Here is a 72089-nt window from a genome sequence, read left to right as displayed (position 1 = left end):
ATATGTGGAAGCTCCAAGTCAAGGGGCATAGCCATTATTTTGGCATACTCTCTTGCTTTTGTTTGTAAAAAAATTCTTAGCGATAGAGAGGGGCACTTTTTATTTGTTAAAGGAAATGTGGGATCTCATAAATTTACTTTAGCCTCAGTTAGGGATGGGCAAGAATATCCACTAAATTGGATTTAGTACTGGATTTTGACTGAATCCGACAGTCTGCTGTCTTTTCAGATTGGCGCTGATTTCTTGCAGTGGGCCGCAGCTGTAATCGGCTCAGCTTTTTGTTTTAACTCCCCCCCTATTTTACGTAATTATGTTCGTAATTACAGTTGCTGTTATCCATTAACTTCCATGGATTTACATAAGCATTTATGTTAAAAATTATGTAATTTTTTTTCGCCACCAAAAAGACTCAAACAGCGGATCAAATCAGCAAGTGCAAAAGCAAGCGAGAACAACAACAAAAAGGCAGATCAAGATTGAACAACAGACTTTTGGAATACAAGCGGATTGGAACTAGGTAGTGAACCCATCCCTAGCCTCAGTGTATGCCCCAAATAAAAAGCAGCGTCAGTTCTTAGCTTGCACTTTGGCAGAACGTAATATGTTTGCAGAAGGTGAAATCATTGTGGGGGAGATCTCCATCGGACAGTAGACCCTACTCTAGACAGATCTTCAGTAGGTCCCACAAAGCACAGCAGGGCCAATATTAAATCTAATTTTATGGAATTACTAAACAAATATGACTTGTTTGATACCCGGAAGCTTATGCACAGGAAGGAAAGGGACTTAACTTTTTATTCCCCCAGGCATAAAAATTATTACAAAATAGATTACATCTACTATCAGACTCATTTAAATGGACAATACAAGGAGGCGGTATAGGTCCTCTTATAATTTCAGGTCATGCCTCCATATGGTCTGTCATTGCATTACCAATCCAACACCAGCAACTCCACTGTGGCAATTAGATCCTATTCTGCTTACTAAGCAATTAGCTGTGGAGGCTATTACTAATACAGTCTCTGAATATTACACTCAGAATTTAGGAATAGACCTGCAGAAAAAATAATTTTCTGAAGGCGGTAGTGAGGGGTTGCATAGCAGAAAAGGGGAGAATGGTTAACACTATTAATGGAACAATGGACACCCTAAATAGAGATCTGGATGTCTTGGAAGATCAACACTGCAGCCTGTAACCAAACAGCAAATAGATCATATAAAAAAATCAATTAGACATGATTGAAACATCTAGGGTATCCAGATTCCTTTTTATTTAAAGCAAAAATTTTATCACCATGGCAATCAAAACTCTAAAACGCTGGCGAACATCCTAAAGAAAAAGACTACATCCAATAAAGTGTGGAGGCTGAAAATGGAGAACGGGACACACACATATGATTTAAAGACATACATAGAGAATTTATGAAGTATTATCCCCTTTTTATATACTGATGCCTTCTGATAGGAATGACACTAATAAATTTTTAAGTGCTCTTAAACTCCCCCAACTCTCAAAGACCAGCAAAATATGTTGAATGCCAAGTTTACAGAAGATCAACATCAAGTCAGATCAACTATTAAGCAAATCAAAAACAATAAGGCTCCAGGTTCTGATGGACTTTCCACTAATTTTTTCAAGAAATTTGCTGACCTATTGGTTCCTCACCTCACCACTCTGTTCAATGCAACATGGGAAGGTGAAGACATACATGGCACTTGGAAAAGCTCTCAGACAATACTAATTCCCAAGCCTGATAAGAACCTTAACGATGTAGCCTCTTATAGGTCTTTTAACTTATTGCATCAGGACCAAAACATTTTTACAGCCACCTTGGCCAATCATCTCAATTTCATAATCCCCACAATAGTCAATCCAGATCAAACAGGATTCATAAAAGGCAGACAGATCTCAGCCCCCATCAGGAGGATGTTAAATTTGATTTGGGATTACCATTGGCGATTCGACAATGGGATGCAATGAAGGCTTCTGATTCCTTCATCACTTCTGTTTGCTCTCTCAGTGGAACCACTTGCAGAGGCGGTGAGAGGAAACCTTGCTATTCAAGAATATATGCTAGGTAGTATGTGTCACAAGATTAGTCTCTTTGCAGATGATGTGGTCTTATTTCTAACAGATCCACTCTCCTCTATGTTGACTTTATAAGAATTCATATCAAACTTCGAGGCTATCTCAGGATTTCAAGTAAATAACACCAAATCAGAATCACTCTTAATTCACATAGGACCCTCTACTCAGCAGAGATTACTTGCATCATTTGGCTGCACAATATGTCCTATGTTGTTGAAATATCTAGGGGTTCATGTCCCCAAAAATTGCATAAATTATTCTACATCAATTATAACCCTACTGTATGTAAACTGAAGTCTCATTTAAAAGAGTGGTATTATATTCTAACACTCATGGGCAGAATTGCCATGCTTCAGATAATGCTCCTCCCTAGATAGATGTATTTTTTGTTGCAGGTCCTTCCTTTCAATTGGTCAAATTGTCGTCTCTGTAAAAAATACTGAATCCTTTAACAAAAAATACTTTATTAATTTAGAAAATTTAGCAATCTAGATTTTCACTGGCTATTTAAGAACATAAGAACAGAAGAAGAGCCTGCTGGATCAGGCCAGTGGCCCATCTAGTCCAGCATCCTGTTCTCACAGTGGCCAACCAAGTGCCTGGGGGAAGCCCGCAAGCAGGACCCGAGTGCAAGAACACTCTCCCCTCCTGAGGCTTCCTGCAACTGGTTTTCAGAAGCATGCTGCCTCTGACTATGGTGGCAGAGCACAGCCATCACGGCTAGTAGCCATTGATAGCACTGTCCTCCATGAATTTGTCTAATCTTCGTTTAAAGCCATCCAAGCCATCCATTTCCCCTTTAATACCATTTGTACATCATCATGCTTTTTACACACCTGGCAGAGAAAATCAGTTGCGAATTTGGGAAACAAAAGTGCTGTGTAGTCTTCGGGAATAATCTTCTTGCCTCTTTAAAACAGCTTCAGTTCACTCTACAAGTGAAGTCCTGGATGGTTAGCCATCCTGCAAGTCTGCAGTTTATTGTAAAATATTTTGTTAAGACACAGGCTTTGAGGCCACTTACACAATTTGAAAATCTGCTTCTCAATTAGGGTTGCCAGGTCTCCAGCTTTTGCCCAGAGACTCTGGGTTTGTGGGGAGTCCTCTCCGGGTAAGTCACCTTATTCTCTGGACTCTTAGCTTTCATTTTTTAAAAAAGTAAGTTTCTAGGTGATCTGGTTCAAAAGATATAAACCAAAATGTCAACCCCCCTCCCTGCAACCTGTTATTACCCATTGCTCTAATCCCTGCCCTTTCAGGTTTTTAGCCAATAAGTGAAGTCAGAGTTGTGATTGACAGGATTTGTCCTAGGCAATACCTACACCACATTTCAAGTTCTGAGAACAGTTTCCTTTTCCTGCTTGTCTCACATCAGGAATTCAGTAAATATATAGCTTTCAGCAGCATAAAGAGTACATTCTCTGTACAGGATTGGGGCTTGATTCTGAGTACACATGCATAGGATTGCACTACAACAGAAGATCGCAGCAGGATCTTGGTGGGCATACACAATAAACAATTGTAGTTATAATAAAAGTGTACATGCAGGTTTTTTAATTACTTGCAAAAGTCACAACAAATGCTATTGGAGGTTGCTGATTCATCATAATTGACTCGAAAGCACATAACAACAATAAATACATTTTATCTTTCAATTAATTTTTGAACAGAAGTTTTAAAAAGTGTACATGCTGCAGTGTTATGCATTTCTAATTATGGGCTCCTGCTGGGCTCCTGCTGGGTGGAAGGGCGGGATATAAATCAAATAATAAATAAGGAGTCAAACAAGTTTAAATTTTACTGGACTGTTGAAGAGGACGATTTATCGGTCTTATTCATAACCTGTTTTGAAAACCTTCCCAAACCTGTTTTTCTGTGAGTAAAACTGCAATCCTAATTCCACATACCTGGGAGCTACCCCATTGAATTCAGTAGAACTTACTTTTGAATAGACATGATTAGGATTGTGCTGAAAATCAATGGGACTTTTGAGTGAACACAGCAAAGGATTGTGTTGTTAATCTTTCTCTCCCCCTCCAATCCCATTTTTTAAAAAAAGCAGTTAGGCAGGGCTTACTAAGGTGTCACTACTTGTATCTGGCAGGAAATGAATACTTTTAAAAAAAATGTTCTGCAATGGCCAACTGGTTTTGAAAATAAACTATTATATAGAATGTATGTATTTTTACATCTCCAGTGTGTGTGTGTGTATGAGATATTTCCAACAACCCTGTGAGGTAGGGTTGGAAACCAAGGCAGCTCACAACAAGAAATAAAGCCATTTAAAATCTAATAGCCATAAAACAAGTACAAAACAGTGGCAAAACAGCTTAAAGTGGCATGATTCTGAATTTTGGATTGGGTGAGCAAAGTTCCTTACCATTGAATTGCAGTCCTGTGAATGCTTCCATGTTTGAATAAGCCCCATTGAATACATTGGGACTTGCTTCTGTGTAAACATGCATAAGATTGCACTGTAAATATATTTACAGGTTGTGTAAATAATAAATATCTTTGACATTCATGCTTATATAAATATTTCTTCATTCTATGTCTTGAAATCCACCCTGGGCTCCTGCTGGGATGAAGGGCAGAATATAAATCAAATAATAAATAAATAATATGTATCTGATTTCACACTATGGTTGTAAATTATTTACAAATGATTATTTCCTCTACATTTTAAGTGTGCCCTTCTTCCTTGGGGTGGTCATGGTTCTCCTCTGTTGTTTTCATCTTGAGGGGCAGATTGGCTGAGAGATGATGAATAGCCCATGGTCGCCCTGTAAACTTTGTAGCTTATTTCCATTTTAAAATTTTATTAAAATGATTTATATTCAAGGCAAAGTTGAGGAAGTAATGCAGATCCACACAATACATTTAAAGCACATCGAACTCACATTTAAAGCGCATGAATCCAGGGAAATGTAGTTTCCCCCTCACAGTTCCCACCACCCTTAACAAACTATTATTATTATTATCATTATCATCATTATCATTATTATCATTATCATTATTAATTATATACTGCATTTTCCACAAATACACATGTGCTCAAAGTGGTTCACACAAATAGTCCAAATGCAATAGCACAACAGATAATAAAAAGTATAATCACCATATACATACATCAAAGCATAAATGAGCATAAAGCTCAACAACATAGCCAAAGCAAAAATATTTAAAAACTAACCCCCAAGCTGATACAAAAATCTCTTCCATCCCCTGAACCCCCATAGCTCAACCCAACGGGCCAGAAAGTCTTCTGAAAGAAGCTGTGTTTGAAGGCTTCCAGGGCTGGAGGGTGGGCAAGGCAGGTGGAAATAGCCCTCCCCAGATGACAAACCGAGTCTCCCTCCCCTCATAGTCCTTCTCCTGCAGACAGCTCCCTTTGGAAGGCTACAGTTCCCATGATTCTGTGGTGGGATTCATCTGCTTCAAATGTACGTTGAATGTGCTTTAAATGTATGGTGTGGATCTGCCCTAGCATGCTGTGCATTCATTAGTGAGTTGAAAAGAAAAAAAATTAAATATACTTTTTAAAACAAGGCTGTAGCTCAATGGTTGGGCACATGCTTTGCATGCAAAGGTCCAAAATTCAATCTCTGGAAGAGACTATTGCCTGGAATCCTGGAATGCCAATGCTAGTCCATGTGATCAGTATTGAGCTAGATAGTATCAAATGGCTTGAGTCTGTGTAAGGCAGATTCCTTTGTGCCTAAAAGGGCCATAGTGACGCTGAAATTTATTTATGTATTTTATTTACAATGTTTATATACCGCTTTATTGTAAAACCCCAAAGCGGTTTATAGAAGGAATTAAAACAAATTATTGGCAAAAACAGTTCAAGACAGGTATTTAAAAACATTTAAAAGAATAAAACCAACAATGAGTTAAAAACAAATAAAAAACACAATAGCTTCTACATGCCTGGGTAGGCTTGCCTAAACAAACACATTTTTAGCAGGTGCCAAAATGAGTACAATGAAGTGCCCACCTAATGTAAATGGGCAGGGAGTTCCAAAGAGCAGGTACTGCCACACTAAATAAATTATTTCTTACAAGAATAGAACAAATACTATATGGAACCCATAACATGGAAAGCACACCTTGAGCTTGGTCTGATAGCAAATTGGCAACCAGTGCAGATTTCAGAGCAGAGGTGTTACTGTTGGCGTGTGTGCATTGTTGCGTGAAACAGCATACATTACGTTGGAGTTAAGTTGAGCAAGAAACTTCTTCAGAGCGTTAGATCATATTAAGAGTCTTTATTAAGACATTATGGCTTAAGGCTTTAAGATCCCCCCCTCAGGAGAGAAGTTCTCAGTTCAAAGACATTACACAGAAGACAAGCCTCACAGTTCAGAGGCAAAACACAGAAGACCAGCTTAACACAGATAGTTGCTAGAACTTTTCCCAGTTTATCTCGATGGTTACCATAGCAATGGCCTTGGCAGTCCGTTCCCAGACTGGGCAAAGACATAACTCCCCCTAGTTACAGTTTTTCAGACTTGATGGAAAACAAACTCAGTGACAGTGCGGTTCAATGGTCAACAATCCCCCCCTTTTTTTCCCATCATGTCTGTAACTCATTACAACAATAACAACAATACATTTCTCCAATACATCTTGCAATACAGCTTACATTTCAGTACAGTTCAGAACATCTCTGTACATTTAGCTGTACATTTGTGTGCCTTCCACTTTAATGTCAAGATCTGGCTTAAATGATTGTTCTTGTGTGTCATCTGACCCTGTAAGAACAACTGTTTCCCTTTGATCCCAAGGTTTTTCTGAGACTTGCATGCTTCTGCTCAGAATTAACTGCTGTGTTTCTGGACACCAAACTCTGAAATATGCATTCTGAAATCCCAAAACAAAACCTTGCTGTGCCCTCAGGGCAAGCTTGCCCCTCCTTTTTCCCTGTGGAATGTGGATCCAGCACCTTGCCCCGAATTTTTGAATGTGTTGTATTTTCGGTTTTCTGCCAGTGATTTTCTCATAAGGAGACATTCCAAGTGCACTGTGTAACACCCTGTTGTGAATGTAATTCGCATAAAGAATTGCTTCTGCCCAGAAAGAATTCCCTAAACTGCAATCCATCAGCATGGCTCTCATTGCTTCCTGAAGCACCCTATTTTTTCTCTCAGCAGATCCATTGGAAAACGGGCTAAAAGGAGCTGTGAAAGTCTGGCGTATTCCCTTACTCTCAAGGAAGTCACTTAACGCTTTGCTCGTGAATTCCCCCCCTTGATCTGAGTGAAACGCTTTCACAGTGACGTCATGTTGAGTTTCGATTCTCTTAATGAACAGTTTCAGCTTCTGCTCAGCTTCACTTTTCTGCTTAAGCAAATAAACATGAGTGTATTTCGTAAAATCATCAACCAGTACCATAAAGAATTTTGCACCTCCTCGTGAAGCATTTATTGGCCCTGATAAATCAACATGAACTAGCTGGTAGGGAGCTGTTGTGGTTCTTTCAGCCACCCGGTTAATTGGTGCAATAGTCATTTTAGCTTTATGACAAGAATCACAATCCATTAACTGTCCACAATCTCTTAAACGCATGTCTTCACTATGCATAGGGGTTTTCTTTATCGTGTCAAGGTTTGCATGCCCCAGCCTTTGATGCCATTCATGGACGCAGCCCTGATGTACCTGTGTCTTAGCGTTTAACACAGCACACCCTGCTTGACTGCTCTTTATTACAAACTGTGAATCATTAAGGCTTCCCTGCAAACACACTTGATCTCCCCTCATTACATAACATTGGTCTTTGTGGAACAATACAGAAAAATCACAACTCACCCGTTTTCTGACTGACAAAATGTTATGAGCTAATTCTGGAACAAACAAACATTCTGAAAGTATTCCAAGTTTATCAAATCTCACCAGACCTCGAGCTTCCACGTTCTTACGCGATCCATCTGCCAGGTGCACAAAATCTTGCACTTCTTCTGAAACGTAAAACAAACATCTGTCTTTAATTAATATATGGCTTGCTCTGCTGTCAAGCAGCCAGTCAACAGGTGCTATAGTTTGTGGCTTCTGTTTACAAACAAAGTTCACATTTCCCTGCTTCAAGCCTCCGTCCCTGGAGTTTCGCTTGACTGCACAATCTTTTCGGAGATGCCCACGAGCCCCACAGGCATAACAAGACTTCAGCCTTTGATGCTTGTAATCCTGTTTGCTTTCGGCTGCTTCCTCCGGTTCGGCATTTTTCTCCTCCTTGCTTCTGACAGCTTCCATTCCTGGGTCAGCTTTTCCTCAATAAACGCAACGTTCAAACCTCCGTCAGGCATGGCTTCGAAAGCCATGACCATATTATTCCAAGTCCCATCGAGCGAAGCCACGATCAAATAGGTCTTCTGAAGTTCAGAGTGTTCGACGCCTCAGTCCGTCAGCTCAGCAAACAGGCGTCTGAATTCTGTGAGATGCTCACACATTTCGCACTCACCCGTGAAGCGCATCTGGTAAAGCTTCTGTGCCAAACACAATCTAGATCCCGCAGTCTGTTGCATATGAAGAGCCTCCAACACGTCCCACATCTGTTTGGCGTTTGTAACATCTCTCACGTGTAGCAGTTGAGAGTCAGATAGAGCCAGAAGTATAAAAGCCTGTGCCTTCTGATCTCTACGCGTCCAGGCCGCAGTCAGTACCGCCGGAGTGGGTCCATCTATTGTGTCCCATAAATCCTCTTTTATCAGCAAAGCCCGCATCCTTGGCTTCCAGCTGCCATAATTCTTTTCATTAAGTCGTTCCATTGGCAAGCCTCCCCCAGACAGGTTTACAGCCATGTTGCTCACCTCTGTCTGGCACAATCAATCAAGCTGCCCTCTCTGGAACTCCGTCTGCCGTTCAGACCAGCAACTTACTCCCATGTAATGCGCTGTGGATCTGGGCCCATAACCCCTGTTGGCGTGTGTGCGTTGTTGCGTGAAACAGCATACATTACGTTGGAGTTAAGTTGAGCAAGAAACTTCTTCAGAGCATTAGATCATATTAAGAGTCTTTATTAAGACATTATGGCTTAAGGCTTTAAGATCCCCCCTCAGGAGAGAAGTTCTCAGTTCAAAGACATTGCACAGAAGACAAGCCTCACAGTTCAGAGGCAAAACACAGAAGACCAGCTTAACACAGATAGCTGCTAGAACTTTTCCCAGTTTATCTCGATGGTTACCATAGCAATGGCCTTGGCAGTCCGTTCCCAGACTGGGCAAAGACATAACTCCCCCTAGTTACAGTTTTTCAGACTTGATGGAAAACAAACTCAGTGACAGTGCGGTTCAATGGTCAACAGTTACATGTTGATAGGTTTTCACTCAAGTCAGTAATTGTGCTGCAGCATTCTGCACTAACTGTAGCCCCCAAGTCAAGTTGTGCTATATGGGGATTTCTGTGGCCTTGGCTGACTGGCTGCCAGGGTTTTTTTTTAGTTTTGGTTAGGAATCCTGACTGGTTGTGGGATGCTGAGTTTTCTGTCTTACTGATGGGAATCTTGTTGTGGTTGGTATGGTATTGCATTTAGGAAAGCATCACTGTCTTTTGTTTATTTTTTTCTATTTGCATTTCATTCACCTCTGATCTTACTTCCTTACATCCATAGAAGCAACAATAGTGGAACATGTGCTCAGCTCAACCCCCTTAAACCCACTGATGATGCACCTTGTTATTTGCATGATGGTTTTTTTCCTGCCCAATGGTGGTAAAGAGAATTCACATACTGGGAAGTGTGGCTTCAGTTGCTGTTGTTCCCAATCCACTGCCTATGAAGGTAGACCAAACCATGTGTGCTTTCTCTCTGTCAGTTATTGCTCACACTGGAATTGGGTTGGCTGTCAAAATGAGTTTATAGCAGCCCACAGAGTAGGCAGGAAAGAGAAGAGAATCTTCTTAACTCTTGCTCATTCCTCAAACTTCGCTCTACAGTGAAGGGTCAAGTCTGTAAAGAAGTTTGGAGCAGCCACACATTAAAAGGCAGGGGCAGGGCATTCCAGGTAGTGGGTTGCCAACTCTGCTTTGATATGGGTATCATTGCAGAGGATCCCTTGTCAAGCCTTACCAACAGCACAATCCTAACCATATCTTCTCAGAAGCAAGTCCTGTTGAGTTCTATGGGGCTTAGTCACTTGGTAAGTGTGTTTAGAATGACAGCTCTTCAGGGGCATCCATCTTTACTCCTGAGTGCTCCCATCTAACATCTCCGCAACACTAGACTCCCTTCTTCCTACAATGGCCTTCTGGTGACTGACTTGGCCTGAGGGACTTAAATCCTTCTTGCCAGAAGCAAGTAGGCTAGATTAAATGTTCCTTGCCCAGGCTCTCTAAGCAGGTGAGAAGGAATGATCCCATCACTTCAGCTGGACTTGGAAATACCCAATTTCCAATTGGAGATTTTTTGTTTGTTTGAGTGGTATGCTCTAAGCAACTATGGTTGATGCTTGATATATCATGCTTAATGACATCACCAGGCCAGGGCCTGCCCCCTATGACAGTAGTAGCGCACACCCCCATGACATCACTAGGGCACACCCCTGAAATATCAGGTTTTGGGATACTTCTGACCTGGCACCCTCTTCTCAATATGGAGACAGGTGAAAAGGCTATTGTATTCCATCTTAATGGAATATTTTTAAATGTGACCTTAAAGTCATTGGTAGCTCTTAAAAGACTATGGGAAGCAATGTTGGTTCAGAAATCATAACCAAGGATTGGAACACAATTTGGGAATCCAGACCCTTTAGATCAGTCTCTAGCTTTCTTCAGAAACATTCTTTAAAATTAATAGATTGTTGGTAATTTACCCCAGTTCAGTTATCTAAGATGTTGTCTTCTTTACCCTCACTTTGGTGGAGAGGATGTGGTTCTTTTGGTACATACTATCATTTTTAGTAGTAATGTATTAATGTGCTGGAATTTAATTCATAAAGAAATGCTTTTGATTCTCCCAGATAAAATAGAGCTGTGCCCAAAATGGATTTTATTAAACATTTTTGAGGGAAATAATGCTGAGAAAGAACTGATTATATATATGCTGCTTGCAGCTTGTATTTCTATAGGTATTCAACTGAAAACACAGAATCTCTCACTGGACATGTGGTATCAAAGCTTGTGGAACACTGCGATCATGGAAAAAATAGCACATCACTTGGAAGTTTCACAAGAACAAGAACCTCCAGTTTCTATTTATTTCATTTGGTACCCTTTTACTTCGTATACAACAATTTCAATATTTACACAGGGACCTCACCTCATTATCACCTCATTACTGGGATATTTGGTAATATCTGTAATCTGACACCCTACTCCTTATAATGGTTTTTGTTGTTATATGCCTTCCAGTCGATTTCGACTTATGGCGACCCTATGAATCAGGGACCTCCAATAGCATCTGTTATAAACCACCCTGTTCAGATCTTGTAAGTATTGAAACTTCCCTTCCATACTGATGTTTTCTTCTGATAAATTTCTGTTTCTGTGGTTGCCTATATGTACTTTTTCCACAATTTTGTTTTTATTGATCCCTGGACTTGCTGCATGCCTCTGATGACATTTCTTTAAGTGTTTTGCTCTTGTACCTTTATTATTATTGCTGTATCTGTTGGAAAAAGAAATAGAAAATTAATAAAAATATGTTTGTTTTTTTAAATAAAGGTTTCTTTCATGGATGGTTGAAATAAAGCAGAGACCATTGTTCCCTTGGGCACTTTAGAAGAGGAGCATTGCTCAGTAGTAGAACATATTTGTCTGGAAAAGGTCCTAAGTTCAGCCCCCAGCATCTCCACAAAGCCCTGGGAAAGTCAGTGTAGACAATACTGAGCCAGATGGACTAATAATATATGGCATGTCAGTTTTTTTGTATTCCTGTGACTAACAAGAATGATGTTCCTTCTTCCATTCTATTTATTTATTACATTTATATACCACCTTTCCTCCAAGGAGCTCGAAGAGTTCCTTCTTCCGTTCTATTTATTACATTTATATGGTACCTTTCCTATAAAGAGCTCAAAGTGGTGTACCTGGTTCTCCCCTCCCCATTTTATCCTCACAACAAGCCTGTGAGGTAGGTTAGGCTGAGAGGCAGTGACCGGCCCAAGGTCACCCAGTGAGCTTCATGACTGAGTGGGGTCTCGAACCCTGGTTTCCCAGGTCATAGTCCAACACTCTAACCTCTACACCACACTGGCATTCTGCTCACAGTGGCCTTCAGCAAAGGACGTCTGAGATTCCAGGTTTGTTCATTTGTATGTTTAGTATAACCTGATGCCCCTTCATGCCAGAAAAGTTCTTTTAACCATCCATATCTCTGTTTTTTCTATATAGCCATCATCTCAGGTGTGGAATTAGTGACTATCTTGCACTCTACAGGAATTTTATATAGAGATAGCTCCCAAGAGATAATACAGCACATGTTTCTCTGAAAGCATCAAGTATCAGTGAGCCTTCTTGCTGAACTGAGTCTGTTGAGCAGCAGCGATTGACCATGATTTGCATTTGGCAAGAGCTGAGTCAGCCTAGTCTGTGGTTTTAACAGGTGATAGCCAGTAAGATAGAGTGGCATTCTATGCTAAGTTAAAGCCCTTATTAGTATTGGATCATTTATATACTCAGCATGTAAAAGATTAGACAAAGCAGATATAGATTAAAAGCTTACAAAAGAATAGAAGAAAAAAATGCAGGAGAGGTAAGGAAAGGAGAAAAAGAAAAGAAGCAAGTGTTACTGATGACTCTTCCCATCTCCCTTGTGGGTAAGAAACTAACAAGCACAGCAACAAGAATTCCCCTCAGGTAAGGTAAGGAAGAGAGAAGAAAAGAACTGTGAGAACATAATTCAGAGTCAAGGTTGGTGGGGGTGAGGAGGCATATATTGAAGCATCTATTGTTTTTCAAGCTGTTACCAAATTAATTATACAGTCAAATAATGATCATTTGATTATGTCAAATATTGTCATACGTTTCAATTTATCGGCATCAAAATCCTATACATAAAAGTAAGTCCAACTGAGTTCAACAGAGCTTACTTCCAGATACCCCTCGCTAGATCGTCACCTTGTAGTAGTGAGTGGGCTTGCGTGTTCCTATGAACCCTGTGAGCCATGCCGTTGGGAGTCATGTACTCCCAGCAGGGTCACCCATGGCGGTAAGGCCAAGGGAGAGGAACCAGACCAAGAACGATCCAAGAAAGTCCTCAACGGCAGAACAGGCAGAGGATAACAATGTGTATGTTACAACGGCTGTGAAGGCGGATGAAGGCTGCAGCAGATAAAGGACTTCCAATCATCATGGTACCCATGCCATTGGATCAAAGCCTTTTTCTGTCAAGATTGTGTGTTGATCGTGGTGCACCGATCTCCCCACATAAAACAAATTCATGCACAGGCGTCTTCTATAACAGAAGTCCCATGGCAATTGGCAAATAGCAACGGGGACATGACTGTGAAATCCAGAAGCCCCTAGTCATGGTCTGGTACATTGGCGGTGGATACAGATTCAGATGGATCCATTGTTAAAGACTATATTTTGGAAGACAATCTTACTCGGTCACGAGTGATCGCCAAGAAGAGACTTCCAGATAAGTGGGTATAGGACTGCAACATGAATCTGCAAATACTTGTAGTTAGTTCTAATGAAAAAGCATTATTTTGTTCCTGATATTTTTTATGATTATTGCATGTATTGCAACAAACCCATCTTCAGAATTATTTCCACTGGGTGAAAGAAAGTTGCCTCTTCCTGCCCTCTGTGTTTTTCAACCAAACCCTTAGAAGGTAAAATTACATCACTTGTGCGCCTTTCATTACAGAATTTGAACACAAGTAGACCTACAGTGTAGTCTTTCTGGAACACTGTCCACCTGCACAGTAATAAATGGTGTCCCCAAATTTTAGCCACTTAACCATTTACAGTTTTATTTCTGTAGACGCAAAGTGGCAGGGACAAACAAATTAGAAGAAAACCAACTGCATTTTATGTATGGGGTGCTATTTTCTCCCAGCCATTATTATGTGCTGGAGAATTTTTTTTTTCCTACAAAAAATGATCCAATGATGCAGGTTTAAGTTGTTAAACAGACTTTCTTCTTGAAAGCCAACAGACAGACTAGGACAAAAAAAGAACCCAACCAAATCTATTGATTTTTGACACTGGGGTGCTTTTCCATTCCACCCAGTGCTAACATGTTGAAATTAAAAATGTCCCAATGCTTTTTTCAAACAAAACAAATTATACAGGGAAACAGACTTAAGTGTCCTCTTTCTGATAAAATACACATGGGTTTCTTTTTGAGATATCTTTCTATCCACAGATGTATTGGAATTTTGCTTGGAATAGAAAATGTCCCTTCCCCCTAAAAAAAATTATTCTTTTTTTAGAGTGGTCTGGATTACTTAAGTACTTGTATTACAAATAACAGTGAAAAAAACAGGTCTGCTGTCCAGTTAATCAAGAGCACCTTTCCCCCTCAATCGAAAGGTGTCTGTAAGATGACTCTAACCAATTTACTAATTAAATGTTGGAGCCTTTATTGTTTTCACAACATGCTGCTGTGTACACACACACTTTGTCTTCCAGAAGTGACAAAAGTACTTCCTTGTATATGCACAGGCACCTGTTTTGAATGCAGAATTTGTATAGTGCTTGATTTAGTCTAGATTACCCTCTTGAACAAAATGTTGGCCAAAATGTATCATTTCCTCAGGGCCCTAACCCTCTGAAATGAGGTCCTTCTGATTAGTTAATTGGCTGGATTTGCTTTGGAATATTAGCAGAAACCAGTAATGATTTGAAACGAATGCTGATGAAAGTTAAAGAGGAAAACACAAAAGCAGGACTACAGCTGAACATCAAAAAGACTAAAGTCATGACAACAGAAGATTTATGTAACTTTAAAGTTGACAACGAGGACACTGAACTTGTCAAGGATTATCAATACCTCAGCACAGTCATTAACCAAAATGAAGACAATAGTCAAGAAATCAGAAGAAGGCTAGGACTGGGGAGGGCAGCTAGGAGAGAACTAGAAAAGGTCCTCAAATGCAAAGATGTATCACTGAACACCAAAGTCAGGATCATTCAGACCATGGTATTCCTGATCTCTATGTATGGATGTGAAGGTTGGACAGTGAAAAAGTGGATAAGAGAAAAATCAACTCATTTGAAATGTGGTGTTGGAGGAGTGGTTTGCGCATACTATGGACTGCAAAAAAGACAAATAATTGGGTGTTAGAACAAATTGAACCAGAACTATCACTAGAAGCTAAAATGATGAAACTCAGGTTAGCATACTTTGGACACATAATGAGAAGACATGATTCACTAGAATAATGCTGGGGAAAACAGAAGGGAGTAGAAAAAGAGGAAGGCCAAACAAGAGCTGGATTGATTCCATAAAGGAAAGCCACAGACCTGAACTTACAAGATCTGAATAGGGTAGTTCATGACAGATGCTCTTGGAGGTCGCTGATTCATAGGGTTGGCATAAGTCGTAATTGACTTGAAGGCACATAACAATCATACAGGAATAGCCTAAAGGGCCAATTCACCCCTGCACATAATTCACTTAACTTCTCACTTAATGGTTACTCAGCATTGGATGTTTGGCAGCTGAATGTGTGAATGCACTCCATTGAAAAGTAGATTTGGGCAACCTAGATTGAAATTAGAAGCCTGTCTGCAGGGTAAGGTCTTTGATGGATCATTTACACATGGATATTACACAATCAGTGACTGAGGAACATGCATGTGAAAGTGAGCGTTGAGTTGCAGCTGCTCTTGTTCAGATCCCAAGAGAGTAACTTCGTTAAGTTGTAACACCATAAAAGAGAAAAAGGGCAGTGGCACCTTCGCCTCACCTTACTGTTTGGCAGCTGCCAAATGGACTTTGCCTGCAGCCTTTGGGTTTTCTTTTACACACGTAATATTGTGGGTTTTATTGCACTGGCTTTGGTGAGAGGCAGTTTTTATGGCTATGGTATACAGCAATTAAATGTTCAATTCTCAGAAAAGGAGGGGCTGAAGATTGAGCAAACATTGGCTGACTTCACTCACTCACAGACTGTACTTCACTTTTGCCAGAACCAGAAGTATATTTGTACATGAAAAGAAAAATCTAAACCTTCAGGGAACCCCATATTCTAGACCAGTGGTTCTTAACCTTTTCCACTGCCAGCACACCTTGGATTTCCAAAATATGATGTCATGACCCCTGAAAAAATTCTGTTCATTTTTATTTTATTTTAATGTGTTTTAGCCTAACTTAGCTAAGATAAATGAATTTTAATATCTCTTGAACAACGCCTCACACCTCTAGAAAAAGTGTCTCACATCCCGGGGGGTGTATGCACCCCAAGTCAAGAACCGCTATTCTAGACAAAGAAAAACAGCATAATTCTGTAAATTATTATAGAATCTGTCATATATAGGCCGATATGCAACTTATTGTGAACTTGGCTGATGTGTTTGCAGGCAGATGTGTTTGAGCATGGAGAAATTTTGGCAAAGAAAGGAGAGATATTTAGATTTGTCATTTTTTTCTTTCCCTGAAATAGCACCTATATCTTTAACTACATGATAAACAGAATTTCAGCAGCAAAATATTTCCTGGCATGAAGATGCAATTATGGGGAAGCTCCATTTCTGCATGTCACAGAAACCTTGCTAGAAAAAAGTTGGCATACTAGTACTTAACACGCTAGAAGTGACTGAGTACTTGTTCCTTTTCTTTTTCTTCTTTTACTGGAAAATTCTGGCCACAAAAGGATAATCATACTTTTGTGTTCTTTTGTAAGTTGTTACATCAGTATCTGCACTGTGTAATAGTCCAAGCAATTCTTCCAGTAAGAATTTTAATCTGCCATCAAATTCCACACTGAATAGCCCTTCTCTGTCTTACCTGCTGCCACCGTCTTTTAAAATCATGGACCAGGCAAATTTAAGATGCAATCTAAATCCCTGATCCCCGACATTAGGAAGAGACAGCCCATAACAGTTCTGCTGGCCTCCAGAGTGGAGTTCCCTGTTCTGCTTGCCAAAATGGCAGGAGGAAGTATGGCTAGTGGGATTCTCCTCAGCGGTAGTGAGCAGAACCCCCCCCCCCAGCACAGGGTGTTCCAGGAGTCAGGAAGGCCCAGCTGGCCCAGGATCTGAACTGGCCCCAGTGCTGTCACTTGATGCCATCAAGCCTGATTCTGGCTAACTTGGCACACAGCAGGGTTTTACCTGCCTTCCACCCCAGTGAGTGCCAGGCTGCAGATGTGACTCCTGGTTCCCTGTGGGGTTGAGGATTGCTCTGTGAGCTCTTGGCAAACGCAGGCATGGTTTGTGGAGTTTACAAGCCCAGCAGACCCACTTTGAAAGAGAGACATTCTGCTTGTCTTGCAGTTAATTAAAGACACAAGAATCTTGTGAAAGTCACTCACAACACTGCTTTTGGCTAAGGAAACATGAGAGCGTTTCTTGTAAAAGCTTTTCAAATGGGTAAGCTGGTTTCTGGGTGGAGTCTCAGGGTGAGTCAGAAGTCTAGCAGAATTTCCCTCAGGGGAATCACAGAGGAAGAAAACCACAAGAGCACCTATATTTCTGACTGACTTAGTAGCGCCACATACTGAGTAACTATTGTTATTGGACCTATAAACTAAGTGCGTGTCAAAAGGCAAAAAACCGACGCTCTTCTGTTTCAAAACCAAAAGTCTCTTTAGACCAGAACCCTGTTTCTCCCAGGGGCCAACTGGATGGTCATGCTACAGATTCAAAATAAAGCTGCCACATGCTTAGGAACTGGAAAGGAGCAGAACACTTATCAACAAGGACTTGGTCTGACAGAGTCTGGCAATTGGCGCTTTATGGAAAAACTGACACAAGAATACAGTACTGACAAATTTACTGCTGCTTGGTATCCATTCCTTAGTCTTGCACCCGAGGGAGGGCCTAAGAGACAACCATCTTCAACTCACAGTCATTGGGCAGGAGTCCCCCCCCCACATTTACTATGGCGTAGTGCAGCCTTTCCCAACCAGTGTGCCTCCAGATGTTGTTGGACCACAATTCCCATCTTTCCTGGCCATTGGCAATGCTGGCTGAGGCTGATGGGAGTTGTGGTCCAACAACATCTGGAGGCACACTGGTTGGGAAAGGCTGGTGTAGTGGTTAAGGTGTCGGACTACAACCTGCGAGACCAGGGTTCGAATCCCCACACAGCCATGAAGCTCACTGGGTGACCTTGGGCCAGTCACTGCCTCTCAGCCTCAGAGGAAGGCAATGGTAAAACCACCTCTGAATAGCGCTTACCATGAATACCCTATTCGTAGCGTCACTGTAAGTCAGGATTGACTTGAAGGCAGTCTATTTTATTTTATTTTTTTCTCAGTAAACCCTGGTGATTGGCTAACAACTGTATTGCTGCACTGAATTTCTCGATATACATTTACATGCTATTGAACCAACAGATATATGTTTGTTGTTTTGTTTGAAAAACTTTAACAAACTTTATTCAAACAAAAGCTGCCAATATCATAATACCTTTATACCAGTCTTTCCTAATGATCCTTAAAATAAAGTTTGCCTTTTTCACAGCTGCCACGCATTGGCTCAATATTTTCATGGAACTAACTACCATGCACAAAAGATCCATTTCCTGGTTAGTCACTACCAGCTCAGACCCTTGCAAAATGTATTGATATTAATATTTTAAAATGAAATATTGCTAAATGAAATGGCAATAGAATTATTGTTCTTAATATTGATATTTTAAAGGTAGATTTAAAAAAAAACAAAACCGCTTTCTAAAATAGCCACAGAAAATCACTACATAAAAATCCAATCTGCAACAACAGAGAAGCTAATTAATAGAAAATTTGGTAGCAAATCTAAATTGGGCAGAATTCTAGCACATCCCTAATGACAAACCTAGGTTCATTAATTTCAGTGGGTTTACTCTAAGTAGAACATAATAGAACACAGCTCATATCAATTCAGTGCAAATCCTCTGGAAATACATTTTTTTGCATTGGGAGGAAGGGCAGGATATAAATTTAATAAATAAAATTTAATGTTGAATAGATCCAAAAGCAACCCTTTGAATCCTGCTCAGAATTTTGTTCCCAATCCCCAAATCTAATGTGGCAGCCTTAGTTTTTCCTTGATTTTTTTTTGCTTCATCCTTTCTAAAAGATGTGTAGCGTTCTACATATCTTACCAAAACAAAATGGCACTAAAGAGATTATTCCCTATTTAGAATTTATGAAGCGCCACACCCTACAGGAATTCAAAGCATTTCTCATGGGTTGTAATTTCCTCCTCATTTGATCTCTCTCTCTTTGGAACAAAACTGGGCCTATTTTACTTACTTATCCTATTTATGTATCAAATTTATCACACAGTCACTACACCTGATTGAGTAACAGGGAAAGGTGAGACAGTAAGGCTTCTTCTATCAGCTTGGCTGGGACCAGCTTCGGTTTGGTTCCTGTCATATTGGAAATGTCTTTCTACACTGTCATATATGATGTCATGGATGGGGCAGGTAGAGATGTGGCTGTCAAGAAACAGCTGGAAGCTTTTAAACGTCTACCCCCAATTGTTCCTTGTCAAGAAGGGTTTGCTGTCACCACTGATCAGCTGATCCGGGGTGTAAGCAAACCCACGAAGAAGGGCTGTGCTACAGAGTTGCTTACTGGGAATTCCGTAGTGCAGTCAACCACTGCCACAAGCAGGGCCTGGAGTTGGCACCTATCAGCTGATATGCAATGACTTCAAGCCCTGTTTGGATCTTCCTTCGCATTACAGCTTGAACTCAGGCCACACTATAAAGGAAAAATGGGTCACCTGACATCATGACACCTGGCCTACCTGTCAAAGTAGGTGGGGAAACCCAGGATCTGGCCTACGGGCTGGAAAAGATTCCTCACCTCTGTTCTACGTTGCCATTCCCCTTAGTCATTATGTAACTGATCATGCAACACTTGGAAGGAGCAAATTTAGGCACCCCCTTTTTGCCCCTTTTGTATCCTATATCTTGGGACCAAACTAAATGCATGTTTATTATGCAGTGGAGGTGGGGGTTAACTTTTTTACATATATGAAAAGGAATACAAGAGAAAGGGGGAGTGAAACCCACCCACTTTTCCTATCTTACTATACTACTTCAGTCATTTTCTTTCTGCTGGCTCACCTCCAGTATCAGAGCCAGGCAGGGGGGAAACAGCTTAAAGCATGTGTGGTTTGTACCCTAGAACAATGTGAAGCCATTCTGAGTGCTTGGGCAGAGAAGCAGTGTGATTTATATACTTCCTTTCTGCCAGAGCATTCAAAGCTGCACTCCACAAGGGCAAAGCTGAAGAAGTTATCTTTAAAATGCACGACTGGAATGCTCAGGAATCATTTTTCACATCAAAACCCAAATTGAAAATCCAGACACATGGAATTTCCAAAGACAGGCAGCTCGGGCCCTGGCCTTATTTCAGTAGGTGGCTTAGAAAATGATGATTAAGCAAGCAGCAAGACACCTACAAAATCTAGTTTTAGCTTGGCTCATAACAAATGGTAGGGACCAGGTTCACGCACACAATGCCAGACCTCCCTACAGCCAAAGGGGGCAGCACACTTTCTCCACTGCAGTGAGAAACACGGCCAAAGTGGTTTTTGCCTGCCAAAGTAGAGGTTCTCCTAGGTATAGAAACTGTTACTGCAGCTGCATTATCAATAATTAAACCCAACAGAGGATGAATCATGACAGAGCAGTTGACCTCAAATGGTGGTGTTTGCTTTCTTGCTGGGAAAGTTAAATAGGAATAAAATTTTCTAAACTAGGCCAGAGATTTGTCTTGGGAGAACGCTAAACACAGAAATCACAAAGATTTAGACCAGTGTTTTCTAAGTTTTTGATATTTGGGGCTGTGGGTTTTTTTCTGGATCAAAAGTAGAGACTCTACATGAAAGAAATATATATATATATATATATATATATATATATATATTCTCAATAGGCTTTCAGAAACAGCAGGATCTTCCTTGCAATTTCAGGACAAGGCAAGCATTAGCTTCTACCACTCAGTCCTCCCTTTTAACCGCTTAGCTCAGGCATGGAAGCATGCTTTCTCACAATGGGGATTCTTCTGGCATTACTCAGAGATCCTCAGTGTACCATTACTCCAGAATATCAGCACTGCTCCTATATGGGCAAAAATAGTCCATGTTGCTTGGATGCATCCAACATAATGGTGTAATATCCTAAGGAACATTCCAGCCCCTTCCACAGCACACAAGTCCTAGACCAGAAGTTAATTAGGTCAGGAGCACACAGAGCCAACCTTTGTAAATTTCAGCTAAATGAACTATTAGGCAGATTGCTTATCCTAAAAAGCAAAAACAAAGTAGTAGTACGTGGTAGGACTTGGAAAGCCACTTGAAATCATTGCACTTACTGGCTCTCAGCTTATGATGTGGTGCACTGGCTTGTGGAGACTACTCTCCTTTTGAAATACAGGGTTGCACTGGATTACTGTGGTCATCTCCAGAGGCTTTATGCCAGTGATGGGTTTGACTAAAAAGTAGGTGTGGCCCAGTAGATAGCAACTGAACCTTTTTTGCCAGCAAATCAAGCTGAAAACAAAGCACAGCATGTATCTAATAAAAGAAAATGTGTCTTAAACATCGGCTTGCTTTAACGAAAAACAAAAACAAATAGCAATTCTATTGCGAAGGTATAGTAGGAGGGACTGAACTGAGTCCTTTCTCGTCGCTCCTCTCCCAAGTAGATGAGTATTGTCATTACTTCCCAAAGAGATGAGTGCAAGCATAGTTAGGGCAGATGTGAGTGCTCACAAAAAAACAGGAATAGTGCTCTGATGAGCTGGCAAAAATCAGAAGACTCCTTCAGATCAGTAGAGGAGGGGTATCATAAATTTAAGATTATGAAATGGAGATACCAAAATATCTGAAAATTTACTTGTTAACTTCCTAAATATAAATATTACTTTTTATATGATTACAGCAGCAAAACTTTTACATGCCAAATAGTAGAAGATAAATGCAATTCCCCAGTTGAGAGATTGGCTTGTTACGTTACGGGATTTAGCAATTATGAATACACCAAAATTGTGTCTTTTGGGTAAAGCTAGGAAACAGCAGAGTTAAACAGGAATGGGAATCTTTTACAGATTACTAGAATACCAAGTACAGTTTATTTAATGGCAATTAATTTCCATTAATATAAATTTGAAAATAATGAGTTGGATCCAGACTGTTAGTGGTCCTTAGATTTCATTAAAATCATTGTGAAATGTTAATCACTAAATTAGTTCCCACTGATTTCAATTGAACTTAAAACACTGGCTTTGAGTCAGATGGAGTTTAGTACTGTAAAACTTTTCTAAAATGTTTTTATTTTTAAAAAAACTCAAAAGAGGTTTACAAAAAGAATAAAACTGAAACATTCAAAAAAAAAATAAGGCAACATTATAAAAAAAGATATCCACAACACAGCACAGTGCAATTCAAAGCCAGCATGCTCTTTGTGCCCATTTTTGGGGAGATGGAAGAGGCCAGCATATCGACCTGCATGTCCCTCTCTAGCAGTCTTACTGACCTTGAGGCCCTGAGTTTTGCCAGGACTGGGAAAGGTAGAAATGCCAGCTGTGGCAATGTCTTATTTTCTTGTTTTTTGCCCTTTTCTACTATGAACAAGGGATTGGAAGTTTTTGCTGTGGATGTTTGTGGGCCTGGATGGGTTGAATGGTGGGGTGAAAGGTGTCAAGTTGCTAAAAAGCCACAGAGAGAGTCGGCTGGCACAGCATGGGGCCTTTTTGTGTGAGAGGAGCCAACGAGCTGCCATAGGTGAAAAATGGGGTAGAAGCTGTTGTTAAAACCATGGGTGGTTTAAGCTGTTTGAATGTCCTGTGTTGACTTTGTTACCTCGGTATTCGATTAAATTGGAAACTTTTATTGTAGTTTTCTTTGCCTTACGACAGAATAGTTAATTTGTTTACTGCACATATTTATATGATTTTGTAATTTCTGTATATTTCCCCCCTCTCTTTATTGTTTCCTGCACTGGGACTAAAATTATTCAGTGAGAAACAGGCTCTAAATACTGTAAATAAATCCATGATCTTGGAATGCGGATGCAGAGTTAAGCTTTTGAAAGGTGACAGAAATAAATCACCATTGGTGCCTGCCATATAGCAGAGGGGAATTTGTTCCATAAGGTAGATGCCACCAGAGAATGCCTGCCGCTGTGTCCCTCTACCAGATGCATTTCTGGTCACAGCACAGCCAACACGGCATCCTCCAAAGATCTTAGTGATTTCACAGGTCTATACGGGAGAAGGGGCTCTATTTGGTAATATTACATGTGTAAGTGTTAAAACTTTATTTTTTGTGTCAATTTTAGCTAGATACTCATGTCTTAAAAGGGACATTAGGATTTCTTGTGTAGTAATAGTTTTATTCACTCTTGGCAAAAAGCCTTGCAGTTTAAGAACGTACCTATAGCCAACAGATATTTCTATCAAACTTTAAAAAGCAGGGAAATTGGGCAGCTATAGTGAATGCACCAGGGAAGCAGGAGACCTGAACTCCTCTCTGAGATATTGTACTGCCCTACAAATTTATCAAAATGCAAACACAATTTGGGTTGGTCTTTCACAATCCAATCCACTTCCTGTGTAGCTTGGAATAATTTGTTAACATGTGCCTCTGTGCAGCATATGGTGAGTGGTGGCAACACCTGCAATCACCCCAAACAGAGACAAGACTTGTGCTGTGCTGATCTTGCTTTAGCAGGGAGGAAGCAACATTAAAACAGTTGATATAGTTCAGATAGTCACTTTAAATATGTTTGATTTTAGTGAAGTTTCCTATAGTAAATCCCTTTACAAACTACACTTCCCAGGATAATTTGGGGGAAGCCAAGACTGTCTCAAGTGAAATAAAGGACTGGTGTAGGTGTGGCCCCCAGATTAGGCAAGCCAAGCAGCTGTGACTCTGGCTTTTAGAAAACTGACAGTTGGTTCTCACTGAGCATGCCCAACATTATCATTGAGTTCAATGCAAAAAATGATTAATCAAAAATGAGACAGGCATATTTTAACTGCAGAAGATGGTCAGCGTATGGGGTAAGATCAGTAATAGAATTACAGGTACTCTGTGAACATGGCTGATTTTTAATGAATTTCAACAGATTATCTGACAGAAAAAAGCCCAAAAGGGGTCTAGAGTCTTCTCTCTCTCTTTTTATACTTTGAACTCTCAATTCTATTTTGTGTATTGCCATGAAAATTTAGAGGGTTGTTAAGCAAGCGTTTCTGAGTTCAAGACTATACGTTTGGTAAGGTTTTGTTTTGAAATAAGCTTATGGGAAGCATCAGAGTGGCGTGGGGGTATTTTCAATTTAACATTGCAGAATGCAAAAAATCCATGCTGGCCGTATAATAATTTGAATAAATTATAGTATGTAACAGGGGTCACCAACCTTTTTGGGCCAGAGGGCACATTTCAAATTTTGAGAGTGTGCTGAGGGCAACAAGTAATAAAATGGCTGCCATGGGGGTGCAGCATAACACGAAATGAGAGAGTAGTCATGATGCTTTTTCCGTAATTGTATTTCCATACTAGAAAAGGCTTGTCCTGTTGGATGTGTCCTGCCATGCTGCTGTTAAAGGCACAAGAACCCTGTTTTTCCCCAATGCCAATCCTAAACCAAAGACTAGGCTGCCATCCTATACCCACTTACCTGGAAGTAAGCCCCATTAAACACAGAGGCCTACTTCTAAATAGACATGCATACCATTGTAAGTTTATACATTGAATTCTTAATTAATCCCTGATCTTTAGGAGACATACCTAAGCCTCTCTGCAAAGTTTTCACATTTGCCCTTTGGGGGAGGGGGATTCTTTAACATTCATCCACACATTGTGTAGTAGTATTTCCAGAAAATAACTTCGAGGCACTAGCTGATCTTGGGCAAACCCAGCACAGGAAAGTGTCATCCTGGTTGCTAGGGGAAAATGGAAGGACAAACTCCAGATTCCAGGGAGTGTGTGTGGGGGGGGGGAGAGAGAGAGGAGGAGGAAAGTGCACTAAAAGGGAGGGCAAAACAGCATATATTTGGAACCCCAGGGGTTCCTATTGCCTGCTCCCCAAACAACTCATATCAATCACAGCTCTGACTTCACCAATTGGCTAATAAGACTGACACACAGAAGCAGCCAAGCTGGCTTATTTCACATAAATTGCTTAGAAAGGTACCTGACATTTTGCTGTATAACTTTATTTCTGGAGGGGGGGAGGGGCTAGAGATGTACATTTTTCTGCACTATCAAAAGAACTGCATCAAGAGTCTGCCACATTCACTCCCTTCTTGATGCTTGTTGATATACTCACAACATTCTAGAAAGTTAAGAAGGCAAGAGCCCCCCCTTTGTAGAAGCCAAACTGACTCTTCCTCATGCAAGGCTTGTACGTCCACCAACCAGGTGCCTGCAAATTTTGTTTCCTGTACAGGTTTGCTACCTGCAGAACTCCAATCCACAATAGGCATTCTGTGTTCAATACACTGCACACTAGTGCCCTACATGACTAAGAGTGAAAAAATCCAAGAAGACTAAATAAGTGGTTTTAACACATAAAGCCCTGTACAGCTTGGCTTGAGACCAGAGTGTCTCATGGTCCATCTGCATATGTCTCAATAAAAATCTGGCAAGGCCCACCTCTGGGCTTTGAAGCAGGCAGTGAAACTGGGGAATGAATTTTTTCCAAGTTGGCCCTTCCTAGATCTTTGTATCTGCTGCCTACTTTCAGGTGTTTTCAGTATCAAACAAAAATTGTTTTATTTGCCTAGGTATTTTCATTCAGTGCAGTGGTTTAACTATTGTTAAAGTTAAGCTTTGAGTTTTATTTGCTAACTGCCACTTTTTAGTTTTGTTCTTATTTTGTCTTTTTATTGAGTATGTTTAATTTTACGTTCATAAATATCCTGTAAGCTGAATAACCATTTTTATTTTAAAAATTGGAAAGGCAAAAGATAAAATTATCAAATAAGATACTAAACTACAGTTCTTAAACAATTTGTTTTAATTTTTTGTTTGGTAGACAATTTATAATAAAGCGTAAATTTGTTCCTGTTCTTTTAAATGCTGCCTAGCATTAACTCAGTAAACCTGCCAAGAATTGGTTTGTTTTACTCAGTCTTAAAAACCTTACACATATTTAAATTTTTCTGAGCAAATCTTTGCACCTTTAAAAAAAATTGAACTATCCACAAATAATAAAAACACATAACTTTATGTGTTAAAACCATAAAATATACTTTTAAGTAGCAAAAGTTCAGTTGCTTATGTGCTTTAAAAAGTTATTTCAGTCATACAATTAACATACAGTTGAACAATTTGTGTTTAGGAGTAGATGAGTGCCAACTTTTGGTCAATGCCAGAAGAGAAATAAAGGCCTCCATTGATAGCTTTAATTAACACAATACCATATATCAGTCAGGTATACACTTTTTAAAAAGAGCTTAAAGGCTGTTTCCCACATTGCATTTTAATGATATGAAAGCATTCCTATGCCTGAAAAAATTGTACTAATGATCAAATAATTTGCTCAGAGGCAAAATTAAACTCTGGAACAAGCTCTGTCGAGGTTAATTGTATCTATTTATAATTCTGAGGGGACATTTTCAGATTTAGAGAGCCACGCAGGAGTGAGCTCATATCTTTAAAATTATCCATGCAGAAAAGAACTCTGACCGAAAATAGAATTATACCTGTAGTTGATTTGTTTATCAATAGATCTATAAATTATATGATTTTTTTATAACACATGCTTAGAAAAACATGGCTATAAAGGCATCCAAGTTGGAAATAAACGCATGCAAGACATCATTTAAGACTGGCAACTTAGAAGTCCAATGATGTATAGTATCTGAAGTACAGAAGCTCACCAGACATATCTATGTACAATGTTTTTCAGTAGTAGAAGCAGCTTCTAAGGAACATTATTAGATGTAGCAACTTTCATGTTCATGAGGTAATTTTGTATTTACCTTATTTAAAAGTAAGTAAAGATACCAAAGACTGTGGGCAATGCACCAGGAATAACTTCTACACAAGGCCTACCAATCTGAATGGAAGTTGCACAAGATAATAGATTGTGTCCACCAGTTTTATAGCATGCTTAACGTAAGAAGCTGTCAAACTCTGTACCCTGCAATTTACATAGTGCCTACAGTGCTCATGACTGATTGTGATTTAATTCTTCTTTCTTGGCCAAAATTGTCATGACTGATTGTGATTTAATTCTTCTTTCTTGGCCAAAATTGGTGACTAACCCTCTTTTGCCCTTCTAGAGAAATTCAAGACAACAATGGTACTGCTTTCGCTCAAACAGTTAGACGTCTTCAAGATTCAGTCTGCAAATAAAGGGAGACCGGAAGGAACCCAAATAGAGATGTCCATTATGTTCATGTGCTTCACTTATGTACGTTGCCACCATTCCATTAGGATCATGGAAGCTTCTTCTGTAGGATCCAGTATCGCTTAGTTCTACAACAAGGCTGTACTTGGGCACAAATTTTATCACAGTTTCTTGACTGAGCAGCTGAAAAAGAAAATAATGTTATGGATAACTGCCTCAGTCATACGTATTACAAACATGATGAAGTAACAATGTTAAAATATGTTCACCAACACAGATTTTAAACATCTGAATGTTCAAAGAGCATCATCCAGCCAAAGGTAAGCAGTTTGAAGCACAATGTATTCCAGAGGCAGAGTTAAGGTTACGCTTAAGCCTCTTCCACTAAGTCAGCCTACCCCAACCTGGTACCCTCCAGCTGTTTTGGACTACAACTCCACTCATCCTTTCCACTTGGCACGCTGAGTGTAATACAAAACATCTGAAGGGCATCCAGGTGGAGAAGGATGCACTAAATCAATAGGAAGTGTTAGTTTGGGCACAATTCAGTCCAAGTGTAACAATATTTCAGGTTCACTTGGACAGATGTTTATTTCAGATGTGGCTAGCTGGGACTTTTCCCAATGTGTCAACTGCATAATCAAATGCATCATGGGAGAACATTATGGCTGATGTCAGAGGATATTAATCAAAAGGCATTTAGTTCACAGGGTATTTGGAGAGTAATGGACATGAAGTATAATTTATTCAGCTAGCATGGCTACCTACCCATCTGGAATTTGTCACAGAGTTGCCTGTACTAGGGTGATAGTGAATGTGTGAGCAGTATCGGAAAGAAATCCCCCAAACAGGAGCAATTTTCTAAATTGTTGTTGTGAAACTGTGAAAACAGTGATTTGTTGCACTAGTTTCAAACCATCAAGTCATTACAAAAAGTTGAGTAAAAGCACTTTAAATCTGAAATGAGTAAGCAGTAGCCCTGTAAAATAGCAAACAGGCAACAGAAGTGCTTCAGGAAACAAATAATCACAAGCCTAGCATTCTTCTCTACCACAAAATCCCCAGAATTTTCTCCTTAGCTATGAAATCCACCAGGACTTCTCTTTGCCACTAGCAGCAAACAGGTTGGGGACTTTACAGATCACAGGCCCCAGTGTGTCCAACAGCAATTGCCTCCAGGTATCCTAAGGGCTGGAAGTAGTTGTTGCCATCTGCCCAGAGCAGCAGCAGTAGTGGCAGCAGGAACATCCGCTGGACTGAGGACTCTGAAAAAATCTGATCCCCCCAGAACTTCCTCAATCATGCCACCATGTTTGAGGTAGCAGAGCAAAGAACCACAAAATTCCATCATTTGATTGATAGTGCCTGATATCCTGGCTCTATCATTGTGAGGGCAATATGATCTATCTATAAATCTATTATTGTGAACCACTTTGAGAAATATTATGGGTTGTTGTTGTTATGTGCCTTCAAGTTGATTACGACTTCTGGTGACCCTATGAATCAGTGACCTCAAGAGCATCTGTCATGAGCATCTGTCTGATCCTGTTCAGATCTTGTAAGTTCAGGTCTGTGGCTTCCTTTATGGAATCAATCCATCTCTTGTTTGGCCTTCTTCTTTTTGTACTCCCTTCTGTTCTTCACAGCATTATGGTCTTTTCTAGTGAATCGTATCTTCTATGTGTCCAAAGTATGATATAGCCTCTAATGACAGTTCTGGTTTAATTTGTTCTAACACCCAATTATTTGTCTTTTTCACAGTCCATGGTATGCGCAAAGCTCTCCTCCAACACCACATTTCAAATGAGCTGGTTTTTCTCTTATCCACTTTTTTCACTGTCCAACTTTCACATCCATACATAGAGACTGGGAATACCATGGTCTGAATGATCCTGACTTTAGTGTGCAGTGATACATCTTTGCATTTGAGGACCTTTTCTAGTTCTCTCCTAGCTGCCCTCCCAAGTCCTAGCCTTCTTCTGATTTCTTGACTATTGTCTTCATTTTGGTTAATGACTGTGCCAAGGTATTGATATTCCTTGACAATTTCAATGTCCTCATTGTCAACTTTAAAGTTACATAACAGTATATTAGTATTTTAAAATAAAATATTGAACAAATTGGCTCTAAAGGCAAAAGTTTAAATTACATGATCTATCATCAAGATATCATTGCTTAGACAGACCACCTACACAAAAGAAGCCTAGATATAAAAAGTGGAATTTCCTTAAGAAAGCATACCGTGTTCATAAGAAGCAAATTTTGCTTGTTTTACCTTAAATATTATCCTTTTAATCCATGGTTTTTCAGATAAGAAATCCATCATAGAAAATCTAGAACTGGACCGAACAGCTGACATAGCAATCCAATAACCGCCAGTACTGCTTAACCGTATGTTATCTGGAAAGCCAGGCATATTTTCTACAAACATGTCTTCTCCACCTTTCATTAGGCCGGATACATAATATCTGAAAAGTTAGAAAGCATAACATCTTACACAGATCATAGCACGTGTCAAGGAGCCATGGGAACAAACCAACAGTTAGTGCTTCCCTGGAAAAGATCAACATCAACAGTAGGCAGAATACTTCAGAGCAAACGAGTATGCTCTTTGCACAGTAAAAGCAATGAGGTCACTTGCAGAGCAAGGATAATCAATAAACCTTGAATCAAGCATATTTTTTAAAAGATAGCCAAATGTTTTGAGCTCAGCTAGTAACATCTGTACAAAATATTTAATGTCCAGCAACCTCAGCAAGCATCTTACATACCTCCGTATTCTTGCCATAGTTGTTTCAGCCACCAACACAAAGTCTTCAGCAGGTGAGAGCTGGATGCCATTTGCAAACCTGAGCCCTTCCATTAAGACTTTCACTTCCTTTGTGACTGTGTCATATTCAAGTAAGCTAAAGGCAAAACAATTACAGAGGCATTAATGGTGAAGGCCACAGTATGATCATTGGCATTTTCGACTATCCAACTTTCCCAATTATAAAAACGTCAAATTCAGAACAGCAGCTATTAGGCATCACATTCTGCCTATTTGTTCATAAAGAGCAGAGTTGCACAATGTAGGAACCAGATAAAGAGAGGCCAACTTTCTAAACACTTCATCAACACAACTGCCAGGCCCAGTTGTTCAGTGGCTACTGGATACCTTAAATTGTGCACCCTACTAAAGAAAATTAATAGAAATAACAGATACACCCCTTACTCTGCAGTCCTGGATCTTGGTGAAAAATGTGGATACCACTTATTTTAAAAATAAGTCAGAAAATGGACCATTGGTCTCACCTGAAGGGTGATTTTCTCAGGTAGACTGCCGTCATGTGGTATATAGCGCCATCTAGCACCCGAAGGCAAGAACGAATCAAAGTCAAGACCTGGGGCATCAAGCCCCTCCCACTCCAGTTCATTCATGATGAAACCGAAGTGAGATATATCTGAGAAGACAAAAAAGGCCAACGGGCCTACCGGCAAGGAAGCATTGACCCAAATAATACCCCAAAGATTACATGCATTTTAACAGTTCCCAAAGGGTCTTGACTTGGCTAAATATTTTAAATAGTATAACTCTGAAGAGAGAATTTGAAAACTACGAAAAACCCAAATAGCCTCCAACAGGGAGGGCCATGACGGCAGTCTACCTGAGAAAATCACCCTTCAGGTGAGACCAATGGTCCATTTTTCTCAGGTAGCCTGCCATCATGTGGGTTGTACCAAAGCAGCCCCCAATAGGGAGGGACCGCCCCTTGATTAATTGTCATAAAGAACTTGTTGTAAAACATGCCTCCCAAAGGAGGCATCGGCAGAAGCGTAACGGTCTATCTTGTAATGCCTTATAAGGGAATCTGGAGTAGACCATACAGTCGCTCTGCAAATCTCAGCAAGAGGAGCGTTGGTTGCGAAAGCAGCTGTAGTGGCTGCTGACCTAGTTGAGTGTGTCGTTATCTTACGAGGCACTGGCAGCTGAAGTGACTCATAGGCCAATGCAATGCAGGCACGCAACCAACAAGATAACGTAGAACTGACCACCTTTTTCCCCAGAGTATGAGGATGAAAGGATACAAACAGTGAATCTGTTGATCCTATGTCCTGGGTTTGAGACAGGTAGGTCTTGAGAACCGACTGCCTAGGGAGGTGGTGGGATCCCCTTCGCTGGATGTCTTCAAGCAGAGGCTGGACAGCTATCTGCAGGAGATGCTCTAGCTGTGGATTTCCTGCTGTGAGCAGGGGGTTGGACTCGATGGCCTACAAGGCCCCTTCCAACTCTATGATTCTATGATTGAGGGCCCTCCAGACATCTAGCGAGTGCCAGGCCTTCTCCAGTGGATGGACAGGATTCGGACAGAACGAGGGAAGAACAATGTCCTGGTTACAGTGGAACGCCGAATCGACCTTGGGATGGAAGGAGGGATCTAGACGCATACCACTGAGTCCTTATGGAAAATACAGAGATGGCGGGTCAAGCACAGTGCCCCCAACTCTGAAACTCTTCTAGCTGAGGTGATCGCCATGAGGAACAGGACTTTGAAAGACAAAAGATGTAATGGCACAGATTGAAGGGGCTCAGAAGGACTTGCAGGACCTTCGATAAACTCCACGAAGGAAAACGGTGACAGACTGCCGGCAATAGTAGGGCAGCTCCCTTCAAAAAATGTTTGATGAGTGGGTGTGAGCCCATAGGAACAGTAGGAGATGTGATGGAGAGAATAGAGGATATGGTGGCAGCGTGGCGACGCAAGGTGTTAGGTTTAAGTCCCATTTTCAGACCTCTATGTAGAAATTGCAGCACCTGCTGAACATTAGCCTGAGATGGTTGGACGTTCTGAGAGTCACACCAGTTACAGAAGGCAAACCAAGTGCTCTGGTAGATACGAGAGGTTGACTGTTTTCAAGACGTTAGGATTGTGTCCACAACCTCCTGAGAAAGTCCGGAACTAATCAAGTGTCCCCTTTCAAACACCACGCTGTCAGATTGAGCCATTCGGGATCCGGATGCCATATCGGACCCTGAGAGAGGAGATCTGGCCTGAGTGGCAACCTCCAAGATTCCATCACTGACAGGGAGAGCAGATCAGAGAACCACGGCCGGTGAGGCCAGTACGGGGCTATCAGGACCAGACGGGCCCTTTCGCATCATAGTTTCCTCAAGGTCCTGCTCAATAGCGGTATTGGGGGAAAGGCATATAGGAGGCCTGTTGGCCACGGTGTCAGCAATGCATCTACAGATTCCGCATTGGTGTCCAGATACCTGGAGAAGTAGCAAGGTAGCTGGTAATTGTGACTGGAGACAAACAGGTCCATTCAGAGGATGCCGAACCGCCGTTGGAGAAGGCTGAACACCATGGGGTGAAGTTTCCATTCTCCTGGTATCACTTGTTGTCTGCTGAGCCAGTCGGCTGTAACGTTCAAACCCCCGCTGAGATGTTCTGCCCTCAGTGACATTAGATGTATTTCGGCCCAGTCGAAGAGTTGAGATGCTTCTGTCTGGAGGAACTGTGATCTGGTTCCCCCTTGCCTGTTCAGATGTGATTTCACACAGGTATTGTCCGTTCGAATCAGTACATGGCCCAGAAGGAATATAGGTTGAAAATGCCGAAGGACCAGATGGACTGCTCTCAGTTCCAGCCAGTTGATATTCTGACTCGCTTCTGTGCCAGACCAGACACCCTGAACAAATTGGAAATTGCAGTGGGCCCCCCATCTGGACAGACTGGCATCTGTTATTACAGTTCTGTCTGGATCTCGGAATGGGGTTCCCTTGTTGAGGTTTTTCACTGTCGCCCACCAATGGAAGGAGGCCCGCAAAGATGGATCCAGGTGGATTGTGCAGTGGTTGGATGTGGAACTGTCCTGTTGGAAAGGGAGTAAAGCTCACTGTAAGGGTCGAGTGTGGTGCCGAGCCCATGGTACGATGTGGATGGTTGAGACAAACATCCCCAGAGCCCTTGCCAGAAGCATTATGTCTGCGCTCGATCGACATGCCAGCTGCAAAGCCATCTATCTCTCTGATGGTTGTAATCCGATCTGGTGATAAAAAGGCCATGGCCTGTGTGGTGTCTAAAATTGCGCCCAAATGTTGCAGTCGCTGAGTTGGCTGAAGCTGGCTTTTGTCGAGGTTGACAAGCCAACCGTGGGTGCACAGAACTGTGAGGGTGCAGTGGGTGTGAGAGCGGGCCAGATCCCTGGAACCCGCCCGAATCAACAGATCATCCAGATAGTGATAGTTATGAACGCCCTGGAGGCAGAGGGAAGCCACCAGGGTGAGCAGCACTTTGGTGAAGACTCTCGGGGCCGACGAGAGTCCGAAAGGCATTGCCCGATATTGAAAGTGATGGGGGCCGAAGGCAAACTGCAGGAAACGTCTGTGAGCCAGGCAGATAGGGACACGGAGGTAAGCCTCTTTCAGGTCTATGGAAGCCAGAAAGTCCCCTGGAAGCCAGGGATTCCATTTTGAATCATCGATATTTCACGAAACTGTTGACAAATTTGAGGTCTAACACAGCCCTCCATGACAAATCTCGTTTGGGAACTGCAAATAGGAGAGAGTAAACCCCTTGCGCTCTCTCCGCCAATGGTACTGGTTCTATTGCAGCTATGTCGAGAAGATGAGCTATGGCGTCCCACATGATCCAGCGCCTGTCTTGAACTCTGGGCAGGGAGGAGGGGACGAATCTGTCTAGAGAGGTCAGCCAAAATTCCAGTTTGTAACCGTGCGAGATCTCTGACCCAAGTGACTGTTGGTGTGCGTGTAGCGTGTGTGTGTGATCCATAAAGCGGGGTCAATGCAGATCGGTTAGAAATGCTCCAGACCAGGCAAAGTATTCTTTAAGAGTCTTTTACTGACATTAAGTTCTATGAAACACAGTTCTCTCTCCATACAAAATCCCCCACACCAGAACTGGCCGTGTGCTCAGCTCTTTATCGAGATGGTTGCCCTTGTCAACCAGCTGCTGGCCTTGGGCAGCCTGGCAACAACTTCTGCTCTGTTTAACCCGTTTGCTTCAGGTTTTGCTCTTCCTCTCATGTATCTCTTTCTGTGAGAAACACATAAGTCACAGTAGCCCAACAGTGACCTCTGTCAGACGCAGCCAGTGGCTTGCAAACCATAGCAATCTGCCCCCAACCGGGAAAGCGTCAGTATTGTCTGTGCTGACGAGCTCCCTTGCCATATGAGGTGGGGGCTCCTTGGCTGCCCCAGTTCTGGACTCTGCCCTGGAAGTGTTGCTTGTTCCAGGCCCCTCTGGAGGAATGGAAATCAGAAGATAGATAATTGTGGCCCTGTCCCCCAGGCCGAGCTCCTCAAAATGGCTGAAAGGAGCGGTATGGAGTGAAACGTCTGAACGGCCTACGATCCTCCCTTTTGGATGTGGCCAAGACTGGTCTTCGGCTCTCTTTGGGACCTACCAAGACCGCTTTGAGGGCTTCCTCTCCAAAGAGTAATGATCCAGAGAAGGGTACCCTTGACAAGTTGACCTTGGCCGTAGAATCAGCGTCCCAGTGCCGGAGCCAAAGCGTATGCTGAGCGACCACCTGTGCTGCCAGGGCCCACACTCCCATCTGAGTGGCATCTAAGGTGGCACCAGCCACAAATGCTGCAGCCTTATGTAACTTTATCAGGGCCTTTCTGAGCTTTACTGGATCCGAATTCGGATCATCCAAGAGTTCATCCAGCCACATCATAGACGCTCTTGAAAAGATGGGAGGCTGCAGCGGAAGCCTGAATAATAAAGACGGTAGCTTTGTGATATTTCCGCAGGGCATAGTCCATGCGGCGTTCAAACGGGTCCTTTAGCTGTGACTCCCCTTGTTTCGGAAGGAGGAACCTCAAAACCAAACTAGAGACCGGCTCGTCTATTCCCGGGACACTCAGGCAATTCATGAAGTCCGGGGACAATGCATAGAGTCTTTTAGCCATGATAGGAAAGCAGCATGCCTGCAGCGGGCGATCCAATTCTTCCGTGGCCAGTTTGTGGATGGGGTCTGGCACAGGAAGGTAGTGCTCCATTGATCTTGGAGATTTGAGGACCTTAGCCCCTTTCACCAGAGAAGCAGTAGATTCAGGTTGTGGGGTCTGAAGGCCTAACATACCCAGAACTCTATGAGCGAGGGGAAGATAGTCGGCAGTATCAAACAGGCGACAGGATGTGTCCTTGAGTTCTGCCTCATTGCTCCACTCATCCCCCTCGGCTTGAAGAGAACACACTGTATCCTCGAAACTGAGATTCTCATCGCCAATCCTGCCCCTGACGGCATTGAATGGGTTAGGTGAGGAAAGAGGGAACACATCACTACAGCTGCAATGAGCTGGAGCACAGGAAAGTCGTTGATCACTGTGTTGAAGTAATGGAGTCATTTGGGCTCTCGACTGCTCTTGTGATAAGAAGCTCAACACATCCTTCAACTGCAAAAGGAATTCAGGAGAACTGCAGTCCCAGTAAAGAAGCAGGTGGTTGCCCTTGTTTAGGCATAGCTGCAGAGGGCTCAGAAGAGTGGTGCGACGTATGAGCCATAGTTGATAGAGTGGGTTGAGAGTGACAGTCCACAGGCTGGGTAGGAAAACCCTCAAAGTTATCCTCAGACAATCCAGCTGGCGAATGAAAGAGGGCTGTTAAACTTTCTTGGGCAGCAGCATCGGAAGGCGGAACTGAACCATAATGTGCTCACTAGGTGGCGCTGTGGCTAGATAGGTGTTTGGTTTTAGCCACAGCCTAGGAGTGAAGTCTGGGTTGTTTTTGCTAAGCAGCCTTGTGATGCGAGGCCTTGCAGGGTTGCTTTGTCCCAGACGACTGTGCCTCTTGTTGCTGATCCGCCATTGTATACATACAGAGATGCGGTATATATATCACCAACACACACACAAGGTGGGAGGTGCGGTGTGGTGAGGAACTATTACCAACACACGCACAGAGGTGGGGGGTGCAGTGTGGCGAGGAACTTCAGTACACGCCCGCAGGTGGGGGAGAATGTAGTCCCAAATACACAGTGCAGCAATTGTGCAGCCAAGTCGACTTCTTTACACATCCTCAAGTGGGGGAGAGTGTACAGTACCAATGTGCAGCTGTTGTGCAGAGAGGTTGTGTGGGGAGAAAGTTCAGTACACGCCCACTTGTGGGGGAGAATGTACAGCCCCAATGCACTGTAATATAAAGCTGTTGCTGTGGAGGTGACTTCACTGTGGAGGACCTTGTGATGCTCTTTACGTTTGAACTGTTAAAAATAAAAAACGGTCTAATAACTCTCAACTATAAACATGGTCTAATAACTCTCAACTGTCACACAGCAGGGAAGCCAGCATAGCCTGAACAGAAAAGGCAGGAAAAAATGACAAAAACAAAATGGCGCCCGCTGAAAGAGCGGGAAAGTCAAAAACAAAATGGCGGCCAGGAAGGGGACAAAGCGATGGCGGTTGAAAGGATCACCTGAAGGCTTGAAAAAGGTAATGCGAGAGCGATCGCAGCCGACAAGGAAAAAAGCTGCCTCCTTGTGCTCCCAACCGCTGCAGTAGCAAGCTGTAGGAAACGAGTTGCGGTCCCCCTTACAGCCTCAGAGGCAGGGCGGGGGGAAATCCCTTCGCAGCCTCAGTAGCGAGCCGGGTGGGGGAGTCTGTTAACGGCTGAGGTTGTTAAGAAGCTGCCAACAAACTTACTAAAAGGAGCCGTAGGAGCGAGCTCCAACCTGCTGCGTGCTACAAATAGCCGCAGCAGCCTCCAGCAGCGAACACAAGCTGCCGCCCCCGCCTGGATTTACAGAAGCTGGCGGTAAAGTTTGTAAAAGGGAGCCGCAGCCACGGCTCCCAGCAAGGCCGCTGATGGAAATGCCGCCACCGCCTAGGTGGAATGGAAGGCGGTAGCAAGGAGACGATCAGGCTGGAGAGGGAAGCAGCAGCCGTGGCTCCTAGCCAAGGCTCGCCCAGCAAGGGACACTTGAGCCCAACGGGGGAACGGCAGCTGCCAGATCCCCCAACAAAGGAGCTGAGGAGGGGAAGAAGAAAAACTTAGGAAAAGGCAAGGGAAGCCCCCCCAACAAACGTCCCAGGCGAACAAAACGGAAAACGAGGGAAGGGAACAAAAGGAAAAGGAAACCAATCAGTCCCACACACTCAATCACAAACTTAGCTAAACGCTATAGAAATAAGATCCAAACACCTCGGACGAAGGCAAGAATGAACTGGAGTGGGAGGAGCTTGATGCCCCAGGTCTTGACTTCGATCCATTCTTGCCTTCGGACACTAGATGGCGATATATCCCACATGACGGCAGGCTACCTGAGGAAAACAGAACACTTAACACATTTTGCTCTCCCACTCTCATGGAAGGTCACATGCTTGCAAAGTTCTTCAGCCAGGAGCAGATGTTTCCAGCTGCAGCCCCATCCTACCCACATCACCATGTGTTAGGTGTTAGCTGCTGTGTTACTAATATTAAATTGGAGGGTTAATGCAACCTGTGACCGTGCCAGTTAGTTCTAGAAATTCTACTGTTATGATCACACTGCATGGGCAGCGATTTCCTTGTTTGGTTTAGCATGCAAGGTCAACTGGGTAAGACAGAAGTATAGCATATAAACCCATTCTCCTTGTCTACAGTAGGGTACATACTAGGAATCCTGTTCCTCATAGGAACAGGGCACTCAAGCTCTCTGGTGTCATTGTGCTGTGCTACTTGCTATTGCTCCAATCCTTGCTGTCAAATTTCCTTCCAGTGTCACACACATGCAATATTTCTTCCCGCAGCACATAGTGAAAACTATGGAATTCACTCCCACAGGAGGCAGTGAGGGCCACCAACTTAGATAGTTTTAAAAGATTATCAAGGCTACTAACCTTGATGGCTATGTTCTACCTCCATTGTTGGAGGCAGTATGCTTCTGAATACCAGTTGCTGCAAACTGCAGGAGGACAGAGTCCTGTTGTGCTCAGGTTAGGGCAGGATTGCTGCAAGTTCCTGAGAGAGGCGAGACACAGGCAGCTCAGTGCAGGGTGGGCATGGTGGCAGGACAGTTGCATTGGCTCCATCACTGCATCCACACTGCGCCAAGCTCCCCACACCTCTACAGCTCAGGAACCAGCATCAACGCTCAGTGTTGGGAGGGCAGGTGAGCAACACTCCCCTGCCTGCACCACCTCACCAGCTGCTACTGGTTCAGGACTTGCTTGCATGCTTCCATAGGCATGCAGTTGGTCACTGTCAGAACACGATGCTGGACTAACTAGCCTGATCCAGCAGACTGTTCTTATGCTCTTAAAAAAACAGTGCAAGGATTTTCACAGCTTTGTGATCAGCACACTCACCGTCCATCATCTGTAGCCTCCATGATTAATAAGGAGTAGTCCTTTCTGTGCCACTTACTACTGGAGTCAGTAAAGTAGATTTTCCTTCCATCGCGAGTCACGGTAAGATCATTCACAAAGGACATCTTCTTTCCCTCAATGGGAGTCTTGGATGACACAAGCAGTTTCACTTCCCCTGATCACAGAAAGAGAAGGGCTCATTTAATCCCTTGCTTTCCTGTTCTAAAGCTACTGCATGCTTTAGTTTAAGGTCCCTAATACCTTTCCAACCATGAGTCCTATTGTCTCTGCTAATGTACCAAAATATGGCAAATACAAATTTTTATTTGTATACATTTCAATAGCATTTTCCTTTACCTTGGTTCTGAGAGAAAAAATGTTTGGTTTTGTTCTTAAAATGAACGTCTTCCATTTTAAGGTGGGTGATTATCTCAAAGTTCTTTGAAGTACACAGGCCCATCAGGCTGGCTCAGTTACAATGTTCTATATTAATTATCACCATTATTTTACCCTGCCTTTCTCCAAACAGCTCGGAGTGAAGTTTTAGCCCAGTGTACTTAATGGAAGAGGAAAGACAATGATTGTTGAGGATCAGCTAGGGAGCTTCACAACTGATCAGATTTTTAAAAATCTAATTTCCCCACATACAAACCCAACATTCTTGTTCACAATATTATTGTGAACTGTCCTGGGATGTATTGGGTTTGTGAAGAAATCCTGTTTATCTGAATTAAGGTTGTGTAACATGTTCTGACATTTGTATAGTAATGTATTTGATGTGGATTGTTCTGTGTCTTGTCTGGTGAAATATAGTCTAACTGTTGTTTGGGGCTTTAAGTGACAGCTGTGAGGAAGGGTTGGTGTTAGAATTCTCAGTGTGCAGAAGAAGGTTAAAAGATATGCATATTTTGATTGGCAGCGCAGGTTTAGAATTTTCAGTTAGACGTTGTGATTGGCTGGAGCTGTTCAGATCTTGTAAGTTCAGGTCTGTGGCTTCCTTTATGGAATCAATCCATCTCTTGTTTGGTCTTCTTTTTCTACTCCCTTCTGTTTTTCCCAGCATTGTCTTTTCTAGCATGTCCAAAGCATGATAACCTCAGTTGCATCATTTTAGCTTTCTAGTTCTCTCACAGCTGCCCTCCCCAGTCCTAGCCTTCTTCTGATTTCTTGACTATTGTCTCCATTTGGTTAATGACTGTGCCGAGGTATTGATAATCCTTGACAAGTTCAATGTCCTCATTGTCAACTTTAAAGTTACACAAATCTTCTGTTGACATTACTTTAGTCTTTTGGACATTCGGCTGTAGTTCTGCTTTTGTGCTTTCCTCTTTAATATTCATCAGCATTCATTTCAAATCATTACTAGTTTCTGCTAGTAGTATGGTATCGTCTGCGTATCTTAAATTATTACTATTTCTCCCTCCAATTTTCACACCTCCTTCATCTTGGTCCAATCCTGCTTTCCGTACGATATGCTCTTTGTATAGATTAAATAAATAGGGTGATAAAATACACCCCTGTCTCACACCCTTTCCGATGGGGAACCAATTGGTTTCTCCATATTGGCCTTACAGTAGCCTCTTGTCCAGAGTATAGGTTGCGCATCAGGACAGTCAGATGCTATGGCACCCTCATTTCTTTTAAAGCATTCTATAGTTTTTTGTGATCTACACAATCAAAGGCTCTGCTGTAAACTATAAAGCACAGGGTGATTTCCTTCTAAAATTCCTTGGTCCGTTCAATTATCAAACATATGTTTGCAATATTATATCTGGTACCTCTTCTCTTTCTAAATCCAGCTTGCACATCTGGCATTTCTCGCTCCACGTATGGTAAGAGGTTAGACTGCTGTAGAAGTGCATATTTTAAATATACACTTCTAAAGTAGTGAGTTATTTATCTATCTGTCTTAAGCCCCCCCAAAACCTCCATACCAATCCAACTCAAAATAATGTTAAGAAATCAAGGAAGAAATAGAATATTCAGAAATGTTCAGAAATAAATGTTTTACTCTTTACAGTCTTGCTAACCATAGTTGAGCAAGAATGAGTAGCTGTGAGTCTTGGGCTTATGTGCTCCCCCATCCTCTTCCTGCATAGCCATAAGGAATTCAGAAGTTTTGGTTGTCTGAAGTGACAAATTGATTAATATTAACTCTGGCTGAAACACACTAACTTGAAACTATTATCAAAGTGTGGTTTAGCGTACTGAGCAAACACAGCCTTAATCTTTTTCAGGAGCAAGATTTTACACTAACTTATCAAACTGTCTAGCTGCAATAGCTCACTTAGAACATGCAGCATGAGAAAGCTGGAAAGTGTTGACTACATTCTATTTCTGTGCATCATTTTCTCTTTTGCTCTTCAGCTAACTCTGTTTTTTAGCCCTTAACAAACCTTAATTTAGGCTGCAATCCTAACAAACCTTAATTTAGGCTGCAATCCTATGCTCACCTGCATACAAGACAAACAGACATAAGCATTATGGACCTCAGTAGAAGTAAAGAAAAATAAGAATAGGCTACTAGTATCTGTAGGAACCAGGAATGTGGTTGAGAAAGTCAAGTTTGTCCTAAAAACACAATACTGCAAACAATATAGCAATGAATAAAAGCTTAATGGTAAGGAGCTAGTCTTGTCAGGCAAAAACAGGTAGAAAAAAGAGCAGCTTAGAAATGTGAGCTTCTGAAATTCTTAAATCTGGAAAGTTGTCCGATCAAAGAATTCCATGTACAGATTAACAGCATCCATCCTGCTTTTTCACAGCTTGTAGAATCTGCTTCACTCAACTGCCAACTTCCACTATAGCCCCTACCCCATATAAGGAGAGACATGAGAGGGGACAGAGGCTGCAGTGGGAAGGAGTATCCTTACATTCATGCAGCAATGGATACCACCTGTTGCATTCTGTATACATAGGAATTCTCTTGGATTGTTTATTGGGATTTCTACTGCAGGTGAAGAATACGTGGAATCAGTCTCAGTTTAGTAATCCTGGCATATTATTAAGGAGGGCAGAATGGTGGCTCATTATGACTGTACAGTTATGGGAACATCGCCCAGCATGCCTTTCAGACACAGTTAAGTGACTGAAGCAATGAAGTACTAAGAGGAGTTGCATCATTTGAATGGGTCAGGTCATCCACACTATTGTTTTTTTTTATCATTAATTTTTATTCAAATTTTCAAAGACAAAAAACAAAACAAAACAAAAATAATTAAACAATAAAATAAAATGTTGACTTCCGATTTGTCGCAGATCAGTTATAGGTCTACAATATATAACAATCCTGTCTCTAAAATTATATTACAAAATCACTTTCCTCCAGTAGCCATCCCAATTAATCATCAAATCTCATAAACATTACTTTATTCTTTCCACAAAAAGTCAAAGAGAGGTTTCAATTCCTTGAGAAATATATCTTTCAATTTTTCTCCAAATAAACATGTCGCTTAATCCATCTGATTCAAATCTGTTAGGTCCAATAATAAAAATAGCCACTCTTCCATTATCTATATTAATTCCATCTTCCATCTTCAATAATCTTGTTAAGTCCAGTAATTTCAGTAGTCATTCTTCCATTATCAGTATCCCATAATAATCTTGTTGTCATAGCCATAGTCCAAATAAACATATTGATTAATCCATCTCGTCAAATCTATTAGGTCCAATAATTTCCATAACCATTCTTCCATTATCAATATTAATTCCATCTTCCATCTTCAATAGTCCTGTTAAATCCAGTAGTTTCAGTATCCATTCATCCATTATCAGTATCCCATGATGATCTTGCTGTCATAGCCATAGTCATATAATAAGAGTCTGATGGGAATTTCTTTTATCACAAATATTTCCTTGCCATCAATTCTGAATATGTTGCTGAAATATTGTTGTAAAGTCATATCTCTGTTCTTCTTTTTTACAAAATGCACCGGCTCATCTCTTAAGAGTTTTTCCATTGTCACATATCTGTAGTTAATTCCATAGATTTTTTCTATGTCAAGCTCCATCAAATCATTCCAGTCAAGAAAATTATCCAAGACATTGATAACTTTATCACTAATATCTTCATTAATTTCTTCAGAGACAACATTGAATTCCAAACAGTAAACTTTATTTCTAACATCCATAACTCCAGATCTTTTTCCAATTCCACATTTGTTCCAGTCTCCAGGGCTTGTATCTTCCCTTTAATTTTTCTTTTCTCATCTCTAATCCCATCAAACTCCTCTCTCACAGAATCCCCTATTTCTTTAAACTCCTGCGTCATTTTGCTAAATTCCATTTTCATCTCCTGTCTACCCTGTCTCAGGGTTTGTTTTGTTATCTCAATCTCACTCATTATTTTCTGAAACATAATTTCTTCCATGGTGTCAGTCACTTTCCTGGTTGCCATTCTTAAAACCACAAAAACAAAAAATTATTTCAGCCACAATTGGGTTAATATTCCAGGCTTGCTGACATCAGTGTAGACAGTACAGCCTGCCTTATCTCTTATATGTTCAGGAAAACAAAACAAATTTAGTTCCCAGCTTCAAACAGTTAGTGGCGTCGTGAACAAGCAGATTCGTCAAAATGAAATAGACCAAAAAAAAAAAAAATAGTCCCAGACATATAATACTCCAAAATTCATAAATCAAATTTATTTATTTTTTCCCTCCTCGAAATAGCAATCCCTCTTCCGTTAGTATCTTTAGAATGCACTTCCAGGCCAGCTTTGTGCAATAAAACACAGATAAGCTTTTTCGATTTCTTTCCTCCTTAATTTCGTGAGTAAAAGAGAAGAGCTATAACTCACCCAGAAGATCTTTATAGCTGATTCATTGACAAATTTCTTTTTGCTGCAACAATTTAAACCAAGTGAAAAAAAAAATAGAAAGAAGGATGCTTGCCTGTTAAGGTCCGTTTTTCTTTGAAGAAAAGATAAACGTGTCGCTTAATCAGTAAGAGCTTGATGGAAGTCCGTCCGCAATGCTGGCTGAACTTTCTCTCATAAATTAATGAAATCCAGTCCTCCCAACAAAAACAGGCTTTGTGGTTAATCTCTACATTTCTCCCTGCCTGGGAGAAAATCTTTACCAGTCAAAAAGAACGTTCTGACTGATTTTAGAACTGAAAAAGCTTCTTCTGAGACGAGAGCTCATCTCAAAAAGCAAGCACAGGCGAAGCCATCCTTCCTGGAAGTCCAGGTCATCCACACTATTGTTAAGTCATTCGAGCCAAGTAAAGCTACTCAAAAGGAGTCATATTAGCAGTTATTCAAGGAGATTCAACTCAAAGCGATCTGGACTGGACTTTAGGAGATTACGACACAGGTAACAGTATAACATTTGTAATATTAGCATTTTGTATTTTAACATTTAATTTTCTCTGCACATACTGCATTCTTGACACATTCCAAAGTCACTTTATAGATATAATTCATTATAATGCTGACATGGTATTTTCAGTGTGTATAATGTTTATGAAAGTTATTTTATGAATGTTAATTTTAGCTTTTTCACTAAGTAGTTTATTTATAGGGAAAAAAACTTAGTGAAAAGGTTAAAATTAATGTAATCCCTATGCAGTTTTCCAGAGGAAGACATTGACTGAAACAAATGCAAGATCAAAGAAAGGTGAAACAGTAAGGCAAAGAAACACAAACTCAAGCAGATCTTGGGCAGGAAAAACAAGAGATTAAAAAACTTACTTGAGACAGGATTAATTTCAAATAGTCCATAGTATGCATCTGCTACAATAAGGGTATTATTTGGTCCAACTCTGATTCCAAGAGGTCTCCCACAAGTGGGTTCATCTTCTCTGGTTCCTTTTAAGACACATTTATAGCAGATTCACAATCAGGAGCTTGCCTACAAAGATTTCTACATTGCTTCAGAGAAAGAATGCCAGCAGTCCAGAATTTAATCCATAGACAGATAACAGAAGATCAAAGGCAGGGATCTTGAAGTATATTCAGCAACACTTTAGACAAGTAATATCAATGTCATTTTACAATGACAAATTCCAAAACTGCATGCTTATTTGTCTGTTGCAAGAAACAACAATGCATCTTGTAGAATCTGGAAAGACTATGGGAGAGGTCCAACAGTGCCAGCCTGCTTGCACTAGTGGGATTTTCCCTTCCTCTTCTCCCCCACCCTGCAGCTCCCCTATGTGTCCCCAACCCTCCAGAGCAGATTTTGGGGCCTGGAGAGGAAAGGATAGTCCCATTTGCACAAGCAAGTTGACAATGTTGGATGGATGTCACTCTTAACAGATTTGTGTCATATTGTGTGGCTGTTCTATAATAATTCTGAATCTCTTCCAGTAGTTGATTACGAGTGCATTTATGCTTTTGTTGTTGCTTTTAGGACAAGTTAATTCTTTATGCATGTAGATTGAAAATGTAGTCAGAGAACTAACAGATGCTTAAAACTTAAGTTCACAGAGCCCTCTGCTGGCAGTTCTAAAAAAAGTAAGCTAACAAAAGCAATGTCTGCGCTCATAAAGCGAGATTATTTGACATTCTTTTTATCATTCTGCAAGTTATCCACAAGCAGAAGTGCTCCTCTGTCTATCCAGACTTGTGAGTACAAGACAATGAAATTAAATCCCCTTGCAAGTCACTTTGTTGCCCCTTACTGATTGCACATGGCACACCATAAGAAAAGCATAGCCAGTGGCAAGTGTATTCATTTTCCCCCAAAAAATATATTTTTCTTCCACTGTTCTTTGTGGAAGAGCATTTCATGCCAGAACAATGCAGAGTTGCCTCTCTCAACCTTTAACAGGCTGAAACCAATCACTCAATAGAAGTTGAACCACCAGTACTCTACATTGTCTAAGGCTCTTCTGTGTTTGAAGAGGGCATCTGTAATGCAAGTTATTGGATTGTAGCATGTAACAGAATAGATAGATGAAAGTTTAAAAGAAGGCTACACAAGAAAACCAATTTAGAAGAAATCAAAGGTGCTGAATGTGTCTAAATGTCAGGTGCTATCCTGGGAACTTTAATGAGTGATGCTGTGAGTGGTGTGGGGGAGGGGGGAGAGAAAGAATCTGTTTTCATAGCGGGCCAGAACAAAAACCAATTAGACAAAGAGAAAGGGAAGGCAAATACTTCCACACTTTAACTACATATTGGATACAGCAACACAGCCTTGTTTAAACCCTACCAGGCTGGGCTGTAACAATATTATTGGCGAGGAGTGCTCATTCCCAGCTATGATTGTCTCGCCAACTAAAGTTGTTCCTGGAACGGCCACTGTTATTCATGCCCTCCTAATCTCACAATTTCAATATACTCTATGTGGGGCTACTCTTGAGTATGGTTCGGAAGTTGCAGCTAGTGCACAATGCTACAGCCTGCTGCTGTATGATATCCCTAAATGTAGCCATAAAACACCAGTCCTGACCACCTATAAGCTACTAGGCCCAATTTTAAGCTTTTATTCAGGTATATAAACTCATGAACAGCTTAAGACTCAAATACTTGATGGAGTGCCTTTCCCAGTATGTTCAACTTGGGTATTGAAATTGGCAGGGGAGGACCTGCTGGTGGTACTGGCAATAGGTGTTGCCCATTTGGCAGTGACACTCGGCAGAGCCTTTTCCATTGTGTCACCTCACCTACAGAACTGTCACAGGAGATACAGGAGTTGGCCCCCTAAGTGGTATTCTTTCAATGATAATTGATGATGCATTTACTCATTCAGATCTCTGAGGAACAAGATAGTAAGGCTGTACATGATAGCTTTAGTGACTGATTGTTGGTCTCCACTGTATGACATTGTTTATATATTTGTATGAACCAGATTTAGCCCACTCTTCATTAAAATCCATCTCAGAGCAGGTTACAAGAACATTTCAGAAGCCAATCTAAGTCATATACCATCACATCAAGATTAGTGAAGGTAGGCTCCTACTTCACTTCCAACTAATTATCTGAGGGAATACGTGTCTTTAAAAGGTACCTAAAATCCACCAGGGTAAACGTAGTGGTTAGAGTGTTGGACTACAACCTGGGAGACCAGGGTTCGAATCCCCACACAGCAATGAAGCTCACTGGGTGACCTCTTAGCCTCACAGGAAGGCAATGGTAAACCACCTCTGAATACAGCTTACTATGAAAACCTATTCACAGGGTTGCCTAAGTCAGAATCGACTTGAAGGCAATCTATTTCCATTTCAAACACCAACTAAAACTGTATTTAAGATTTTTTGGGGTATTTTTATTTTTAGTATGTTTTAATGTATTGTTGTATATTGCCCTGTGTCCACTATGTGAACAGAGATCTAGAAATTAACTAATAATAATTTATTTTGATCATGGCCAGAATATGGCTTTGGCAGTAGAGAAGCCTGGACGTAGGGAACTGCTTCTTTTTCATTGGTAGTCATGAGTCTGGGAGAGCCAATTTCCCACAACCTTGTGCAGTCTCACTTCCATTAGTAGGATCTTGAGACTCATTAACCTTTACAAACTGCAAGGACAAAGTTCCCTGCTCTCCTGGGTCTTCAAGCAAAGCCATTCTCTGGCAATCAGAGCTGCAGCAAGTTGAATTAGCTAGAGTCATTGGCATGGAAGTCAGTGGGGCTGTGAAGGAAGTGAACTGTTATAAAAAATAAACCTTGCATGTAAGATTGTTGGGATTATAGGGTTAACTTGTTAAACCTGACCTGTCCGGAGATCAAAGTGGAAGTTGGTAAAATTCATCATCATCAATTATCTGCCCTTCACCCAAAGTTCCCAGAGTGGGTTACAACCATTTTAAAATACAACATTAAAAATAATTTAAAACAAACCTAAAATCCCAAACAGGATAGGTGCTAAAATATATATATCTGAGATATCAAAGGCCAGGGTAAAGGGTTGCATCTTCAGCATTCACCTAAAACTGTACAGCATAGTTGTCAGACGCACCTCAGTGGGGGGTTTCACAAATTAGGAGCTGCCACAGAGAATGACCTCCCCCAGGACTCCACCCCCTGAGCTTCTGAGGGTGGCAGAACTACTAAAAGGGCACCTACTGCTGATCTCAAGAGGGTCTGCAGGGAGGGAGGCAGTCTTTCAAATATTTGGCTTTAAACACTAGCGTGAGCACCTCAAATTAACCATGGAAACAAACTGGCAACCAATGCAGCTGTTTTAAAACAGTGGTTATATGAGACCTACAGGGAACCCAGGCAGTAATCTGGCTGCTGCATTTTGAACCAGTTGAAGTTTCTGAGTCGTCTTCAAGGACATTCTGGAAGTTACCAGAGCACTAACTACTGTGGCCAAGTCATCTCTGTCCAAACAGGGCTGAACCTAAGCAAACCAGCCAGAGCTGGAAAAAGGCACTCCTAGCCACTGAGACCACCTGAGCCTCCAGTGACAATGTTGGATCCAGGAGTACCCCCAAGCTGCGAACCAGCTCCTTCCAGGGGAATACAATTCAATTCATAATTCAACCCAAAATGTAACAGCAACAGCAAAATAAGTAGTGCCTACTTACTACAGGGGCCATGTCCAAGTCGGACTAATGTGTGTACTTCTCCATTTTCAATCTTCAGAATTTTTCCATCAGCAGTACCAGTGAATAAGACATCTAAGAGAAACAAGTTATAAGGTGACTTACACAATTGTTTCAATGTACAAGAGCATTATAAGAATTCTGGAAACTGGAAGCCTCATTGTACATTGTTCCTCCACAAAAAACTCATGACATTTATTACATTAAAATTAAAGTCAGCCTCAAATCATGTCTATACAAGCAAACATCTATAGCTCAAAGCTACATGAACACTCTCTAGTACGTCACACATAAACAATAGGACCTCCAACACACAGCCTTCTGTAGGAATAAGTTAGAGCCTTTAGACCGAGATAGGCTACTTGTTCATTTTGACTCTTTGGAATAGAAGGGATTCTTTTATGTTTGTACCTCATGGATTTGTCACCATCAGCAGATTTTTATAGCTCTAGGAGTCACTTCTCACCAATAAGGTTCCAGTATATTGTTTGTTTTCATCCAGCATAATCCTAATATATGGTTTTTCTATTTTCATGCATTTCCCATTAATCTGTATAATCTGAGACTGACCAGTCTTCAAATGGGATTTAATTGTAATGCTGGGACATCTTGTGTGCATTCATGGTTATTTTCTCATTTCTGTATTTTGATATTCTCAGGATTGTCCTATTTTCATTTTCATAATGAACTGTGGATATATTCCATTATCTGTGACTCTATAGTTATTCTTGCCATTTGCTTCCTGGGATGTAACAGCAGTCATGCTGGATCAGACAAAAGGACTTCTAGTCCAGCATCCTGCTTCCCACAATATGCTTCAAGGAAGCCCATAAGCAAACAATAACCCTGTCCTGTTGTTGCTCCCCAGCAGCTGATATACACTAGCATTCTGCCTCTGAAACTGAAGGTTGCATATAGCCATCCTGACAAGCAACCACTGATAGACATATCCACTACAAAAACAGGGACATCCAGGGACCTTAAATGCTAGACCTTGAGCATACCAGGTGGGAACCCGGATGCTGACCTGGAAGATCACAGGTCCATTTTGAAGAATTCCAGCTTTAACTCTGGATGCTTAGGTAATGGCTGCAGCCAGGCGTGCCTTTCCCAGCTCAGGCTGGAATGCCTACTACACTTATTCCTGGAGACTGCGGATTTGGTCAAGGCAACACATAGAATCACAGAGCTGGAAGGAGTCTTGTAGGTCATCTAGTCCAACACCCTAGTCAATGCAGGAAATCCAGAGCTAGGGAATCCCCAACAGATAGCTGTCCATCCTCTGCCTGAAGACCTCCACCAAGGAAGAGCCCCCACCCTCAGTAATTGATTCCTTTGTTGATCTATTCTTACCATTAAGGTTCCTCCTAATGCTCAAGGAAATTCACTCTCCTGAAGCTTAAGCCCATGACATCTAAATCCTGCTCTCTGCTTCTGAAGAGAACAAGTTTTCTCCTCTATGTGGCAGCTCTTCCAGATATCTGAAGTGCTGCTATGTGCCCCTTCAGTCTTCTCTTCTCTAGGCTAAGCATTCAGAGGTTCCTTTAATCTTACCTTAGGACTTACGGGATCCTTCTAGGAGGAAGGGGAGGATATAAATTTAATAAATAAAATAAACAAATAAATTTTCCATACTGTTGACCAGCTATATTTGAAGGAATAGATATTGTTTTCATAACCTCTGAAGAGCAGCACACAAAAGATAGCAAGGATAAAATACTGACGCTGATTTGCCCTAGAAATTTGAAATTAGCTCTTCAAATTCTTCTGTTATGCTGGGGGGCTTTTATTCAGCATTTCTAACTTTTAACGTATTTCAGACAGACCATAGAGAGCCAAACTTCATATACTTTTAATTAAAAGTCAAGGGATACAAGGTTTTCTGGCAGCAAATTAAATCTGCCAGACCCATATCTCTATAAAAGACTGAAAAATTCCTAAGAAATGGGCAGTGACTGGCTATATTCATTTCTGCTGATAATCTACAGTCCAGTTAAGTAACTATAGCAGTAGAGATAGTAGAAATACTATCAGATGATGATCTTGGGAGGAATCATAGCTCAGTAGAAGAGCACATTTTTGCATGCATAAAGTCTCAGATTCAATTCTGGAATCTCCAGCTAAAGATATCTCAAGTAGCAGGACTGAGAAAGATATCTGCTGAAGTCCACAAAGAGCCAATACCAATCAACAGAGACAATTCTGGACTAAATGAACTAACGGTCTGACAGAGAATAAGGCAACCTTCTATGTTCCTAAGTCAAGTGGCAAATTGAGTACTGATCTTAAACTAGAATGGAGAAAAATTTATGTTCAGTATAACACTTCACTATGTGTTTTATTCTGTCACTAAAGTTTTAATTCTTTGAGAAGTAATCTGCATAATGATTTGGATGGAAATTAGAAGAGCAATGCTTACACCCCGAATTGTGGAATAGTCTCCCCGAGGAGGTACGCCTGGCGCCTACGTTGTTATCCTTTCGGCGCCAGGCTAAAACCTTTCTATTCTCCCAGGTATTTTAATTCATGTTAAAGTATTTTAATGTTTTAGTGATCTTAATATTACATTATTGTTATTATGTATCTGTATTTTTTATATTTCATGATTTTTGTTGATTTATTGTATTATCTTATGTTGTACACCGCCCAGGGAGCCATTGGTTATGGGCGGTTTATAAATGAAATTAAACTAAACTAAACTAAACTAAACCAAAAGTTAACAGCAGCAATTCTGGAGTAGTTATTACTATGCATCATTTGGGAAAAATAATGGTTTGGGGTAACTTTTTTTTTTTGCTAGGGTTTTGCAAGGTCCAAGGATTAAGAAGGAAATCTGGAGCCCTTCAGTTTTGCATGCAGAAGTTATTGTGCTTACCGCCAATGTTTGCAATAGATTCTGGTCCAACAAGCTGGTTTTCATACAGCCTTTCTGCTTGTCGGAGCTTAAAGTTTGGCTCTAATGTGCCAGTGAGTAGAGGAGGTTCTTTGAAGCTAAGAGGAAGGGGTGGAAAAGAAGAGGTTATTTCATCAGTGTGCAAAGGGTTGAGCACTCATTTTCATTTTTAATTATATTCTTATTGCTTCTTTTATTTTTTATCTATTGTATGTTATTGTATTACAATTTGAATTCTACAGAATTCAAACTGTAATACAACAGAATATGGTACAATGTAAGAAGTAAAAGCAACAATACAATTGAAATATGAATATCTAGTGTGATGGATGGGTTGTCTCTCACAGACATGCCATGGACACCAGAATGAAGTTTGTGGACCACTGGTGGTCCACAGACCACAGTTTGGGGATCCCTGTCATTATCAAGTAACATGCTACATACCCAACCTTAGATGTTCCAAGTATATATATACTTGGTGTCACCTCTGGCATTTTGCAAAGTATATAGAACATTAACTGACACAATACAGCTAGTATTTTTGAACAAAGATTATAACAATATTTATTGCTTAGTCCAAAGACCATTGCAGACCAGAACTAAATACAAAACATTAAGACATTAAATGACTTTCATACAAAGTCAATAATCACAATTATATTAATAAAATTAATAAATAAAACATATGTCTTAAAATAGAGCTTTACAGGCAGAGCAGTTAAACAGGAAATGATATTTGACATTTAATACGATGTCAAGAAGCCTTTTATGCACTTTATGCTAGGGAAAGTTGACTAAAGCATTACATTTCAGTCTTGATTTTAAGAACTTCCACTTGTATTGGCAGATCACTGCCCCTTTTGTAAGTTTAATTATTTAATTTAATTTTTACAGTCGACCGACCACAATACAATATACAATATTTGCGTAAGACTACTTGGTAACAGAGCTATGGCAGACATCAAGCAATACGATAGATTAAATGCAATACACAATCATACAGGGTCTGTTCACTACGGCGAAGTTCAAGAATTTGGCTACTTGAACAGTAATTGCTTTATCAGAACCCTCTAAGAGAACAGGCAAAAGAGCCTCCGGGGAACGACCTGAGAGGGATTGCAAAATGGGGTATAAAAGATCTTTTCTGGCCCCATCATAATATCCACAGTTAAACAGGACATGTAAGACTGACTCCACTTCAGCCTTATCACAGGGGCAGTATCTATTATTCCTCGGGGTTTTATCATATCTGCCCTCCAAAAGTTTAGAGGGTAGGGCGCTGAATCGGGCCAAAGAGAATGCTCTCCTGTACTTGGGTACAGATAACCAGTTTAAACAGCGCATCCCATCTTTACAAGGGAAACCTGTTAGACTCAGCAAACGAGGGCAGCAGGGGCCCGAAGCAGCTGCAAGAAGCTCTTGGTTGTCAATATCAACTAGCCGCTGTTTGACAATCGCCTTGGCCCTACCAAGTTCCACAGAGAGCAAGTCAGAGGAAGAAAGGCCTACCGTGACAATTTTATCCAGCACCACCTTGGTCCAAGATGGGTTAATAGGGTCTCTCAATAGCTGAGAAGTAAGTGAGTCTTAAGTGAACATAAGACAGCAGCGTAGCCAGAATTGAATGGCATAAGTCCAAGCAAAGCAATTTAAAGAGTTAAGGCCAGCCTCCAAGAGTAGCTCCAGAGACACATCTTGGGACACCAAAAATAGATTTAAGAAGGGAAGAATTCCTTCAAGTGATCCTTTGAAGTAGGGATACCAAATTGGGGCTCCATAGAGTATCATCGGGACTATTTTAGTTGAACAAAGATTAAAACGTTCAATTTCTTGCATCATTAAGCCATTTTATACAAAAGTCAAACCTACATATAATTTTGCTTATAAAATAACCTAGTAGGAAAATCATTAGCCATGCTAAAGAGAGAACAAAAACTAGCAAGGATTAAAATAATTAGGTAACAGTATAAAGTGAGGTTAGTGGCTGAGCTGGAATATAAACTCAGACTCTTATCTGAAGATACTCATTTCTGTACCTGATACAAGAGGAGAGCAAGTCGCTAGATTGAGGGGAAAAAAGGGTAAGGAGCCAATTTCAGAATATTCTGGATACAGATAAATCCAGTGTTGCACAGGGCCAGTCGTTACTTTCCGTTTGGGGAACTAAACGGTAGGTTAAGGATGGACATGAGTTTCAAACACATTCTGCTCATACTAGGTACAGAAGTCTGATCAAGGTATATATTGTGGTCAGAAAAACACATCTACACAAGATTTTTACAATATTTTTATAGAAAGTCAAGGTTTTTTTAAATCAAGTTCTTTAAAGTACTGCCAAGTTACCGCAGATATTGAAAGTGTCTTGATCATTCAAGCGTCCACTCAGGGTTTGTTCGGAAAGAAACAAACCACAAGCCTGGGTTCACATATTGCAACATGCCCAACTTCCTCCCCTGCACGGCACGGTCAGAAGTAAAGCGCTCATGAGCATTAAACCTTAGTTTATTTTTTAACACTACATGCAAAACAGGCATCTATCAAGCCAACACATGTAAGATGTAAAAGCCAAAGAGGGTCCTGAAGGTCTCTTCTAACCCAAAATGCGAGAATGAGGGATTTACAAGATCTGCATGACTGGCACAATCATAGTGACATATTATGGACCAATTATTGGGTGAAACCCCACTCTTCTTGCAATTCTTGTTTGGTATCATCTGAACAAATACCAGTGCTCAAATGGCACAGCCTCAGTTAATTGTATATTCAATTTCAACATTCCATATTCACAACTCAGTATTTCCACAGCTTTTCTGAAACAACTCTTCATTCCAAATGTAATAAACTTCTTAGAATGCAATGTTTAAAATACTTCTAAAGGACAATTTGTTTTTATGCAATATTTTACAGATCATCTCAAAATATACACAGTGATTACTTTGGTCAATAAAATGCAGTCATCCAGAGAACTGATACTACTAGCAGCTGGTCAATAACATCCAACAGCTTGCGGTGGAGGGAATCTTACCTAAATGAAGCTTACAATAGCAAAATGAGGTTACCTTCCTATGGGTAACTTTTACTGTGGATAGCTGTTTCTCAGTTTTAGATCAACTTTGCACTATTTAATCCTACACTTTGCTGTCAGGATAATGTAAATTAAGCTAAATAGACGAAAGACGAATACAACATGAAAGGAATGAAGGATTCTAAGCATGCCTCAGAGATGGGGTAGAGACTGCAAAAATTATACACTTATTACCAGTTCACAATTGTAGAGAGCCTGCTTGCAGAGAGACCACAGACTTGCTTTATCTGAGCAACCTGCATAACACAAGATCAAGGTGTACTAACTGTGTGGATCAAGGTCATTATCTGCACATGTAGGCATCTATTCAAACACTGTCATGTATGAATGATAGCCATTCAGGGTTAATTCCTTTGTAACAGTACAGCTGAACATCTTGAAAGTTATCTACTGTTATGACTTGAGGGCTATCTACTGTTATGGCTTAGCATCTCAATGTTACAACGGATAACGTGCATCCGCCGTCTCAGTAGTGTAAGCTGATCACGCAGTCTGGGCATGCTCAAGATATGACAGGAAGTATGACCAAAGGAGAAATCTGGGAATGGCCGGAAGCGTGATCAGGGAATGTTGTACTGTTGTAAACTGGAAGTTAGCCAATCAGAATGTGAAGTAGTGTAGTGGTTCCTTATTTGGAGTTCCTATTCTAAAGCTTCCTGTAAGATGCTTACTGAAGAGTATATATGCTTGGGGACAAAGGCAGGTGGGTGTCAACCGTACCCACATTGTAGTTGTTTCTTGTGCCTTTTTAATAAGCTTTTCGAGCTGAGACAATCTACATACAATACATTGGTAAGGCAATGGGTGGGGCGAAATCCCAGAACAGATTTAGGGGGCATGTGGAGGGAGAAGAGGGGGAGAACATTCTTGTGCCAACTGAACATTTGCTTTACACTCTGTTGAATACAACCCTTTGGATTTAGCTACAGTTTTCTTTCAGTTTCAAAATCATGTGTTTCTTAGGGCTTTGTACAACTCTGTGGTGTAGCACACAGTACAGTTGATTCCATTCTGGGGGAGGTCCCTACATGCCACAAGACAATTCCTCACAAGAATGCTTGCATGTGAATATGTACATGTGTGTGTTTGTATACACCCCTGCAACTTGAGATAAGACTTCCATGCATCTGATGAAGTGGGCTATAAGCCCACAAAAGCATATGTCATAGTTAATTTGTCTTTATGGTGCCACAAGATTCTTTGTTGTTTGTTGGAATAGTCACCCAGGAAACTTTGTGTCCTGGTGAACTAATGAGCCACAACTTTACAGGAATCCACCGTACGTTCATGTGATAGCTTGAACAAATTGCATAAGCATGGGTGACTGCCCACATTTCTGGACTCATGCATATGACTAGTTACACAACTGTGGTAAGCTGAGCAAACCTCTATAGAACAAAGGAGGTGCCCATTGCTCAAAAGCACCCAAACCTGCTGAATGTTAAATGTCAACACAAACACAAAAAACTATGCTGGAGAAGCAAGTGCAAACAAAAAGTGTTTGTTTATACATTAGGCTTTAAAAGTATAGAGGAAGATTTCCTAAGCTTTTTTTTGTTTGAAGCTAAATCTAATATGGATGTTGTAAGTTCTGCATCTCCTGGACAGGAAGCTGTCTTTCTTTCAGCATAGTTGCCCCATGAAATCAAGGTGAAATGAAACCCATGGAAGATTCCTTACAGATTAGCATAGTCATATTAGTTTTGGGTAAAGGATTTATTAATGATTAGAAAATTTTCAGTATACACTATCCTCCTAAAATAGCTCCACTCACTTCTCTCCTTCCCTGAACAAAGCTGAGATTTTTATATTACAAACAAAATAATTAAATAAAAAGATGTTGCGATGATAAATTAATGACAACTATAAATAACAATGACAAATTATACAACCACGAGAGTGGCTGTATACTATAGCCAGAGTGGAGTTTTCACATTCCACAATCTTAAATTGAAAATACCCCGATGCCATTCTGATGCTTCCCATAAGCTCATTTCAAAACAAACCCTTACAAAACTTATAGTCCTGAACTCAGAAACCCTTGCTTAACAACCCTCTATGTTTTCATGGCAGTACACAAAACACTCAGAGAGAATTGAGAGTTCAAATTGTTAAACAAAAGGGGGGGAAATCTAGACCCCATTGGACTCTTTTCTGTCAATAGTCTCATAATTCATTGAAATGTATTAAAAATCAAACATGTTCAGAGTATCTATAATCCTATTACTGACTTTGCCCCATACTCTGACCTTCATCTTCTGCAGTTTAAACATTAAAAAAATGCATGACTGATTTTTAATTTAAGAAATTTAACACTGAAGTCTATAGCACTGGGCATGCTCAGTAAGAACCATTAGTGTTCTAAAAGCCAGACTCACAACAAGGTGGCTATATCCATGTCAGACCTTTCTTTCACTTTAGACAGTCCTGGCTTCCCCCAAAGACTCCTGCAAAGTGTATTTTGTGAAGGGTGCTGAGAGTTGTTAAGAGACTTCTATGCCCCTGACAGAGCTCCACTGGCCAGAGAGGTTTAACAATCAGCCCCTCTTCTGGGGATTGTATCTCTGTGAGGGGAATAGAGCCTCTCATAACAACTCTCAGTACCCTTCACAAACTACACATCCCAGGATTCTTTGGGGAAGCCATGACTGTCTAAAGTGAAATAAAGGTCTGGTGTGGATGTGGCCAGGGACAGCTTTAATGTAAATTTGAGTGGGAGCTACATGTGCCTGCTGTAGAATAAAAAGGTGGGGGAAACGCTGAAAAACAATGATACTGTTCACAATGTTTTCCTTTTGGAAAGGAAAGGGGTTTTCCCTCTGCCCAGTGCCAACCTACTGAACCACCTCCCCTCCCCCTTCCCCCAGGTCAATTTCACCTATCCTGAGCATGATTGTACAGGAGTAAATCCCATTGAATTCAAAACTCCCTTTTGCCCCTTCCCTCGCCTCCCCCTTTCCCTCCCTATCATTTTCCAATCCCCACCCCCTCCTTCCCTCTCCTGTCCCCTCCCCTTCCTCCACGGTCAGGTTTTACCTATTCTAAGCATGATTGCATGGGAGTAAATCCCATTGAACTCAATAAGCATGCAAATGACAAGACTTGCTCTTCCCCTCCCCCCTCCCCTCCCTTCTTCCTCCTCCCCTGCCCACTCCGGCTCTCCTTCCCTCCCTCATGGTCAGTTTCACTTACCCTAAGCATGATTGCAAGGGAGTAAATCCCACTGAACTCAATAAGTATGCAAACGATCAAACCTGCCCTCTCCCTCCCGCCTGCTCCCATCCCCCTCTGCCTTTCCTCCTCCTCCTCCTCTCCTCCCCATCCCCCCGTGGTCAGTTTCACCTATCCTAAACATGATTGCAGGGGAGTAAATCCCACTGAACTTAATAAGCATGCAAATGATTGACCCATTCTCAGCATACTTGTACAGGATCCCATTTCTTACCTCCCAGATTAAAAAGGAGAGAAATTCACTAAAAGGCAAAAAAAACCTTGCAGTTTAAGAACATCTCCACAGATGGGGAATTACATTTTGGTATGTTTGTTGGTGTTCTTACTTTGCTTCTTTCCTGTGTTACAGAGCATCTAACCTAGAAAATTATATTTCTCTCATTATCCATCCTAGAAATCTGTGTCAAATTTATTTCTATTAATTTCAAGCTTTTTTATTGGTCAATGTCATATAATGGTGAAGACAACCTCCAGTTTGAAACACAAAAGGCTATGTTCTATTTCTAATTTGGGTGCATTAACAGCTGAATCTGAAGCTGCAATTTGATGCAAAATTAGACTGGTTACATTATGTTGCTACTTAAGCAATTAATCTAACTGTTTGGAAAAATCAAACTTGGCCTGTCCAAGATGCATGTGTTCAGCCTGATGCTTAAACCACCTACTTAAGGAAAGGTGGGCACGGTCAATTAAAAACATAGAGTATACCTAGAAATTCGCTAGAATATATTCCAACTTCCACCCTTTTATCCTGTGCAAACTGAGACATTCCTCATGTCCATTGGAAACTATTCTGCAAAATAGTCAGCGCCATTATTCCACAAATGTTTATGGAGTTTTTTAGTGTAAATTTGGCAAAGTGTTGCTGTACTTCATGTATCCACAGAAACAGAAGCAAAAGAAAATTATATACTACAGGAAACTTCACTAAAACTGTAAAGTAAATCAAGCATATTCAAAGTGACTATCAACTGTCTTAATACTGTTGTGTCCTCCTTGCTAAAACAAGATCAGTACAGCACATGTCTTCTTTCTGTTATTTGGGCTGATTGCAGGTGTTGCCATCTCTCACCATATGCTCAGAGGGACGTTACTAAATTCTTCCAAGCTACACAGGAAATGGATTGGACTGTGAAAGATCAACCCAACCTGTGTTTACATTTTGACAAATTTGTAGGGCAGTCCAATATCTCAGAGAGGAGTTCAGCCTCCTGCTCTCCTGGTGCATTTGTGATGTTCCTGTATTAGTGTATATATGGTAAGTGCAGTTTGTATAGGAGATGCATGGTAAGTGGAATGAAAGAGGAGGGGGGAGTGAATGGGCAGTAGAATGCTGGATGATTGGCTGAGTGTTTAAAATGGCTGAGAGTATAAATGGATGGATGACAGTTAAATCTGGGTGGTGAACGTTGGAGTGGACGTTGGTGGACTTGAGAGGGTTGTTTTGGTGGGTTTTTGAGAGGAGATTGTGTGGAGAGTTGGTGGATGTGAGGAGAGTGTGGAGTTCGGATTAATACTAAGACCAGTACCTCAGGAATAGATGAAACCATATGCTTAAGTGCCTTTATAAAGTAATCTTGTTATCTTTGTTATTTAATAAATATATTTGGTTTACCAAAGGCCTGATCCTTGGCTGGGGTTTCACAGACCAGAAGGGAGGGGAAGGTAAATACCAAGGCTGAAGGGTAATAAATGGTGGCAGCGGTGAAGGGGATAATATAACACCACAAGTATTCAGAGCAAACCAGAATCATCTGCATTGATACAAAGGGAGTGGGACAGCTTAAGCACGCAGTCACAGAGGTAACCTGATAGAGAGACTCAGGCAGAGTCTCTGGGAATACTGGTTATAGGCGGGACTGGTGGTGCTGCCTAGCAGGGGGATCTGGTGAGGTCTATGCTAGAGCGGGGAGAGAAACCATAAAAAAGGACAGTCCGGACTGGTGGAGTCCCTGGTGGTGCCTAGTGACAGGCAGTAACCACGAGCAGGTAGGAACCTGACGGGGAGAGCGAGGGAAGGGCGTCACAGCATTCACTATAGCTGCCCAATTTCCCTGCTTTTTAAAGTTTAGATAGAAATATCTGTTAGCTATAGGTACATTCTTAAACCCAAAGGGTTTTTTGCCTATTAGTGAATAGCAACAAAGAGTAATGGAGCAATTACCAGCAGTAATACAAAGGCTAAAAAACAAAGGATGAAATACTGCTTTGTCTCCCCATGTTTATTACTCGTGGTGTAATTCTGCAAATAATGCTAGAAAACCACACGAGATCTCTTTGAAAGTTCCCTTCCTTTGCATTAGAACAGGATATATGCAGGATATGTGCAGCTAGTTGCAGGAGTATGTGCCTCCACCAATACTTGGTTTTACCCAGGATTTCTAGTGGTGCAAAACTATTTTTTTAGCTGCCAACATAGCTCATTATTTCAGTCACTTAAGTAATATGTGAACTATACAGCTCCTTTCAGAGTAAATTGCAAGCATATTCAGATATAATCAACCTAGTCTATTCAATTTCATACCTCCTTTGATTTCTACGGAACTGGGGGAGGGGGGAAGATCAGCTGCAATAAAAAAAATTATGAGGCTAGTAACATAGCAGCAGTGCTAAGGAAACAGTTGGAGAAAAATTGCACCAGAGAAAATAATCTGTCTACATTGTTATGATTCCTGAAAAAATGACATATAACCCACTGAGAACCATTAAAAGATGTAAAATAGGGTTAACAAACCAGTTTAAATAACAATTTCTTTCATCCCTTCAAAAGATAAAATATCTCCACTATTTATTTTTGTTTTTAACTCACCTTTTTATTCAGCTAATTTTCAAGAGGCTTACAATCCAAAAATATTTTTTTAAAAAATCTAACAAAAGTCCAGCCTTAAATAAAAGAACCCCACTAAGGATAATTTGATTGTACTTTTATGTTTAAATGTCTGTGAACAGCATACTTGTGGAAAGGTTGTGAAATATGCTTCAAATAAATCCACAAAAAAACCTAGTCATGGAGCTCTATTTATACTCAATTTCCTTTTGAATTCAAATTGATTAGACTCTTGAAGGCTTGTGGCCATCCTTAGTTGTGGTACCACCAGAGAATACCCTGTCCTATATAGTTATAGATTTAAGCTATAATCCTATATTCGCTTTCCTGAGAGTGAGCCTCATTGAATTCAAAGGGACTTACTTCTGAGTAGATATGTTGGTTGTACTATTAGCTTCACAAGAGTTAGGAACGCAGAACAAAGGCCAAAATTACTGATCTTAGCAGGTGGAGAGGTTCAGAAGGGAGAAGGCATTCCCTAAATTATGTTTGGCTCAAGCCACTTGGGAAAACAATGACCTTACATAGGAAATTTTATACTGATTTTAATTTTGTACTTTTTACTCACTTATGGTTTTATGTACTTTATATGATCTTGTTTACTCATTTCTTTTCTGTACTGATCTTTGATCGAAATAAATTATTCATTTGGTATTTGAAGATCAACACCAGCACTTGACTCCTGACTAGAAGCACAATGGTAGTTAGTGCAATCAAGCAAACACTGGTACGATGGGCTTTCTACATCCAACACCTGCATTCTGAAGCAAACATACCAGCATTAAAAGAAATCTAGACAATGAGGCCTTCAATTAAACCTCGAGTTACATCCTACATCATACATACTTAACTCACCTTATAGGCTGAGGGTCTATTGGACAATCCAGAAAAATTATTGCTCCAAATAATGGAATAATTAGCAATACAGCCAGAGTCATGAAAGTCATACGGAATACCTTGTTGCTGTAAGTACTGTAACAAAAGTATAAAACAGAAATTAGAATCTTAATGCATAAGTAACTGCAACTCTGCCCAATTTTTAAACAGCGTAATCACCAATGTGTTAGAGCAGTGGTACCCAACCTTTATGAGCATGGGACCCCCTTTATAAGCTGAAAGAAAATTGTGGCCCCCTCCCCCCAGTGAGGCAGGCTGGCTGCTAGGAAGGAAGGGGGAAAGCAGCCTTTCTTTGCAGGCTTGCTTCTTTTTGCTTCACAAAAGCCTCTCCTCTCATTCTAAGCAAGGGCGTTGCCAGTAGCAGCAGTGCAAGGAGATGGGAATCAGTGGTAGTAATCCCCTCTTCTTCCTGGTAGCCCCACCCTCAGCCTCCTTTGGCATCTGCCATGTATTTTATAGGCAGATGCCTGCCCTTAGTGCTCCTGAAAGACGCTCTGGTGCTTCAGCAAAAGGCCTCCCCTCTCGTTTGGAGCAAGGGGGGGGTGTCATCTGCAGTGGCAGTGGAAAGCAGACAGCGTAGAGGGAGTGAAGACTTTTTTTAAAAAATTAAGAAATAATTCATTCCTTTACTCTTCACGGCCCCCTCTGGATTACTTCGCAGCCCCTCTGGGGGTCCTGGCCCCCAGGTTGGGAACCACTGTGTTAGAGTAAATCTGTGTAACCAATTTCAGGCCAATATTCTACTATGAATTATACAGCCACAAGAGTGGCAGTATACTATAGCCAGAGTGGATTTTTCACATTCCACAATCTTAAATTGAAAATACCCCCATGCCATTCTGATGCTTCCCATAAGCTCATTTCAAAATAAAACCTTACAAATAGTCCTGAACTCAGAAATGCTTGCTTAACAACCCTCTCAATTGTCATGGCAATAAACAAAACAGAAAGAATCAAGAGTTCAAAGTCTAAAAAGAGAAAAAACCCAACCCCCTTTTGGACTTTTCTCTCTGAGTTCTCATAATTAGTTGAAATTCATTAAAAACAAGCCATGTTCACAGAGTACCTGTAATCCTACTACTGACCTTGCCCCATACTCTGACCTTCATCTTCTGCAGTTTAAAAGTTAAAAAATGCCTGGCTGATTTTTAATTAATTTAAGCAATTTAGCATTTAACTCAATGATAATGTCGGGCATGCTCAGAGCTTGGAAGTAACTAGTTAAAAGTAACGAATTACTTGTAATTCATTACTTTTTTGAGTAACGAGTGGGTAATTCCTTTACATTTTGATTGTAATAGAAATAGGAGTAATTTTACTACGTTTGTGGAGTAATTGTAACGTTTCCAGAATTACTTTTGGGCATTACATGGGGGGAACAGGGGAAGTCTTCTGCTCCTCTGATTTGTGGATGAAAACCATGTGCCACAAATTGGGCTTCTGTGCAGTGTCGCTCTTTCCTCATGCTCTGTGGATGAGCAGGAGGCGACGAGGGAGGGGCTGGTTCCTGGAGAGGTACCCTCCCCACCCCACTGTTGGGCTGGTGACCAGTTGGCATTACTGTCTCTAGTAGTTTTCCATGAAGCCTGCAAGTGTGAAGACGTAACTGTGGTTAAGGGGGAGTTATGTCTATGATCTGTCTGGGAACGGACTGCCAGGGTCGTTGCTATGGTAGCCATCTGATAACGACTGGGAAAGTTCTAACAGAGACTATGTGTTGTGCTCTTCTGAATTATGCCTCTGAGCTGAGAGGCTGTGTTTTTTTTGTGTTCATCTATGGAGAGAGATGTACCAGAAGGGGGGGGGGGGTGACTGAAGAATCTCTACATGTATTTACTCTTAAGCCTCTGGTCTTAATGTCTTAATAAAGACTCTTACATGATTTAAATGCTCTGAAGAAGTCTTCTTGCTCAACTTAACTCCAACGTAATGTATGCTGTTTCACACAACAACGCACACAAGCCAACAGTGGTAGCAGAGGATGGTTTTGCTCCACAGCGCATTACACGGGAGTAAGTTGCTGGTCTGAATGGCAGACGGAGTTCCAGAGAGGGCAGCTTGATTGATTGAACCAGACAGAGGTGAGCAACATGGCTGTAAACCTGTCTGGGGGAGGCTTGCTGATGGAACGACTTAATGAAAAGAATTTTGCCAGCTGGAAGCCGAGGATGAGGGCTTTGCTGATAACAGAGGATTTATGGGACGTGATTGAAGAAAAACCCCCGGCAGTATTGACCGCGGCCTGGAAGCGTCGAGACCAGAGGGCGCAGGCGTTTATAATCTTGGCTCTATCGGAGTCTCAACTGATGTGTGTGAGAGATGAGCAGTCGGCTAAACAGACGTGGGACGCGTTGCAGGATTTGTCCCAGGAATGGCAGCGGAGGCAGGAGGCGCAGAGAGCCCAGCCGGTGGAAGCTGTCAGGAAGCAGGAGGAGAAATGTGCCGAACCGGAGCAGGCTACCGAAAGCAGACAGGAAAACAAGCGGGAGCAGCCGCGGCTGAAGTCTTGTTTTGCCTGTGGGGCCTGTGGGCATCTCCGTAAAGATTGTCCAGTCAAGCTAAACTCCAGGGACGGAGGCTTGAAGCAGGGACGTGTGAACTTTGTTTGTAAACAGAAGTCTAAAGACTTGGAACAAATTAACTTTACTGTCGACAGCGGACCAAGCCATATACTAATTAAAGACAGGAGTCTGTTTTACACGTCTACAGATGAGCAGGACTTTGTTTTACTTGCTGATGGATCACGGAAATCTGTGCAAGCTAAAGGTCTGATTAAATTTGACAAGCTTGGAATTATGTCAAACTGTTTGTTCGTTCCGGATTTGGCTCATAATATTTTATCAGTGGGCAAACTGGTGAGTTGTCAATTTTCAGTCTGGTTTGATAAAGGAAAATGTTGGGTGCAAAGAGGAGAAAATATTGTCTGTCAGGGTTTCATGACACAAGGGCAGTTTAAAATGACCGTGGGTGTGAAGTGTGCTAATGCCTTGAGTTTAATGGGGTGGAAAGGGAATGACCGCCAGAGCTGTAAAGAGACAGCTGTTAAAAGCACACAGCCACAGTATTCATGTAATGCAGTCAGGCTGATGCCTGAAAGAGTGCATCGCAGCAGAGTTTACAAGCCACAGGGTAAGAGACGTGGCAAACGTGCACCTAGAGCACAAGAGAATGCATATTTCAAAGTTTGGTGTCCAGAAACACAGCAGTTAATTCTGAGCAGAAGCATTAAAGTTGCAGAAAAGCCTTGAAATCAAAGGCAAACAGTCATTCTCACAGGGTCAAGTGACACACAACCGCAAACATTTAAACGTAAGGCTGAGGAAATGGAATCTCCAGCGCAGGCTGTGCCAAGCACAAGCACAGATGGGGGGGGCTGAGAGATCAGAAGCTCATACCAAGAGAACAAAACATATTAGTGTCAGATACTTTCACGTAAGGGATTGTGTGCAGCAGGGGTTTGTTAACCTAACATTTTGTGACACTAACAACATGGTGGCTGACATAATGACCAAGCCTTTGTGTGAGGAGAAATTTGGCAAACTGGTGACAAGGCTTGGAATGAACCAAAGTTTGAGTGAATAAAGTTAGCTAAATGTACAGAGTTTCTGAAATGTACTGCAATGTACTGAGAAATAAAGTTTTGAACTGTACTGAGATGTAAGTTTGCAATGTACTGAAATGTATTGCAAGAGGTATTGTAGAAATGTATGACAGTATGAGTATGTATTATGGAGATGTATTTCATGTGTATTTTGCAGTCTTTATGGAAAAAAGGGGGGCTGTTGGGCTGGTGACCAGTTGGCATTACTGTCTCTAGTAGTTTTCCATGAAGCCTGCAAGTGTGAAGACGTAACTGTGGTTAAGGGGGAGTTATGTCTATGATCTGTCTGGGAACGGACTGCCAGGGTCGTTGCTATGGTAGCCATCTGATAACGACTGGGAAAGTTCTAACAGAGACTATGTGTTGTGCTCTTCTGAATTATGCCTCTGAGCTGAGAGGCTGTGTTTTTTTTGTGTTCATCTATGGAGAGAGATGTACCAGAAGGGGGGGGGTGACTGAAGAATCTCTACATGTATTTACTCTTAAGCCTCTGGCCTTAATGTCTTAATAAAGACTCTTACATGATTTAAATGCTCTGAAGAAGTCTTCTTGCTCAACTTAACTCCAACGTAATGTATGCTGTTTCACACAACAACGCACACAAGCCAACACCCACAGCCTAGGTTCTGCTGCAGGGTGGGGCTGTCTGCTCCACTCTCCGCTGACCAGAAGGACACTTCACAGTAAGTCCAGTTTTCTGTTCTCAGTCAGTGGAGTGGAGCAGACCAGAATGGGATGTACCTGAGTAGTGAGCCTCCCAAAAAAACATCCTTGGGTGGGAGCAAACCTAGGCCATCATCCTCTGAAGAACCCTTCTGCCAAAGGCAGCTTCAGCAGATGCGAATGTATGCACCTTGTAGCACTTGATGAGGGTGGATGGGTGAGGCCACGTGGCGGCTTTGCAGATTTCCTCCAACAGGGCATCCTTATGGAGCGCCAACCCCCCTAACTGAGTGTGCAGTGATCCCTGATGGGAAGGCTCTCCCTCTGACCTGATATGCCTTCACCACACAATCCCTGAACCAGTGATTGAGGACCTGGACACCTTCAAACACTGTGCACCCGCCTTAAAGGGCACGAACAGGGCCTCAGACCTCTTGAACAGCTAGGTAGATTTGAAGTGCCCACCTGACACCTAGCTTGTGCCACTTCTTCTCCCTGCAATGGACTGGGTTGGGGCAGAAGTAGTGTAGAGATATGTCCTGCCCCCTGTGGAAGGGGAAATTGACCTTAGAGAGAAAACTGGGGTCACGGCGAAGGATCACCTTGTTTGGGTGGAAAATGCACAGCTCCTCCTGGATTGCAGAGCTTGGAAAAGTTACTTTTTTGAACTACAACTCCCATCAGCCCCAGCCAGCATGGCCACTGGATTGGGCTGATGGGAGTTGTAGTTCAAAAAAGTAACTTTTCCAAGCTCTGGGATGGAGAGGGCCCCCAGTTCCCCCACCCTCCTACCTGAAGTGGTTGCCACAAGAAAAACTGTCTTGAGAGCGAGGTCCTTGACTGGTATGGAACGTGCTGGTTCGAATGGATACTGAGACAGAGCTCAGAGGACTAATGAGAGATCCCAGGAAGGAAACCTGTGTTGTACTGGAGGTGACAGCAGAGTCGCCCCCCAGAGAAAGAGTTCGACTCGAGGGTGAGAAGAAATGGAATGGGGCCACCACCATTGGACACACATTGCTGAGGGCCGCCGCCTGTCTCTTGAGCGTGTTGGGGGCTAGCCCCAGTCAAGACCATCTTGCAGGAAGTTGAGAATGGTATGGATGCACCATTCTGCTACGGGCAACTGTGTCTGCACCACCTGCTGAATGCTTTCCAGGTGAGATATTTTCTCCGAGTGGATGGTTTACGAGATGACAGAATAGAGACGACAACCCTCTCGGACAGCCTCTCTTCGCTCAACCACTGCCACTCAGCCTCCAGGTGTGAAGGTGGAGCCAGTCTAGGTCCAGGTGAAGGATGGGGCCCAGTGACAGGAGATCCAGTCTGGAGGGAAGACGGCATGGGGGGCTGGAACTGAGGTCTACTAGGTCGGAGAACCACAGTCTCCATGGCCAGTGGGCAGCCACCACTATCCCGAGCCTAGAGCACTCATATTCTGCACAGTAGCCTGGACAGTAGAGGTAGAGATGGGAAGGCATAGAGAAGTCCCTGAGGCCAGGGGCTGACAAAGCATCTATGTCCTGGGCACGTGGATCCTAGCCTTGTGCCACAAATTGATCCAGCTGGGCATTCACAGATGAGGCAAACAGGTCCATGCATGGGAGCTCCCACTTGCGAGTGATCTCTAGGAACACATCGGGTGAAAGGCCCACTCTCCCTGGTGGACTTGTTCTCAGCTTAGCCAATCAGCTGAGTACTATAGATCCCAGGAAATCCCCTGGTTGAATGGCTTCTGCAATGGACCTGAGCATCTCCATCTTGAACTTCTTTGTCCGTAGGAAGCAGTTCAGGAAATTTAAATCCAAGATGGCACAGTAATTGCCATTGAGTTTGGGGATTGTAAAGTACACAGAGAAGATTCCTGAGGATCACTGATGCTCTGGCACAGGTTCTACGGTGCCTATCTTGAGGAGGTGAGAAATGGCATCCAGGGTTCTCTGTAGTTTCTCTGATTGGTGCGATGGGGGGGCTGCCTGCCATCTGTCCCAAGGAATGATGGCAAACTCCAGGGAGTAGCTGGACTGGATGATGTTCAGTATCTGCTTGTCTGAGGTGGAAGCCTGCCCCCTACCTGGGCTGTTCTGGCATCATGCTTGGCATTGGGCTTGGAATGATGGCAATGTTTGTTGTTCCACATGCTGGAGGAGGGTGTGGAACAGGTGCACGGGTGGGAGGAATTCCTGGAAGAGTTCCAGGACCCACGGAACTGGCAAGTAGTTCTGTAAGTAGTTGATAGCCCTTGGAACGAAGAAAAAATGAAACCTTCTTATGGAACTTGTCATCCCTTCTGGGAGCAAAGGGAAGAGCCTTCCTTTTATCCTTGGTCTCCACCAGGTGGAGCTCTAGAGACTTGCTAAGGAGTTGGCCACCTGAGTAAGGCAGAGCCAAAAGGCTGGCTTTGGAGTGATGGTCCACCTCCCACTATTTCAGCCAGATGTTGCGTCTTACTACCACGCTATATCCGAGTGCTTGTGCTGAGAATTGCAGGCTGTCCAAGGAGAAGTCTGCTAGGTGTTCAGCTGTCTTTACCAACTTGTGCAGGTCCTCCCTGACATGTCTTGTGGTACTTCAGTCAGTAGTGCTTTAGCGACCTTGACCACTGCCCATGCTAGAAAGGACTTGGCTGCCAAAGCCCTCATTGCCAATGTGGATGCTTCATGTGGATGTTTTAAGACAGGCTCACTGTGCTTTTTGCTCTTTCCCCTTCCTCTATCAGGACTGGCATCCGAGGAGGAGAATGAAGAGAAATAAATATGGCAGCGGCCCCTGGAGTGCTTGAGGCCTTTTTGCCTATGTGCATAGGCCCAACACTTGGCTAAGGAAGCACCAGCCTCCTTCATCATGGCCTTGTTAAGCCAGGCCAGCATTGCTGTCAAGGCAGAGGGCTTCTCTAGGTGGTTTCGGTGCACTTTTTTCCTGCAGGAGTCACATGTACTTCCTCCCCCCCCCGACTAGAAGGGAGGTGAGAAAACAAAACTATTTCAGGTGGGGAGTCTAACTGGTGCCCACCACTGAAGTAAGGGTGGCTAGGGGATTACTGAACTGAGCAGTAGATCCTCCCCCCCCCCTCAGGGACCTGTTTTCTTTGGCCGAGGCATGAGAAGGGCTGCCTTCACCCCCAGACATAGCTTAAATCCTGGCCAAAAGGGGGGGGGAAGCTGGAGCAGGCAATACCCCCTCCCAGATAAGAATAGCTCAGCAGCTGTACCTGAAAAGGCGGCAAAGGTGGCTACCGCATGTTCCGGAGGCACATTGCCAAGGGGGGGTCTCTAGCTCTACAGGAGCCTTGGACAGCGAGGGACCAATCCCTGCTCCTCCCTAGCTCCATAGAGGCAACGCTCTAGAAAGGGCTTCCCTCTCCTCATGATAACAGAAGAGTGTTCCGACAAAACATAGCAGGGGGAGGCTAATTCACTGAAGGGTGGGGCGTGAAAGAAGAGAGAGCCAGATGTCTGTGTGCTGCAACTGCAGCCAAAGAAGAAAAACAACTAGCAGAGCAGCAAAACAACTAGACTGCTCCTGAATCCCTTATGGGGACCCAGGAGGAATTGGTTGACTGCTACTCACTGAAGGCAGAGTCAAGAACTGAACATGGGGAGAAGGTTCCCTCCGCCTTCCAGCTGGCCACCAACTAATTTTTTTCTAGTGTTGACTCTGCCTCCAGGAGTTAACCCATTCCTAACTGCTCCACTCCTCCGCTGACCGAGAAGGCTGCACTAAGCAGTAAGTCACATTAAGTACAATGGGACTTATTTCTGAGTAAACTTGCTTAAGCACTGACTTGGATACTATTAAAATTGTGCATTTCATCTTTAGCAATTTTGAGACATGCTCTTGTACTTCAGGTGTTCATACAAATTCAAACATAATCACTTCTCTGAAGTTAGTATTTGAACAAGTTGTCACCAGATAACTCCATATGCTTGTGCAAACTTTGAAGATTTCGCCATGCTACAAAGATTACTCAACTCTTCTTGAGTAACTTCTCACCTAGTTAACCCTGGCCCTCTCTACATAATTCTTCCTTTGCAAAGGTGCTCATTAGGGCTCAGTACTGGAACTCATTCTCAATACCCGAGTTCTTACCTGGAGACATGTAGTGTTTCATAAATTATGTAGTGTTTAATAAAGCAGTGGTTCCCAAACCTTTTCCCCACAGACCACTTGAAAATTGCTGAAGGTCTTGACAGATCACTTAATGATTTCTCTGCCTATTGTAGCAACTGTAATGTGCTATACTAGACATTATGATTTTTATTGTATTTTTATTGCTTCTTTTATTTCTTATCTATTGTATTTTATTGTATTCCATAGAATCCAAATTGTCAAATAAAACATTATATAAGACAAAAGCAGCAATTAAATGCAATTAAAAAGCAATGTAAATATTGAGGGTGCCAACAATCCACAAACACACTGTGGACCACCTGAACGAAGCTCACCACAGTTTGGAAACCCGTGTAAGAAAGGAAGAGTTTTGAGTATGTGTGCAGCACTCCTCCACATCCATAACTAGTTACCACATATCTGGCATTAAGGAAGGTTTCTATTTTGGTTTGTCTGCTGGCTTTTTATTACTACAGTATTACTGCCTTTATCCTAGAGCTATTGTTTTTGTTTATACAATCCTCGTGCTTTTGGCACTTTACAGCCTTGCATAGCAGGAAAAAAAGCCCTATCCCCAAGTATTTTACAATCTATTTTTTGCCTAGGCAGAAGTGAGGAAAGGGCTATAGCTCAGTGGTGGAGCATCTGCTTTGTTTGCAGAAGATCCCAGGAGAAAACTCTGCCTGAAGGGTGGAGAGCAGCTGTCTCCCAGTGTAGACAATGCTGAGCTTGACAGACCACTGGTCGTATTGAGGCATCTTCCTACGTTCCTAAAAACGAGGAGAGCATCCGAGCAAATAAGTGAATCAAACACACATTCAGGCTTTTGTTAGAGTTATGCTGTGAACACAGAAGTGGTGGGATATACTGGGGCACCTTATAGTCCTTAGTCTCAGTACTAATATATTATTAGCATGCTGACAAAGCTTCCTGTGGCTGTATGGTGGTGGTGTTATTTTGTTTTATTTTTATAGTACGATATATTTATGGGTTTTTTAATATTGTAAGTTGCTTGGAGACCTTCGGGTATCAAGAAATAATAATAAATGAGAGAGGCCTTCCAAATAGCCTTGAGCCCAGGAGCTTCTAGTTGGAAGATTACATAGCCACACTTCCCCTTCACGTTGCCCTAGGCGGGGAGCCAGCTCAGCCCCGGACACCCTCATTCAGGCGCCCCCTCCCCCTCCGAGACGATTCATTCAACCGTGTGGGGGGGGGAGCATCCTCACGACGCCGGCCAAATTCAGCTCCCACCCGATCTAAGAAGCTCCGGACTTTGCCTCCCTCAGGCCCTACTTTAGACTACCAGTGGACCCTCCTCCTCCTCGGAAAGGCAGGCAGGCACTCACTTTCCCTCAGGAGATGGTGGGTGGCCACGAGGTCAGGCCTCCGAGGAGTTAAAAACTACACCACGCACCTGCCATCTTTGGTCTCCTGTGCCGCGCTATCCTCGGTGACCACCTGAGGCCGCACGGGACGCCGTTGCCGCAGGCCTTCAGCCTCATTCATGTTGCCCGGACCGCCCCTCGGCGCGACAGCCAAGAAACGCGCTTGCCCACCACCGCAGAACAGGCTTGCTCGGCAGCGCCAAAAAAAGCAGCTCCGCACCTCCTGCCCCCACCACGGCAGAGACGGAGCTCCGCCCCCTTCTCCATGTTTGCCTAACAGTTGCCAGGCTGGGGCCGCGCCTCTCCCTCCAGGCCCGCCCAACGGCCGCCACAGAAGCCCGCCCACTCTCCCGTGCTCGCCAAACCGCCGCCACTCTGAAGACACGCCCACTCGTCTACACCCGCCCAACGGCAATCCAACCGCCACACCGAAGCCCCACCCAGTCGCCCGGAGTAACCCAATCGACGCCACCCAGTTCTGAACCCACTTCTGCCTCAGCCTATCCGTCACCCAGATAGTCAAGGCCCACCCCTCACGATAGCCCGCCCTCAGCTTCCACGGAGCCATGACCCCATCGCTCTTCGGGCGATGACTGGTAAAAGCGTTTCGGTGCTGCCCACAGACAAGGTTGCCCTTGGTCCTGGTCCTGCCCCCTCTCCCTTTGCTGTTTTTTTTTAGCGGCCTCGACTTTTCACACACGCACACTTCATAAGGGCCTCGCTCCCTCCCTCCGTCAGCACGTCTCTAGATATAACATGCAGCAAGTCAGGAAAGGCCAAGTCGCCGCCCACTCACTATACGCCACATCCCTCCATCCACACCCGGCTCCCCCACCCATCGCTGTCCAATCGCTATTGTAGTTGCTTGGTTAGGGGCGGAGTCAACTTTTCCCCGCGAGGCAGGCAGAGCGTGATTGGGCTGGCGAGGAGAAGTTGCTCAGTTGGGAGAGGCGAACTGGTAAGTAAATAGGTCGGTCCTTGCGTCAAAAAACCACTAGATACAAATCTGATCAGAAACACCGATATTCACAAATCAGTAAAACAATTAAAGCTCTGCCACTGAATTTAAGGTGGCCGTACTCGATCAGTGGAATTTCAGTGGCAAAC

At 42.1% G+C, this 72089-nt stretch overlaps 1 protein-coding gene and 1 long non-coding RNA gene across 3 annotated transcripts; both read right to left on the bottom strand.

Annotated features, from left to right (window-relative positions):
* Positions 1-11244: 11244 nt before the first annotated feature.
* LOC133384524 (uncharacterized) lies at positions 11245-13691 on the bottom strand. Its single transcript, XR_009762598.1, has 2 exons — positions 13627-13691; positions 11245-11687 (listed from the first exon to the last, which is right to left on the bottom strand). It is a non-coding gene; the product is annotated as an uncharacterized LOC133384524 (long non-coding RNA).
* Positions 13692-26138: 12447 nt separating this feature from the next.
* APMAP (adipocyte plasma membrane associated protein) lies at positions 26139-71298 on the bottom strand. 2 transcript variants are annotated; one of them, XM_061625636.1, is made up of 9 exons: positions 71012-71298; positions 61179-61295; positions 51163-51278; positions 48270-48362; positions 44483-44599; positions 38791-38965; positions 30266-30400; positions 29770-29962; positions 26139-27677 (listed from the first exon to the last, which is right to left on the bottom strand). In XM_061625636.1, exons 1-9 carry the CDS (start codon positions 71101-71103, stop codon positions 27468-27470), a joined length of 1248 nt encoding a protein of 415 aa, XP_061481620.1. In that variant the 5' UTR covers positions 71104-71298; the 3' UTR covers positions 26139-27467. The 2 variants fall into 2 exon arrangements, with proteins under 2 accessions (XP_061481620.1, XP_061481621.1); XM_061625637.1 differs by lacking the exon at positions 71012-71298 and adding an exon at positions 70944-70966.
* Positions 71299-72089: the final 791 nt, after the last annotated feature.

Source organism: Rhineura floridana, chromosome 4 (assembly GCF_030035675.1).
Source record: "Rhineura floridana isolate rRhiFlo1 chromosome 4, rRhiFlo1.hap2, whole genome shotgun sequence".
Lineage (NCBI taxonomy): Eukaryota > Metazoa > Chordata > Lepidosauria > Squamata > Rhineuridae > Rhineura > Rhineura floridana.
The sequence above is the reverse complement of the archived record's forward strand: the minus strand, read 5'-3'. Positions and strand labels throughout refer to the sequence as shown.

Bases quoted from the DNA above. Each gene is read 5' to 3' on its own strand.
- APMAP (XM_061625636.1), bottom strand. From the start codon at position 71,103: ATGAATGAGGCTGAAGGCCTGCGGCAACGGCGTCCCGTGCGGCCTCAG. The intron at 51,279-61,178 runs GTGAGTTAAGTA...CCTTCCTCTTAG, and splicing joins ATAGACCCTCAGCCTATAAG to CTTCAAAGAACCTCCTCTAC. The intron at 30,401-38,790 runs GTGAGTGTGCTG...TTTTGCCTTTAG, and splicing joins GAGGCTACAGATGATGGACG to CTTACTTGAATATGACACAG.